Raw genomic sequence first — 72,089 nt, forward strand, 5'->3', positions numbered from 1 at the left:
ACAGCAGAAAGTGACTGAACTGTCTTTGGAATTCCCTGCTTTATGGAAATGTCTGCTGGATACTATGGGTCTGAAGGTCAAAGATGGATGCCCCAACGGTACAGAGAAACTTTTGCTGACTGTCCAGGCAGCGAGTTGTCTCTGTCATTTCTAGAGTTTGAAAGTTGTGTATTTCTTGTTTACTTAGGTAGTATTATATCCTTGTGGAGTCTTTGATGGATTTCAAGAATGGTTCAATAGTTATAGTTTTCCTTAATTATGATAAAAGATAAAATAGATTTAAATATTGTAACTGTAATTCTTGCTTGATAACTGTTTTGTTATATGTAATTTTACTATGTTAAAGTTAAAGCTTTTCTTTTTTTGTTTAAACAGAAAAAGGGGAAATGATGGAGTGTCTATGTGTTATTTTCATTGATTAATAAAAAAACTGCCTTGGCCCTTTAAGAAGACAGAAAATTAGGCAGGCAGAGTAGACAGAACAGAATTGTGGGAGAAAGGAAGCAGAGTTGGGGAGACACTTCAGGCAGTTGCCATAGTGTGTTGCCATGCTTCTCCTCTCTGAGATGGACACAGGTTAAGATCTCTCCTGGTAAGCCACCACCTCTTGGTGCTACACAGATTACTAAATATGGGTTAAAGCAAGATATGAGAATCAACCAATAAGAAGCTACAGATAACGGGCCAGGCAGTGCTTAAAAGAATACAGTTTCCATGTAATTATTTTGGGTGGTGGGACACAGTCCTCCACTCCATTCTACATTTGTTTACTTCTTGAGACTTGTGAGATTGTCCTTTATTCCAAGAATAAATGTTTCAACTAAAAGGAAATGGTTATTATTTTCTTGCATTCAGAGATAAGCCAGTCTCTCTCATCATACGCAACACCTTACTGCAGTGATTTCTGCACATATTGGAAATGGTCTTAATTAAATTCTACATTTATTTACCAAGTTGCTTTACCAAGTTGCATTGAATAACTTCTTTTTTTTTTTTTTTTTTTTTTTTTTTTTTTTTGGTTTTTTCGAGACAGGGTTTCTCTGTAGCTTTGGAGCCTGTCCTGGAACTAGCTCTTGTAGACCAGGCTGGTCTCGAACTCACAGAGATCCGCCTGCCTCTGCCTCCCGAGTGCTGGGATTAAAGGCGTGCGCCACCGCCGCCCGGCATTGAATAACTTCTTAATAGAGGATAATGAAATATTGAAAGAGGAACAGGAGATCCAATATGGATCCAGAAGAAAATCACCTTTGAGGGTGACGAAGAAACAAAATGGCCTGGTATTTTGGCACCTGTACAGACAGATTCAGGTCCAATCATCCTAAGTAGTGTTTGCAAAAAGATAGAAGTGTTGGGATAGAGTCATGAATGAATATCTTTAGGTAACTGGCAGAATACAAAATTGATTTCTTTATACTTAAAATGAAAGAAAAAAGAAAAGTTATTCACTGATCACAATGTGAGAAAATATTAAGGTTTGTTGTGTAACTCATAGCTACTTGGCACAGATGGCCAGCATCACATAAATACTCAGATAGATATGATACACTTTATTATGTATATATACTGGGAGGAGGGAAGGAGCTATGGAAGAGAAGGCAGCAAGAGGATGTAAATGCTTATCTTCCACACTGGAAAGTCAATAGATTATATCTGATATATAAATATATAAATTTCAAACAATTAAAGTGAGAGAGTGGCAAGTGCTTCTGAGTAAGAATTCAGGAAAAGAAAGCAGGGGGCTTTCTGTTTTCCCTGTTACAATTTGTTCATTCTTCTGAACTAAGTATATGTATGTTTGACAAAAATGGAATGTTTTTCATATAAGATGCACCATTGCTGGCATAGCCTGGATGCCAAGACTGTCAGGGGGTGCCAGGATTAAGACACAGAGGCTTCTTTTCAGGTAGAAGAACAACAACTTTTTCACTGAGCTAAAGCCTTTTATACCTCTAACTGCTTCTGTGGAAAACCACCAGCCAGAAAGAATACAAAATCCTTGTCAATTACAGACCACAAGGAAGTTCTGCTGTTGGTCAGGGGGAGTGAGGGCAGCTAGATCACAACAACTCCCCCCGTTTTATTTTATAAAATAAACGGTGCCTCTCTTGTTACTTTGAGTGGAATACCTTGCCTGTCATGGGGAATAGCCCTCTAATATTTCCTGTCTTAGGTGGTATCCAACCCCCAAAGTATTTCCCATCCATGGCTACCCAGACACATAACCCTAAACCAAGTATCACCAGGACTGACAGTGCCAGTGAGCCACACCAGCATTGCAACCATCTAGCATGCACTAAGTGGGTGTTAAATTATTCCAAACCTCTCTTATATTGTGGTTGAGTTCCATAACATTAGTAGAAGCATGCAATACAGTGCCATAAGTGATGCATATAATGTGATTAAATGTTGAAAAGTCCAAAGATAGTACACTTGCTCCTGAACCAGAGCCATTTGTTGGGTCAAAGTCAGTATGCCCAATTGAATATGTCCATTAAGATCATTTTGAATGTCTAAAGCATTGCTGACCCTTTCAACCAGCTGATTGACAGTCGCAGCCATCTGCACAGTCTGGGAAGGAGCAATTCCAGTATCAGTATCTGTGGTTGCGGAGATAGCAATAACGGCAATCACAGCTGCAGTGATTACAAGGTCTCTCTTCTGCCCATCCTCTATTGTCCAGCACTGGTTGTCATATTTTCTTATACTCCTGACACCACTGTGGTGTCCCCGAGGCCAAGCACCAACTGGGCCAGGGCAACATGCCTTTCACCACAGCCACCTATCAAAGCTCTGTTCCAGCTGCCTTCTGGCCCCAAACACACTCTCTCTGGGTCCAAACTGCTGCATGGAGGGGAGCAGAACTCAGGGAAGCAGGCTCACTGCTCCTGCTCTGGAACCATTGAAGGGGCCCCACTTTAACAGACTTTTATGGAATTTGGGTGTCATCAACCTATCTGACTACTTCCTACTGAGCAGGGGTACTACATTCTGGGGGTATTTTACATCAACATTTCAGGAGGTCTTGGTGAATCAAACCACATATATTTGCAATGAATCCACAGGTTCTCATACTCTATGGAGACAAAAGCAGAACCTCTTTTCCAAAGCATCAAATCCTTAGGCCCATATTTTAAAGTCAAAATAACTTTCTTAGCAGTTCCCAGAATCAAATGTCTTTCTCCAGTCCAGAACACAAAAGACAACACAATCACCATAATCACATACATCTGTACACATTCTATCTTTTGAGTCCGACCGCCACTACACTTTGGCGCTGCAACATGGGCCATTGACCACCTACCCTGCTTCCTCATGTCCCCCAGCCCCGCGCTCCTGCAGCCTACACCCGCCACTTACCCGGCTGGCCTGCCGCTCCCGCGGGTCAGGCCATTGCTGCCATTGCGGAAGAACTCCCATTTGTGCAGCTTTTGTGCTGTAGAGATTCAACGTTGATTTTAATTTAGCGGGTTGTCTGCGCACAGTGTTCTTTTCCCCAGGAGCTGCCTGCGTCTCAGCTGCCTGCACCAAGGAGAAGAGAGCTGCGCCCGGTCTGAGCTGCGCCTGATCCCGCGGTTGCACCGCGCGCCCTTCGGGCCACCCTCCCCCTGCCCGCTTTGTTGATTTTTGTAGATTGTAGATTGCGCCCCCTTAGCCGCGCCCCGATTCGCATCCCTGTGCACTGCCCAAAGCCGCTGCTCGCATCGCAGTGATCCAGGTTCCATCTTTGACTTTCCCGCCCACGTGGATCCAGGTGCACTGCGCCATCTACTGGCAGACAACGGTCATTACAGGTAATTTTTCTTTTGACTGAAAATAAATAATCTGATCGAAGTCTGATAATATCACCATTGACAGATTTTATAGCTTGATTAATTACACAATGACTGAATTTTGGAGCGATGCAGATGTGGTTTCCTTTGGTTGGATATATACAGGGCTTTATATCTTCTTTATTTTTATTTTTTTAATTACAACGTGGTAGGACAATAGAAAAATGATAGAGTCCTTACAGGCAGAAGTTGAAAAATTAAAGAAGGGCATGACTGTTTTGGGAAACAACTTCAAAATGGTTGAGACAATTTCAAAAACAATTCAGATCAACAATAACCATATCAGTAAACAGTTTGAAGTTCTCGAGGAAAAGTTTGAAGTTCTCGAAGAAAGGAATAATAGATCTTTCTCTGAGATGGCTTTATCATTTGAGAAAAATGTGTAGAAAATTCGTACTGCCTCTCAGAAAAATTTTATTGATAAGGAGGCAGGAACAGCTGATTTGAATCATAAATTGCAGTCCCTGTCTGTAGGAACTGAAACATTATCTGAGAAGATTCGAACCATTGAATGTATTAACAAAACTTTATCAAAGGGCTATGAAAGATTATTGGACAGACTTTCAATACAAGATGGCACAATTCATGCCATGCAAATTCTGTCCAAGGATGAGATATTATCGGTGTTGGACAAACTTCATATCTTAGAATCCTCTATTAAGGCCTTGGAACATAATACTGGACAAGAGATTCAGGCATTGCAGAAGGCAATGGTAAACAGATTTGAAAAGATTGAGGAAATTATAGAGTCTGATGAACAGGAGCAAATGGTACAAAAGAAAATCTTAACCCCATCAGTGAATAGAACTCTCCGGGATAATTTCCACAAAACCTTGCCTGTCTTTCCAATAATAACAACAGAGAAGGTGACTGGTTCTAAAAACCCTAAGGCCACCAAGGAATATATACGGGAACCCATCTGTATGAATGATCTGAAATAAATTAAACAGGCTGTTATGAATTTTGGGATACATAGCTCCTTTGTGAAGGAGATGCTAAAATAGTGGTTCACAAGCATAAGACCAACACCAAACAATTGGATTCACTTGACATCGGTGGTTCTAGAGAGCGGATCTCAATTAAACTGGAAGTGTATGTTCAGACAAGAGGCTAGACATTTAGAATAGCAGGAAAGAGCAAAGGGAGTTGACATTACCCTAGATCAAATTCTGGGTGAAGGACTCTATTCTGATCCTCTAGAACAAGCTAATTATGATGAACACACCTTATCCATATGTACTACAGCAGCCTTAAAGGCTTGGGACAGTGTTCAAGACCCAGCACAGAGAATGGAATCATATATCAGAGTCAAACAGGGTCTGAGAGAACCATTTGGTGACTTTTTACATAGACTAACTATAGCTGTACAAATAAGGATATCTGACCCAGAAGCAAGGCGTATAATAATTGAGTCTTTGGCTTATGAGAATGCCAATGTGGAGTGCAAAAACGTTTTGACGCCTTTAAAGATCAGATCAGCACCTTTGGATGAATGGGTCTTGCATACAATGAATATTGATATATTTGACTATGGCACTGAGGCGTGGGTAGAAGAAGCAATTGCCAATGGTAAAAGAAGACATCAAAATACCAAATGTTTTCATTGTGGCAGAATGGGACATATGAAACAGAATTGTAGACAAAGGATTTCCAGAAATAATAATAATAACGCCTCTTCCAGGAATAACAGGAATAGGAGGCCTCAGCCTTCAGGTTTATGTAGGAGATGTGGAAAAGGTAGACATTGGATGAATGAATGTAGATCGTCAAGAGACAGACAAGGAAATCCACTGCAAGCGGGAAACGCAATGGAGGGCCTCTCACAGGCCCCCATGGCGAATGTGGTCCAGTCATTTCCCGTTACTATAGAGAACATGCCTTGTCAGAACAATTAGAAAACACCATGCCTTCTGTTAAAAGCAAAAACAGCCTGAAAGATGAACTACATGTATTTTGGCAAACTTCTATAAGTGATCAAAGACCAAAGTTAAGAGTGTGTGTAAATGGCATTTTCATTACTGGCCTGTTGGACACAGGAGCGAATGTAGTATCATTACTCCAGAATCTTGGCATCCATATTGGCCTCTACAGGACGTAAATTTTCAGTTCTTGCGAATTGGAACCCTATCTCGAGTAAGGCAAAGCACGAGATGGGTTGAATGCATAGGGACAGAAGGACAAATAGGAAAATTAAGGCCACATGTAGCTAATATTGCAGTAAATTTATGGGGCCATGACCTATTGCAGCAATGGAATACCCAAATTAACATTCCTGCTGCCTCTAGAGCATATATTTCTGTGGAAAACATTAAAAGATATTACAGATGGTGAAAACCAGCCATTCGGGCTGTACAAGAACACAAAGCAAAGGATGCCCCTCCAGAAATACCAATGGCCCTACCTCTAAAATGGTTGACTGAGAAACCAATATGGACAAAGCAATGGCCTTTAGCTGAGGAAAAGTTGCAGGCTTTAGAACAGCTGGTACAAGAGCAATTGGATGCTCAACATATTGAAGAATCTATCAGCCCTTGGAATTCTCCTGTATTTGTGGTTAAGAAAAAAATCTGGTAAATGGAGAATGGTGACAGATCTCAGAGCTATCAACAATGTTATTCAGCCTATGGGCTCTCTGCAATCTGGACTTCCTCTGCCCTCTTTATTACCAAAAGGATGGCCTCTTATAGTTATTGATTTGAAGGACTGTTTCTTCACTATACCTTTACAAGAAAAAGATAGAGAAAAGTGCCTTCACAGTGCCTACTTATAATAACTCTCAACCTACCAGAAGATACCAGTGGACTGTCCTTCCACAGGGCATGTTGAACTCTCCCACCCTGTGCCAATACTTTGTAAATCAACCATTACAAATAATACGCAAGCAATTTCTGAAGTCGATAATTTTCCATTACATGGATGACATCCTGATATCTGATTCAAACATGGATACCTTGGAAAGAGTGTTTGAAGAAGTAGTTTTATGTAAATTGGGATTGCAGATTGCTCCTGAAAAAAAACAGAGAGGAGATTCTGTTAATTACCTAGGTTATAAAATAGGTTTGTAAAAAATCAAGACACAAAAGGCACAAATTAGGAGAGATCGACTACAGACTCCTTAATGACTTTCAAAGGTTGTTGGGAGACATTTCCAGCCTTCGACCGGCTGTTGGGATAACACCTGATATGATAATTCACTTAAATAAAACCTTAGATGGTGAAAGAGACTTAAGCAGTCCCATAGAATTAACAGCTGAAGCGGAAAAAGAACTGACAATGGTTGAAGAAAAGTTACAGGAAGCACATGTAGATAGGGTGAATCCAGAACTCAGTTATATTCTTGTCATATTGCCTTCAAAAACTTCTCCTACAGGAATTTTTAAGAGTTTCAGTTACTTTTTGAGGCCTTCAATTCACCCTCTTGCCTCTTCTTTATACTTGCTAGTCTTTTAGAGGGTGTCCCTCAGAGTATCTCTGGGGATGAAAAAAAACCACATTACTTTCTCCAATATCCTCCTTGGTTTAGCCAGGAGACGGAGTAACCCCATTCACAAATCCTCACTTTCCAGAGCTCGTTGGGACCTTAACTTGCCATGCTGCTGATGCAGTCTGGATGCCAAGACTGACAGGGGCTGCCAAGACTGAGACACAGAGGCTTCTTTTCAGGTGGAAGAACAGCAACCTTTATTTTTCCCTGAGCTAAAGCCTTTTATATCTCTACTGCTTCTGTGGAAAACCACCAGCCAGAAAGAACACAAACATCCTTGCCAATTACAGACTACAAGGAAGTTCCACTTTTGGTGAGGGGGAGTGAGGGCAGTTAGATCACAACAATAAGTAAGAGTAAAATGTAGAACATTAAGGGACATTGCCAACAGGCTCCAGGGACAAAGGCTGTAGCAGCATCACAGTGTGACACACTGAGGGACTTTATTCAAAGTTTTAGTATTGGAGCATAAAGCTTGAATTATTGGTAAGTCTTTGTTTCTATTCTAAGTCACTTGTATTTACCTACAAAGGAGGTATCTGATAGCAAAGAAGTGGGAGGGCAAAAGAATGGTCATTACCCAGAAGGACTTGAAGTGAAAAGGTGCTGCTCAGTTTGGCATTACTATTTTGAATTAGATTTGAGACTTTAAAATTACTGATTTCAGGGTTAATAAAACATTCCCAAAACAAGGTGAACTATACTGTGCCATGGAAAGAGGACTTCAAATTCAGTACTATTAGTCTGAGAGACTAGGAGTTTGGAAGCAGACAGAGAAAGACAGGCCAAACAAAGGCTGTGAGAGCTTCTGACCAGAAATTTGCTGGCCAAGTGGAAGGCTTTTTTGAGGTTGAGGAAAATTGCACTCCTGAATTTGCCATAAAATATGGAGATGTTTTGCCTTCTTTTTTTCTCTTTTTGAATTACACATATTGTGGAAAGGTACTTCTCAAGAAAAAGAAAAAGGGGGGAAAGGCAGCCATTAATCTAACAGGAAATGTTCTGGCTTCTCATAGGGGAAATTATATACATTATAAACCAAAAAAATGAATCTAAGTAATAAGCCAAATGAAAAGCAAAGCATTCCAATCACAATCTTAATATGAAGTGCTTTGCAAGCACCGTATGTGTTTGGAAAGACAAACAATCAAGGAAAAGTGGTTTGCTATCAAAATAATAGCAGGGAATTAGACAAGATGGAAAAAGAGATAGTAAAGACAGTTGACAATTACTTGCAGCTGTCTTTGAAGCTTTAAAAGACTAATATTCTTCCAATTTGAGAATCATTTTTCTTCCCCAGAATCCATGAGAAATGGAAGTGAGCTGCTGACAGTGGTACTCCTGATGAAGAAGTATCTGTCATTTGATTAATCTAGATGAGAAACCTCAGAAGAAAATGGGAAAGAGACAATCAAAGCTTCCAAGAGTCAGTTTTGATTTCTTTTAGTATTTTATAAGCAAAAGTATAGATGGTGACTGCTGTACTTGTATTACTTTTAAAAAGGTAGTAACTAAGTAAGCAGTTTCATTTGACTTTAAGCAAATTAAACTTAAATTTAAGCACATTTAGAGTAGATATGATTAAAAAGAAATGCACATGCACTGTGCCTTCCAGCAAAAGAAGTGGTTATTGTAATATGATCAACTGCAGCCACCCTATGTTAAGGGGAACTGCTCAGTCTCCTCCCATAGTTCTGTAACTTCAGGTCAGTTTATTTAAAAGTTGTCTGGTTCAAGCACCTCTACATGATTATTACATATAATTTGTATATTGAATATTTTACATTGATTAGGAAGTTGAGGTCCACCATAATGTTAAAAATGCCTATTATTGCATTCTTCAACAATGGTATTTGAGAGCACTTTTCCCCTGGAAACTTTGGTTCTAGTCTAGCCCTTGAACCAATTCATGTCTTTTTAAGCAGACTTTTTACTTTTTACTTTGCCAGTAAGACTGGTTCAATACATGTGGATTTTAGGAGAAAAACTGTGTACATTGTCTCTAATTACTTGCTTTGAATGACTTTTCTGCTCTTTTACAGGCACACATATCATTTGTTTTTAATTTTCAGAGTAAGGGTATGATGACAGAAGATATACCCCACTAAGTATGGAGACCATTTTAGAATAAATGGAGATAACCTTTTGTGCACACTTCGTTTCTACTGCAGTAATAAAGTCATGGTCTCACTTCATTCTCACTCTATAGGATTCTGTTTCTCTCTTACAAACCCCCTCACACACAGCTTTCCTAATGTCTAAACAAATGAATAATAAATTCAATCACTTAATATAATAATCATAATAAATATTTAATATAAAATTATAGCTTTTAGCAGTTAATATATACTAGTAAAACAATTAACTAAAAATAATACCATCATAGACAAACCTATTTGGTGATTGTTACATAAATACTAATCCATTTTGATACCACTGATTTAATTAGTGTTAAAGAAACTCTCACCATTGTATTTGCATCATCAGTACAAATGTCAATTAGAGTAAATAACTCCTGAAAATTTTGTTAAAAAGTTTTAGACTCAAATCCCCTGAAAGGGTTTTAAATACCCCAAATATCCCAGGGGTCATATTTTTAAATCATCATGTAGTAGTATAAAGTATTTACTAAAACAATAGACAATACATAAAGAGTAATGATTAAACAGTAAATGGACATTTTACAAGACAATATTGTAATAACAAATTAGAAAAAGTAATAACAATATTAGGAATACCTAATTGCAAATTAATACCACTAATGAGATTGTCTTTTGCACATAACAGAAGGCTCGAAACTGAAACGGACATTATGAAATGTTGAAGATGTTTTAAAAACTACTTGAGTTTGACTCTAAAACAACAATCCTTTTGAAAATTTTCTGTTGTTTTGTGTAAAGTTAAACAAGCATTTACTCATAGCTCAACTATTTCAGGCTATTTACTCAATATAAACATTTATACAATGACTTGTACAAGAATGTTTTTATTTATGTTATTATTAATCCTCTATATAAACTTACAACTCAAATGTCCTCTATCAGAAATGGATACTTAATGATATTTCTCTTTATTAGAATGTTATTAAGCAATTAATAAGTAATCATGTATAGCATCAGGAATGTACTTTGCTCTCACTGTTCTGAGACAGAAAGAAGTCAAATACGAGAGTACATCCTGTTATGTTTCAGCTATATGAAAACCATGAACAGACAAGTTAGAGTAAAGATGATGAATTGAAAACACAAGTAGAAGTCAATGAGGAAAGACAAGGAGGAATGCAACGCTAGTGCGTCAAGGTTTTATGCTTAACATGCACATTTTATTGTAGGTATAGTATGACTTAAAGTGATTAAGAAAAATGTTACCCTTTAATCATTAAAAATTTGCAAAAGTATTAATCTACCCCTAATTTTGCAAGAAAGAAAAGTACAGTTTAGGTACATTGAGAAATAAAATAAAGGTCCTCAAGTTGAACTAGGATCATATAGCTTTAATGGCAACACCTCAAAGGGACTGTGCTCAAGAAAGGTGAATTACAAACTAATCTCTGTCATACCTTCAGATTTTACAAGTCATGAATGGTGTGTGGGCAAGTTAGGTACAGGAAACTATAAAATAACAATCAAACTGGTTCCATTCCAAAAAAAAATACAAGTCTTAATGCATATTAAATGACACAACAACACTATTTTCCATAAACAACAACATAAAGGAGAACTAAATTTTGTGATGTTGAGGATTTTGGCAGTGTCCACACATTGTAAATAATACCCTTTGTAAAGTAGGAATATCATGGAATTTTTACAAAAGACCTACAGATAATGTGACCTCAATGAAGAAAACTTTTAAAAACATGACAAAGAAGCAATAACACTTGATCCTGTACTTAACACTGTTTCAATTTTTTTCATAATTTTATACATGACTGCACTATTACATCATTTCACACCTTCTTATACCCCTCCCTCATAAAACTTTCTTCCTAAACCTTCTCAGATTTATGGTTTCTTCTTTAATTATTGTTCACACAGGCAATTTATTAAGTCCATTTAGTCTTGTGTCTATATACATATGTTTATGGCCCAGAACTTGGGATTGCATATCAGGAGGTTCATTTCTGAAAAAAAAAAAACTGATTATTGCTCTCTATGCAGCCATTGTGTGAATTTATTATATAATCTATATATAAGGCTTTGTGAAATTTAATCTATCCATACTGATGTTGCAGCCATTGCAGAACTTGTACAGGCAAATGTATCGCTGAGATTTAATGGATTTTTCAGCCTTATCATGTCTAGAAGCTACTATTTATCTTCTAGTCCTTTGGTCTAGTTCTAGGTCTTATGGCTCTTAGAGTCTTTTTATTTCCTCACAGAGCCTTAAGTGTATGAGTTGTATTGTAAATCTACCAGTTGGGGCTGGATATCCCATAACCATTTATTTCATGCAGTATGACCAAATTTGCGCATATTTTGCAGCCTCTAAAGGCTGCTTCTTTGATTAGGGATGAGAGCTAAATTTGTATGTTGATATAAAGATAAGTATTTAGAATGAAGTTAGAGTTTATATTACTTTCAGGAATTATTTTTCTCCCTTGAAATAGCATCTTCAAACATTAAGAGAGCTAGTGTTGCATAGGAAGAATTTTCCGTCCCACGAGCCTTACCCCAAATAACTACATAGAGATTTTATACTAATGCACAGTTGATAGCTTAGACTTGTTACTAACTGGCTCTTTCAAAATTTTAATTTAAATTAACCCATATTTTTTATCTATACTAACCATGTGGCAATACCTTTTGTCAACATGGCATGTTCATCTCCTGCTTCCTCTGTATCTGGCTGGCAATTCCATCCTCCTTCTTTCCTTTATTTTCTCAGTCTGGCTTTTCTGCCTAACATATTTCTGCATATCTATTAGCTAGTTGACTCTTTATTAAACCAATGATAGAAAAACATCTTCCCAAAATGATTATTCCATAACAGTCCTTAGAGAGATTACCCAGTGATTTTCAGTCTTCCTCCTCCAAGAACTGTTTATGAAATGTTGATGTTTTCTGCAATATATCTTTGCTTTCATATAATAAAATACAATGAAGGACAAAAGCTATAGACTATATCATTTTATAAGTTTCTTGAAGTCCTCTCATGAACAGCTTAAACAGATTTATCAAGCAAGGATTATGTTAGATTCTGTGGCTCTTGGTGATGGAAGAGAAATATGCCCATTTATATGTATATAAATATGATAAATATATGTGTGTGTTTGTGATTGTTTCTTTGCATTACACATGTGTGTGCTTAAATTCATAAAACAACCATTTGCTATGCTTTTTCAAATATTCTTATCGTTATTTGTTTCCCCTTTCTTCATTCTCACACATATTACTTATGAATATATTTCCCCCTATGGTTTTGAGTGCTGTGACAAAGATTATGTCAAAAGCAAATTTAAGAGGAAAGGGTTTATTTGGCTGAGATGTACATGTTAGAGTCCATGTTAAAGTCATGGCAATAACTAGAGAAGAAACCAAGAAAGAAACAGCTTCCAAGGAGGCATCAGCCAAGTGGTGGAACAGAGGACTGAGTCTTTCTGTACTAATTATCAGTAATATCATTGGGACATGTGGAAAAACTACTTTTAGCAAGAAAATGCACCATGGAACTGCCAACAGACTAATATGAATGAAACTTTTTCTCAATTAGGATTCTCTATTTGTATATAACTTTTGACTACATTTGAGAAAACAAAACAACAACAACAAACAAACAAAATTTAAACAATTTCATACACTATTTGCCACTTTCCCTATTCACAGTACCTGTTTCTAACATCATCTAGAATTTCTCCTCTCCACTAACACCATGATCCCATCATACCTTCCTGACTTCTGTGGCAACTCCATATCATGTACTGAAATGTAAAGATTTGAAACAAACATCTACAAATAAGAGATAACATGTTGTATTTGACTTTTGGGATCTGACTGACCTTGTATAGTATAATATTTTTCAATTCTTCTAGGAATTATCATTTTATTTGTTTATACCTGAATAAAATTCCATTGCATACATGCGCAAAGATTTCATTATCCACCCAAGAGTTGAAAAACATCTAGGTTGTTTCCATTTCCAATAGAATCAAATAGAAGACCCGGATATTAACCTACAAACCTATGAACACCTGATTTTCGACAAAGGAGCCAAAAGTATACAATGGAAGAAAGAAAGCATCTTCAACAAATGGTGCTGGCATAACTGGATGTCAACCTGTAGAAGAATGAAAATAGATCCATATCTATCACCATGCACAAAACTCAAGTCCAAATGGGTTAAAGAACTCAATATTAATCTGAACACACTGAACCTGATAGAAGAGAAAGTGGGAAGTACTCTACAACACATGGGCACAGGAGATCACCTCCTATGTACAACCCCAGCAGCACAGACATTAAGGGCAACATTGAATAAATGGGACCTCCTGAAACTGAGCAGCATCTGTAAAGCAAAGGACACTGTCATTAAGACAAAAGAGCTACCTACTGACTGGGAGAAGATCTTCACCAACCCCGCAACAGACAAAGGTCTGATCTCCAAAATATATAAAGAACTCAAGAAACTAGACTTTAAAATGCTAATTAACCCAACTAAAAATGGGCACTGAACTGAACAGAGAATTCTCAATAGAAGAAGTTCAAATGGCCAAAAAATACTTAAGGTCATACTCAACCTCCATTTCCTACCTCTAATGATTAGAGTGGAAATTGGCATGGCTCCGCAAGTATTTCTGTAGTAAGATATTGATCCTTGGGGTATATGCCAAGGAGTTCTATAACTGGGTCATGTGGTACATCTACTTTTAGTTTTCAAGATATTTTTAGAATATTTCTTAGGCATTTTCATTTCTTCATTGATGTGGGATATCCTTCTGTTCATATGTTCTTTTATTTTCTAATGAATAAAGCTGTTTCAGCCAATGGCTTATCAGTGTAAATCCAGGTGAGAAATTTAAACAGAGAAAAAGAGAGAAAGAGAGTAGGTGTAGTCATAGAGAGACCTAAGGAGAAACACGCCAGAACTTTACCAGTAGGCCAAAGATTCGTGGTGATACATAAATTAATAGAAATGGTTTCATATATGATTTATAAGTTAGCTAATGAAAATCCTGAGCTAATAGGCCAGACAGTGCTGTAATTAATATTGTTTCTGTGTGACTATTTGGGTCTTGGTGGCTAGGAAACAAACATTTACACTTCATTTGAGAATTTTGTGTTTCATAAACCATTATTAAACAGATCATTTGTTTTTGTGAATCTTTTTTTATTTTCCTGAATCTATTGAATATTAACTTTCTATATGATATTTAGTGGATGAAACTTCTTATCCATTCTCTGGGCTTTCTCTTCATTTAATTGATTATTTCTGTTGTTTTACAAAAGACCTTTTTGGTTTTTATGGAGTACTGTTTTTTACTAATTACTCTTATTTTCTGTGTTAATGGAGTCTGAATCAGAATTCTCTTTCCTACAGTTATATTTTATAAGTTACTCCCTGTTTTCTACCATCATGTACAGCATTTCGGTTTTTATGTTTGAGGTCTTTTATCAATTTGGATTTGATTCTTATTCACGATGATGTATGTAGTCCTTTTTTTCACATGTGGACAGCTAGTCTTTTGGCTACCGTTTATTGAATATATAAAATAATTGCTTTTCTTCCAGCATGTTCTTGGCATCATTATCTAATTCAGCTGGATATGATTTTATTCCTTCTGATTTTTAAAAATGTAGGCAACTAAACCTATACATTTGTCTCTTAAGGGTACAGTCAATGTGTCATTAAGGTTTTTGTTATACCTTACTCACATGAGACCATTTAAAAAGTTATTGCTTGAATTATTCTATGGCCTATTTAATATTCAGTAATGTCTCATTTAATTTCAATGAACATATGCATTGCCTAAAGATTCTTTTACTAGTTATTTGAAACTTTATTTCATTGCAATCAGATAGAATGCATGGGTTTATTTCAATTTTTCTGTTTGATGACATATGTTTTTTGTTTCAGTATGTAGTCATTTTTCAGAATCTGCCATGGAGCAATGCATATTATTTGTTGTTAGTGGAATATTCTATAGATATCTGGTAGGATCACTGATTGCATATTTTTATGTAATCCTGATGTTTCTCTGTTAAATTTTGTCCTGTTTAGAAAATGTGATTATTAAAATTAAGTACCATTATTTGCTGCAATTATTCTGTGTCTTGAAGGATAGTAACATGTTTTCATTTTGATGTGTTTGATGAAATTGGGGGTGCCAGAGTTTGATTTTTATATAATTAGGATGGTAATATTTTCTTGCACAGTTGTACTTTTATCAGAATGAACTATCCTCATTTGTTTCTTCTGATTAAATTTATTGTGAAGACTTTCATTTTCAGATAGTTTATAGCAAGGCCAGTTTGTTTCCTGGTCCCATATGATTAGAATAGCCTTTCTATGCTTTCATTCTAAGAGGAGGTCTGTCCTCGAAGGTAAAGTGGGTTTCTTGTAGAAAAGAAAAATTTTGCTATATAATAATTCAACTAACCTTTGTATTTTGATTTTTGAGGTCATTATGTTCAAAGTTATTTTTGTAAGACATATGCATTGAAATTTTTTCTGCTTTTACTCTCAATATTGTTTTTTGTTTCAGTGAATTTAGTTTCATCTGTTTTCTTTCTGCAGTCTCTTGGCTATGTACTTCTCTTCAGTTCGCAGTATTTCTTTCAATAATCTCTGTAGACTGCTTTGATGGATATGATTTAGCTTGCTTATAACATGGAAAGATTTTTCTTTCATCATTAAGTATAATATAAGTTTTATTGTATAAGATAGTTTAGAATCACATATGTGACCTTCTTGAAATTGGAGTCCAATGCTTTAGGTTTTTCTGGTTTTTGAAGTTTCCATTGAGAAATTAAATGATATTCTAATGGTTTTTTTAAAATATGTGACATGGATTTTTACTTGCAGTTTTCAACATCATTTATGTGTTCTGTACATTTAGTGTTTTGCTTGTTTGTTTTTAATCTATCTATTTTTAATTTTTCTCATCTTATGTAATATGTTGTATAAAGTTTCTTTTGTCGCCTTATACATTTTGGCATTCTGTGTACTTGTTATAATTGTATGGGTTGTGTCTTTATTTAACTTGAGGATACTTTCTGCTATGATAACTTTAAGGATCTTGTTTGTGCCACTGGCATGAGATATTTTATTTCTCCATTTCTATTATTTAAAGATTTTTCCTTTACATCATATTTTAATGTTTCTATCTATTATTTTTTATTTTTAAATGTTATTCCTGTTTGAATGTTCTAAATCCTGTGCTTTAATTTATGATATTCTATCTTCTATTTACCACATTATAATGATAAAGCTTTATCTTAATTTTTCTAATGGCATTATTAAAATCTTTGTTTTATTTTCATCCAGAATTCACTCTTCACTATTTTTATATCTTTATTAAATTTTACTTTTCTTATCCTGTATTACCTTCATCATTTTACTCAATTTTTATTTGAATTTTCTTAAAATTCACTAAGGAGTTTATGCTTATTCTCTTGAAGCATTTGGTCATATATTATTCTTTAAATCCTTGGACTCTTTAATCATGTTTGTGATTTTTTTAAATTCTATCTCTGGGGTTCTAGTTGATTCTCATTGGATATTACGTATGTAGGACTAGTGGTTGGGGGAATGAATATATTACTTTAGTCTTTAATATTCTTTTGTTCTTGGTCAATGACTTTGACATGTGGACATCTTTTATTGGCTCTACAGCTAATATGAGATCATAATATGTCTCTCTTAAGTGTAAAGCAGATTCAGTATTTTCCATTTTCTAAATTTGCTTGAATTCAAATAAGGTATAAGAATTCATCAGTCCTTCAGATTCCTGGCATTTAATATTTAATCATAATAATGGTATAATTCACAATTAGTTACAATCAAGAACACAGAATGATATGACTTCAAGCTGTGTATTAATGCACAATCTCCACCACCCAAGATAAGCCTGGGAGTATGGGGACAGTCAGGCAAGTAAAGGTTGGGACTCTCACCCAGTTGAGCTGGTACACATGCTGCATGACCTACTTTTGTGAGAACAGTGAGATTATCCAAAGACTAGAATAGTCAACAAGTAAGGCTAGTGTGCAGTCTGTGCTATCCCAGTGCATTCCAGTTATATGGGTATAGAGGAACACTACACAGTTCATTTTATTTTAAATACTTTATTCAATTCTAGTATACCCATTCTAAGAAAATAGTAATAACAATAGTCATGCTGGACAGTGGTTGTACACCCTTTAATCCCAGCACTTGGGAGGTAGAGACAAGCAGATCTCTATAAGTTTGAGGTCAGCCTGGTCTACAGAGCAAGTGCTAAGACAGTCAAAGCTATGAGAAATCTCGTCTCGACTCATGCTCAAAAAAATAAAACAATATCATTATTTACAATATAATTTAGTAGGAAATTGGGATTTGAAGGCAAATGCTTATATAAAAAGAATTCCAATATTGGATTTGTAATAACAACACCAAAACAGAGTTGCCTACAAATGACAGTGAAACTATCAGACACCTCTATAGAGGTACCAATAGAATATACCTTTTGTTCTTTGTATTATAATACCTTCTAGCTAACTAATATACTTAAGTGTGGGTAAATCGACTTTTTATTAGACTGCGAATGAATGTCACTGCAATATTGAGTGGAAAAAATATAATATTCTGCTGTAATTCATGGTCTTTCCCAGGATATTCAGAACCTATATTGTATGCACATTTTCTAAGTAGAGTATTTGTTACTACCTACTGATATAGAGATGAATAATTTGCATTGGTATAAATCTTGATTTATTAATACAAATTTAAGGTCAATCTTGTTATATATATATATATATATATATATATATATATATATATTTCTGATCTTGATTAAGGTATTGTGATTGTGTAGTTCATTTAAAATGTAATATTTAATTAGGAAATATAGGTTGTTAATGGATAATCATCAATAATAGTCAAGCTTGCATTCATGTTAGATTTTCTAGATATATAGACATATATTTCAGTTAGATAGGCATTCTTCATGTCTTTCAAAGACTACAGAATATGACATTTAAAATGTTTTAATAATTTAGGGCTTTTCATGACAATGAGACATGTCTGCTCCTGGCAACACCAATCTACTTCAAGAGGAAGATGGGCATCAAAGAGCCTCCTTATAGAGTTTGTTAGCCATGTGGGCAAGAAACTGTTCTTGCCTGGACTGTTGCATAAACTGGACACAAAGAACCCACAGAGAGAGCTGCCATGGAGCCTCCAGGTCAGACTTGCTGAATCTTTCCTGGTAAGCCACGACCTAATGGTGAACACAGATTAATAGAAATGGGTTAGATCAAGATGTGAGAGTTGGCCAAGAAGAGGTTAGATACAATGGGCCAGGTAGTAATGTAATTAATACAATTTCTGTGTGGTTATTTTGGGGGTTAAGCTAGCCGGGCAGCGGGATGCTGCCCATTCCTCCTACTATAACCTATAGTGCTGAGACTCATTTCCATGTAAATCCATAGTTTTCATTAAGATTTACTTTGTGTGGATCTTTGAGTTTTATTGACTGTTTAATTATATGTGACTACTAATATGGAACCACACAAGACAGTTGCACTGCCTAAAAGTCTTCTGGGCTTGTTCTATTGATCTCTTTCTTTACATCTGGAAATTATCCATTTCTTTACTGTCTTCAAAGGTTTGCTTTGCAAATTATGTAGAATTTCACCTTCTTAGAATGGCTTATTTTACTTAGTAATGTGTACTTAAGTTTTTTTTTTCTATATCATTTCCAGGTGGTTTAATAGGCTACAGTGTGTGTTGTGTGTTTGTGTATGTGTGTGTTAAATAATATTCTATTTTCTGTATTATTTACCTATTCACCTAACAAAGTCATTATAGTTACTTCTAGAATTGAACAATTATGACTAATCCCTATTAGGAAGTTGTTTTGTGAGCACAACTTTCCAATTTTTGTGACCAAATATCAAGAAGAACATGTGGTGTCTTGTAGACCAAAAATGTACATTTTTGTAACAAAGTATTGGACCATCAAGATATCTTCCATAGTAGCTGTCTCATTTTATGAGCTGAACATTTCTCAATGATCTATATTCATGAACATTTTCCCAACATTTCATATTCATGACAGTATTTCCTGGTGTCCTTTCCCTGAATGTTAGCATTTTTAAATGTATATAATGAGAACTTAATTTTTCTCTATAATTTAAGTGTATTGTTTGGATTTCATTTTTTAAATACTCATATATTAATTTGTGTGTGAATGTGTGTGTCTGTATGTTTCAGTGAACATGAATATTTATATTCAAGTATTTTTCTCTGTGCATATGTAGACATCAGAGAGGATGTCAATCATCTCCTCTATTACCTTTAACCTTTTTATTTGAGGCAAGATCTTTCCATCAACCTGGGCTCATTTTTTTCTTAACTGTGCTGGAAGTCATAAAGTTACAACAATTTTCTTTTCTCTCTCCCTACTGGAAGCTGTGGTTGCAGGAGTGTGTGAAAAGTCCAGCTTGTTACACAGTCCTCAGTAAGCACTATTAACCATGGAACCATATCTCCAGATTCTTATTATTTGAATAGTTAACCTTTTGAATGTCAATAAGTATCATATGAAGAGAAAAATAAGTCTTAATAGATAATATAGAGACACATGAAAATTCACTGAGATAAGAGATGAATCCAATTAGCCCGCTTTTTATATTACAGATGTTCTATAAATAATGGAAGCAGAAATGTCACAAGGGCAAAGACTCGGGATTTGAGTCTTCTCAAGAACAATTTGCAACCTCAAACCTTCATATGTAAGTTCATTTTAAGAAAAGTAAGATCAATGTTCCCTCTGAGTCAAGTTACTCTTCTTATAAGTCATCTGTTAGTATTTTCTGACTCAGAAAACCCTTTTAGGTTTCAGCACTCTCTAAGTAATTCATATCAACTGTGAAAATTGAGATAATTCCTGACATTATTGAACCTAATTATAATGCTAATACAGTTTCAACACTTACTTTATTGGCCACTGACTCCTCAATGTAAAGGAGAGAGAGAAGAAAAGGGGAAGAAATATGCGACTACTAGCCTCAAATACTTCTCTTGTTTGTGTTTGATTACATTAAACTCTTCTTTCGGGAAATTATTTGTATAGAATATATTTCCAGCTAAAGATTGTTCTGTAGACTGTTGCTGAAATTATTGCCAGATGTATTGTAGAAAACATGTTAAATAATACCATGAGTACCAATTTAAATCTGCCTCTAGGGGAAAAGTAAAATGACTCATCAACCTACCTAATGTCTCTGATTGAATTAATATAAATGATACTGGGGTAAGGGGTTTAATTTCATATTATAACCACAAATTTAAGCTATGTAGAGCTGTATTACAGTGTTAGATTTTCCACTGAAGTTGGAAATTATTCAGAAATACATCAACCATTTCTGATGAGAAACAAATCAATCCAAACTGTCTTCTCTTTTGTAATGAATTTGACTCACATCTTATTTTTTCTGTCACCACTGGGTTCTCATTTTATTTTTATCCCACTACAGACTAATCTTAATTTCTGATGGATATGATCCAGCTGATGAACTTAGAACTTGAAGAAAAATTAGAAAATATGTCCACACTGCCATGTCTGATATCCTTGTGTCCAGGATAAGAATACAGAGCAAAGAAGTATGTCCCATAACTGGACCACAGGAAAAAAAATAAGATTACTGCTAACATCAATACAGAATTCTAGGATCTTCCTATTCATAATACTCTTTTCTCACTTCTCCAATAAAAGAGATACACATTAACTGATTAGGTTTAAAACCAGGATCAATCCATCTGCTGCATCCAAGAAGCACTTCTTGAAATCAAGAACAGATACCACATCAGGATAAAAAAAAATGGAAAATGAAATTCCAAGCAAATGGACCCTAGAAGCACACTGGTGTAGACATTTTATCTGACAAAATCGACTTCAAAGCAAAACTACTCAAAAGATCAGAGGACACCATATCCTCATAAAAACAAACAAAAATCAACCAATATGGTATGACAATATAAGCATTTACACACCAAACACAAGGGTATTCAATTTCAAAGAAACACTATTAAAGATAAAATCATTTTTGGCCTTCACACCATGAGAGGGGTGACATTAAAACCCCACTCTTGCCTATAGATTGGTCATCTAGAGAAAGACTAAACAGAGAAATGATGATAGTAAATAATATCATAACCTAATAGGACCCACCAGATATTTACAGAACATTTCACTCAAACACAAAAAATATTCCCACTTCTAAAAGTCCATGTAATCTTCTCCAAATTTGACCACATACAAAGACACAAAGCAAGTATTAACAGATATAATATGATTGAAATAACATCCTATACCCTATCTGACCACCATGGATTAAAGCTGATACCAACATCAATAACAACAGAAACTTTAAAAACTAATGGAAACTGAACAACTCATTACTGAAGGAACAATAAATTAGATAGATTTTAAAAGAAGAAAATCATTTTAGAATTCAATGAAAATACAATATTCTCACACTTATGAGAAACAATGAAGGAATTTGTAATAGGCAAGTTCAGAGCATTCAGTGACTACATTCAAAATGTAGAAATTCCTTACAAATAACAGCACACCTGTAGTCTCCAGAACAAATCAAGAAATCATATCCACTAAGAATATATGTCAAGAAATAATAAAACTGGGGACTGAAATCAATAAAATAGAAGCAAAAACATAAAGAGACAATAAAATGGAATTATTCTTTGAAAAAATCAATAATTTTGGTTAATGTTTAGCCAAATTAGCTAAGAGATGGAGGAAAAAGATACAAATTAGTAAAATTGGAAATGAAAGGGGATATCACAACAGATTCTTGGGAAATCCAGCTTTATTCAATAAAAGCAACTTTTACTGTTAACAAGAGTCACCCCCTTTTTCAGCAGAAATACTTCAAATTAGGTGTTGCAAACAATAACAATATTAGTTGTCTTTACTTGCTGAAAATTGGGGCATTCTGGGCTCCTTCAGAGGCATACCCCAATACTCAACAATGTAGCACACAGTTGTGCCTACTTGTTTCAACAGTTGAACTAAAGATAAGTGATATAGTACAGTCCTATCTTTAAAAGTGCTATTTTCTATACATTCCTTTCCTTCTTTTCACTCTGTTTTCCAACTTCTTCTCTCTCTTCCTCTCTTTAAGTAGTATATGGGACAATATCTCCCTAAGGTGCTCAGTAACCATTCATGGATGAATAGATTCAAGAGTAGAAATAAGATCATTTAAGAAGACCATTAATGAAGTAAGATAGGTAAATGGAACTCAATGACATCATAGACTATGGAAGTAAATAATGACAAGGCACCAGAATCGAACAAATCTAGAGAAGAAATCCCCAACTTTAGTACAATGGAAGTAGTGAAATAATTGTGAGGGTCTTATTATACTTGGCTTGGCTGTGTCAGGAGAAATATAATGCACAGATAAAATTGAGTCAGAGAAATTAGTGACTATCAATCTCACTGTTCGGAACACATTGATCCCTCATGATCTCGAATTAAAACATAGAGCCATTATCTTTAGGATGACTTCTCAGTGGGTATCTTTCAGTGACTTGGAGATGTTGCAAGGCATGTCCTGGACTTCAGCATGCCTGTCACTAAAAAAAAAAAAAAAAAATCCATGACATACCCACAAGTAAATTAACTGAGACAAGGGGAAGATAAGAAAGAGGTAGGCCAGCAGAATGAGAAGTGAAGGTTAGTACAGCAGGAACTTTTTGGCTCCTGGAGGCCATGCACATATTTGACTCCCTTGTGATTGAGTAGCAGAGCAGTCTTTTATCCTGTCAGGAAAATCTGCATTGCTAGGATGACAGTATTCACTTTCTGCAGGATACATAATAACTTTCCGACATGTTGTCACAATATGTCAGTCCAAGTTATGGTGTTCTGTTTCTTGAGAATGTGACACATGGTACAATGATTGACAATTCAGATGCCTTTTGTCAATGACTGCCACTCAGAAACTCAAGTGGAATCAAACCCAAATTACAGCTAAGCTTTTTGCATGAGAGTCACTTCCCAGTCTTACTTTTCATACCTGAGGTTTTGTGTTAGCGATATTAAATAAAAAATAAAAAATTCTTTGCAATGAATTTTATATTAGGAAAAGCTCTCACCAGAGATTTGTTAAAAGTAGATGAACAGCTGTTCTTTTCCCCTTTTTAGTAGAAGGGCTTTAAATTATATATTAACCAAAAAAGTAAACAGAATAAAGTGGGCAATTAAATATTAATGGATGATGTAGTGGAATTGTCCTGTACTGCACTTAAAAGAGCCTGAATGATTGAGCTGTGAATTGCTCTCCCAGAGGTATTGAAATATTCATCAGTACTATTTAATAAATGTTCATATTCGTAGGCACTCATGTTTACACTACAGCACTTGCAAGAGAGTGCTTACCAAAGAAAACATGCTAATGGAAAGTGAACCTTCCTGTACAGAGTCACCTTCAATTATGCAGTGCATTGCTGAGGAGACAGGGAAATCTCTTTTGATGAATGAGAAGCTTGCATACCAAATGAGTATCTTTTGTTAAGAGAATAACTGGGCTGGGCACAGAGGCATCATACTTCCAAGACTATTTGATGTTTTAAAAAATTTATCAGTTTTGTATTTTATAATATGTTTAACCTTTTCTGCCTGGACCTGAGCTTCATTCCAATACTATTACTGTAAACTGCCTGTCTTATGGGAAGAGATGCAATGAATAGCAAAAATAATTGTAGTGCTGAACTTAAAAACAAACTAAGTTAAATGCATGCCAGGTAACAGTAAAGATGATCTTAAAGATGCTGCCAACATTTGCAGGCAGAGACAGACACTGCTTCTTATCTCTTCTGCTATATTTACTTAGTCATTCTTTATCCAAACCTGTAGACATTATATCACCTCAAGTGTGGAGTTCAATTGCCCACCTAAGTTAAATAGGATCAACACTGGTTTATACCCTGGAATTGGCTGATCTCTACAGAGACATTAAGATGTACTAGAGTACTGGAGGACAGAGGCTATCAGTGTAATTCTCAAGAGTAGGTTGACGGAAAGTGGACATGGCCCTCTTGCTTAGAAAAATTTCTTCTGACAAATATATCATCATCATCCCAATTCAGCATCATGATATATGTTTTGGTTCAGGGTCGCTTTGATGAGCTTTAGCATCTTTCTATCCTCCATTAAAAAAAAACTAAGAAATGTTTAGTTAGTGGAAGACAAGATTTCTGTCTCTTTGTAACAAACACAATTCAGCAGTTATGTTTGGCTGTTTTGGATTTCTCTGTTTTCTCCCCTACTGTGGCATTGTACTCTCAAACCTGGTTTAAATCCTAACAGGAGGGGAAGGGGTTTCCTCTGCTTAACTAAGATATTGACCTTGGTAAGAAGTACTAAGGATTGTGACATTAAGGACTACTTAAATTTTTCTGGGTATGTAGCTCAGAAAACAGAATTCTTTCTTAGCATTGTCAAGGCCAGTATTTTATCCCAATGATTGAACAAACTTGCGTTTGTAATATGTGCTTCTAATCTCAGCACTTGGGAGAGAGACATAAGTAGATTAGGAGTTCAAAATCATTTTAAGCTACACAGTGAGTGATTTTAAGGCCACCCTGGGGTTCATTCAGCCCTATGTCAATAAGAAAAACTTTAAATTGTTCATGCATGGCTCAGCATGCTGCCCTGTGACTAGTCTTTTCCACATGAAGAAAATGCCTCCAGCAGTTGCACTCCAAGGAAGAGTCTATGGCATCATACCAGGTGTACCCTAATTATAGGTAAATAGATTATCAAAAATCTGAACAGCATAATAATCTTGTGTTATAGAGCTTGGGGTTGGATTATAGCACTAGTATGGTACATGATAATTTTTCCAATAATAACTGTCTTTTATTAAAAAGAGGAATGGGTTCTTGTTTTCTTAACTAATTAACAAATGTGACTAGATGCAGAGTATGTTACTTTTAGAAGGACATCACTTTTTAATCAAGTTGAAGAGGGTGGAGCTTTCCTTGGTATGCTCTGCTTCTTCAGTGTCATTATTTCACAAAAGGTCACCAAATAATACTGACTAAAACATACAACATCTGTTTGCCTCTTAACACTGCATCTGCCTGCTTTAAGCCCCCTTCCTTGGCTACTATAAGACTGTAGATATGTACTGTCATTATGTACATTTCTGACAACCAGACTTTGAATATATCATGAAAAACTCTTCTCCGATTTTGTCAAACTTATTTATAAACCTTTAAATCAAAATTTTTCTCACTTATTTTTCATTTTCTGTCAGTACTTCAAACCTTCCTTCATGATCTTTAATATATTTTCCAAACTGCCCCTTCTAATAGGTCCTTTTTCTTCCACTGTGCACACTAATGTATGACATCCTCAGAACACTTCGCTTTCTTTACTGTCTCCACATCCCCTGTCTGAATTGCTTAACAAATCCCAGTGTAGTCATGGCTCCCATGACTAGTAAAAACTTCAGAAAGAAATTTTTCTTTTATTAATATTATTATTATTTTTGAGAATTACATATTATGTATTTTGATGATATTCACTTTCCCCCAAAAGATCTAGTTCCCTTTATTGACTCATTTAACAGTATGTTCTTTTTATCTTTTAAAAATTTCAATTTGTGGAAATTTTCTACTCTTGACACGATGGTCTTCCACTGGAGCATCATTGACCTCTGAACAGTATAAATGCTTTTTTCATGCCTATGTATCCCCTCCATGCTAGTATTTTGTCTGACTTGAGCCAGTATGGGTCTTGCGCATGCTATCATAGTCACTGTAAGTTCACATGTACATTTAACCTGTTGTGTCTGGAAGACACTTCCCTTATAGTAATCCACTACCTCTGACTCTTACACGCTTTCTGCCTTTTCTTATGTGATTATTCCTTATCCATAAAAAATAAAGATACAGATATCCCATTTATGGCTAAGTATGCTGACATCTCTTATTTTTTTCATTTAGATCAATTTTGTGTCTCTATTCTCATCTACTGCAAAAAGGAAGCTTTTCTAATAAGGATTGAGTGTAACATGATTGGGGGCTGGGTTGTTGGGGTTTCTGTCCTGCCCGGTACCCCACAGCTGGCAAGCCCCAAAGAAAATCACACAGAGGTCTCTATAAGTTATAAAGCTGATTGGCCCATTTGATCAGGCTACTTATTAGCTCTTGTAGCCTACATTAACCCATTATTCTTATCTATGTTAGCCATGTGGGTTAGTACCTTTTTCAGTGGGGCAGATCACATCTTGCTGCTTCGGTGGTCTGGGCACAAGTGGGGGGCATCAACTTCCTCCTTCCCAGAATTCTCCTGTTCTCATTGCAGCATTTCTACTTTCTGTCTGGTTTTCCTACCTATACTTCCTGCCTGGCCAATCAGCATTTATTTAAAACATGCTTGACAGAATACAGACAATTCTCCCTCACCACTTAAAAAAATGAAAGAAAAGAAAGAAAGAAAGAAAGAAAGAAAGAAAGAAAGAAAGAAAGGAAGGAAGGAAGGAAGGAAGAAAGAAAGAAAGAAAGAAAGAAAGAAAGAAAGAAAGAAAGAGAGTAGCCAGTTGTGGTGGTGCAGGCTGGTAGGATTTGTCTGGCTGTTAGTTCAAGGACAGCCTGGTCTATAGAGTTATTTCAGGACAAAGATAAACAGAGAACCTATCTCAAAAAGCCAAAAGTTAAAAGTAAAAATAAAAGAAATAGAGGTTAGAATAAAGCCACTTAAAGATGGAAAATACACAGAGAATCTTGATACAGTATGCTATTATGCTCTCTTTGAATTGTTTGAATGCTGAGGAAGGAGCAACAGCTGCTAAAAGATATTTGCTCATAAATGCTGCAGAATTAATCCAAGATAGGTATTTTGAAAATACCTTGACTTCAAAATGGAACTCAAAAGTTATGTTACTTTGGAGAAGAGATTTTGCTTTTGTTTCCACAGAAAATGAGAGGTGTGGATTTATTCAGAGTTAAGAAAAATCAGCTTTGATCAGGGAAGACCACCTGAGAAATCTCCGGCAGGAATAGATGGCCCAGATGTCTGAGTTCTTCATCCCAAACAGGTTCAAGACTGCTGCCTGAGATGATCAAGACTCACAGGATACTTCAGTCAGGACTTGATAATAACTCTAAATTTTCTTTAGGTCCCCTTAAAATTATCAGCACCCCCAAACAGCTAGAAGTAGCCTGGAATACTATGCCCACATTCCCCAAAAAAATGGACTATGGATATTTTCCTTTATTTTTATTTTAAAAAGAGGGAAAAATGGTGTGGGAGAATTGCCTGTATTCTGTCAATCATGTTTTAAATAAACGCTAATTCGCCAGGCAGGAAGTATAGGTGGAAAAACCAGACAGGAAGTAGAAATGGTGCAATGAGAACAGGAGAATTCTGGGAAGGAGGAAGTTGATGCCTCCCACTTGTGCCCAGATCACTGAAGCAGCAGGATGTGATCTGCCCCACTGAAAAAGGTACTCACCCACATGGCTAACATAGATAAGAATAATGGGTTAATATAAGCTACAAGAGCTAATAAGAAGATAGAGCATAATAGGCCAATCAGCTTTATAACTTATTGAGATCTCTGTGTAATTTTCTTTGGGACTTGCTGGCTGTGGGGTACTGGGAAGGACAGAAACCCTGACAAGCCAGCCCATTATGTTACATTTCTAATAAGGATTGAGAGATGTCTAATCTACATATATAATGATAAATCATTAGAAGCTGTTTATTATGGGTTCTATTTGGCAGAATAATAGCCATTTGTTTCCCTTAGGGCCTGTGACCCATCTAGTCACAGACTCTTAGCCCTGATAACAGTGCCAATCATTGGTTACATATTGTGGGAAAGTCCTTAAGTTCAACATAAAGTAGTTGATAACTTCCATTGCATTTGTGCCACTCTTGGACTAATGGATAAAAGATGTCAAGACAGACCTTTCTGTAATTTGAACAATAGACAATGATGCAAGGTTTGTGATTCCTTTTCTCCTTTGATATCATACACAATGACTTACAGTAATTTGAAAGCTATCCAGTAGGCATAAAGTTTCTAGGTTAGCTCATTTGATTTCTCCATACTTTTGTATGGGTAATCTCAAGTTATCTTGATGAGGATTCAAAGTTATGTAGGATTCCCCTCTGTATGCCATGATTACTATTAATGAATAAAGCAAACTGTCTTTGGCCTGTGATAATGCAAAAGAACTGAAGTAGGCAGGGAAATCTAAATGAAATACTGTGAGATAGGAGGCAGAGTCAAAGGGAAGCAATGTAGCCCCACTGGAAACAGACACCAGAACTTTACCCAGTAAGACACAGCCTCATGGCGATACACAGATTACTAGAAATAGGTTAAATTAAGATATAAGAGTTTATCAATCAGAAGCTAGAGCTAATGGGCCAAGAAGCGATTTAAATAATATAGTTTCTGTGTGATTATTTTGGGGCTGAGCAGCCAGGAACCAACAAGAGACTTTATCACAACATCAAAGTACTCGAAAATGAATTTTTAGGAATGATTAAAACCAACTATCTTGATTAGGTGGATTGAAGTCAGAAAACTCACTTATTCTAAGTGCACTATTTTCTGGAGTAGTTTCCTGAGCTAAAGGGAAAGAGAAAAATTTCTAAGCATATGTACCCATCTGACAATAGACTAATTTTATTTTGTTTAGCAGACCAGAGATTATTATGGCTGGTGCTAAGAAATCAGCTGTACATTACATTTCAAGGAGATATATAATAATGAACAGAAACCTCCTATACCAAACTGGTGCCATAGAGAAGGTATCCTTGTGAGAAATAGTCCCTACCAATGAAGATTCCATCCTGTGATTATCCAAATTCATCTGAAAGGAAAAACAAACAAACAAAACAAAACAACTAAACTATAAGAGTTTACTGGTCCTCAGAGCAAATTACTAAAGGTGAGCAAACATAGACTGCTGCAGTTATAATATAAGGAAAATAAACCACATCTCAAGCTGGTAAAAGGACCTGTTAACATCATCCATGTAGTACTACTTTTACATATATAGATTAATGATTTCACAGAGCAGAGGGACATGGGATCCTGATTTATGGTTTTAGAGAGAAACTAAGGCAAGTCACTTTGGATAGAGTTGAATCCATTCTGCTCGGCCTCTCATTTGCATGATCAGCTGCTTCAAACTCCTGATGCATTGACTTTCAAACCATAATGGGCTATCTTTGAACTGTAAGCCCAAATAACTCTACCGCTCCCCTTGTATTGATTAGTTTAGGGTATATTATCATGCCAACATGAACTAATACCAAGCTACAGTATAAATAAACTTCAATATACTCTGGTATATGTGTAAAGAGACAGGTGTCAGAAGGCCTCTTCATAAATCACGTGCCTCTTCATATGAAGTGCTCAAAAAAAAAAATAAAACAGAGAGGGGGTTCTGTACATGAACACACACACACACACACACACACACACACGCACACACACACATTCCATATATATACAAAAGTAAGATTTGTTTTTAGTTAGGACCAGGGGCAAATAGATAGGAAATAATAACTAAAGGACACTTGGTTTCTTCTTGAAGGTAATTGAACTCATTCAGAATTGTTACGATAATGGCTATTAATAGTGAATCATTAAAAATACTTCATTATGCGCTTTCAACAGACAGCTTTTAAATGTTTGCAAACTATATCATAATAAATCTGTTGTTAAAATATCATCAAATTTTTTTGGGAAATAATTCCAAATTTATTCACAAAAGTAAAGATCTGATTTCTATTGTAGCATAATAAAAGGATTAAAGTTACAAAGCAGGTATTGAATCTCACATGGGCTTAGAATTAAGATCAAGGGGCTGTTATAGCCTAAGGTGCTTGAAAACACTGAAACCAGTCATTTTCAAGGCATACTCTCCTTCATTGTTGTCATAATGACTTTAGTTTACAGTACAACCATTAACCACTTCTAAGAGCATTCTATGAGTTCAAAATCATGAAAAGTTTTAGGAACTACAAAATATAGTTTCAGTATAGCTTACTCCTATTAATTTACTCCAGTTGAAACAGGAAGGAAACAAACCCAAAACAGGTAGTTAACTGCAAGTGTTAATTAAATGAGCACTTAGGAGCTACTATATGGCAAGAGTTCTTAAACTTCCTAGCCTTAAGAAAGGAAACTTAGCTATTGGAAATAGAACATGGAAAAATCCCACAGCTCAGCCTGTTTGGGCTCTGGGGACCAGGAATTGAGTGCACCCAGGCCGGTGGGAGGTCCCCTCCTTCATTTGACTGCCCGGAGCAAGGTAGGCCTCTGTCTGAGAGCTGCTTGGCCTGCAAGGGGACCTGACAGTCTGCAGGAGGATCCATCATTCTTTGGGGACACCAAACACCTCCACGCTCCTTTTGAAGGAAGAGATGGGCAGGCGCCAATGCAGGAGCTCCTCCAACAACATGAAAGGCAACATGACATCACCACAAGCCAGACATCCCGAAACAACAAGAATTGAACACCCTACCCCAGAAGATATAGAAGAAACCGACATTAAACAGTACTTTATGAAAATAATAGAGGACCTTAAACAGGAGGTAAAAAACTGCCATAAAGAAATGGAGATGACAAACAAAAAGGTAGACGAAATAAATAAATCTCTCAAAGATACCCAAGAAAAACAAGAAAAACAAGAAAAAGCAATCAAACAGGTAAGGGAAACAGTACAAGACCTGATAAATGAAATGGAGGTAATGAAGAAAACACAATCTGAGGGACGACTGGAAATGGAAACTCTGAGTAAATGAACAGAAACTTCAGAGACAAATATTTCCAACTGAATACAAGAGATGGAAGAAAGAATCTTGGACTCTGAAGATACTATAGAGGAAATAAACTCACAGATTAAAGAACTAAACAAATCTAACAAATTCTTAACACAAAACATTCAGGAAATCTGGGACACCATGAAAAGACCAAACCTAAGAATAATTGGGGTAGAAGAAGGAGAAGAATTACAACTCAAAGGCCCAGAAAACATATTCAACAAAATTATAGAAGAAAACTTCCCCAACCTAAAGAAGGATGTTCCTATGAAGGTACAAGAAGCCTACAGAACACCAAATAGACTGGATCAAAAGAAAGCATCCCCACGCCATATAATAATCAAAACACAAAACATACAGAATAAAGAACAGATATTAAGAGCTGCAAAGGAAAAAGGTCAAGTAACATATAAAGGGAAACCTATCAGAATTACACCTGATTTCTCAATGGAAACCATGAAAGCCAGAAGAGCTTGGATAGATGTGCTACAGACACTTAGGGAACATGGATGCAAGCCTAGACTATTATACCCAGCAAAGCTTGCATTCACCATTGATGGAGAAAACAAGATATTCCAGGACAAAAACAGATTTAAACAATACGCAGCCACAAATCCAGCCTTGCAGAAAGTAATAGAAGGAAAATCACAAACCAAGGAGTCCAACAACGCCGACAATAACTCAGGCATCTAGCGACCCTTCACCAGCACAACTAGAAGAAGGGAAACACACAAACTCTACTACTAAAAATGACTGAAGTTAACAACCACTGGTCATTAATATCACTTAATATCAATGGACTCAATTCACCTATAAAAAGGCACAGGCTAAGAGACTGGATACGAAAACAGAATCCAACATTTTGCTGTTTACAAGAAACACACCTCAACCACAAAGACAGACATCTAATCAGAGTAAAGGGTTGGGAAAAGGTTTATCAAGCAAATGGCCCTAAGAAACAAGCGGGTGTGGCCATACTAATTTCCAACAAAGTTGACTTCAAACTAAAATCAATCAGAAGAGATGGAAAGGGACACTTTATACTCATAACAGGAAAAATCCATCAGAATGAAGTCTCAATCCTGAATATCTATGCCCCTAATATAAAAGCTCCCACTTATGTAAAAGAAACACTTCTAGAACTCAAGGCAGCCATCAAACCACACACACTAATAGTTGGAGACTTCAACACTCCTCTCTCACCAATGGACAGGTCAATCAGACAGAAACCTAACAGAGAATTGAAAGACTTAATGGAGGTAATGAACCAAATGGACTTAACAGACATCTATAGAACATTCCACCCAAACAGGAAAGAATATACCTTCTTCTCTGCGGCTCATGGAACCTTTTCAAAAATTGACCACATACTCGGTAACAAAGCAAACTTCCAATGTTACAAAAAAATATTAGTAACCACCTGTGTCTTATCGGATCACCATGGATTAAAATTAGAATTCAACAACAATGCTACCCCCAGAAAACCCACAAACTCATGGAAACTGAACAGTCAACTACTGACCCACACCTGGGTCAAGGAAGAAATAAAGAAAGAAATTAAAGTCTTTCTTGAATTTAATGAAAACAAAGACACAACATACTCAAACCTATGGGACACAATGAAAGCAGTGCTAAGAGGAAAGTTCATAGTACTAGGTGCCCACTTAAAGAAAACGGAGAAAGCGCTCATTGGTGACTTAACAGCACACCTGAAAGCTCTAGAAAAAAAAGAAGCAGACTCACCTAGGAGAAGTAGAAGACTGGAAATAATCAAACTGAGGGCAGAAATCAACAAAATAGAAACACAGAAAACAATCCAAAGAATCAATGAAACAAGAAGCTGGTTCTTGGAGAAAATCAACAAGATTGACAAACCCTTAGCCAAACTAAGCAAACGGCAGAGGGAGAACATGCAAATTAATAAGATCAGAAATGAAAAGGGGGACATAACCACAGACACAGAGGAAATTCAGAGAATCATTAGATCTTACTACAAAAGCCTGTATGCCACAAAATTGGAAAATGTAAAAGAAATGGACAGTTTTTTAGATAAATACCATATACCAAAGTTAAACCAGGACCAGGTAAATGCTCTAAATCGTCCTGTTAGTCGCGAAGAATTAGAAACTGTTATCAGAAACCTCCCTACCAAAAAGAGCCCAGGAACAGATGGTTTCAATGCGGAATTCTACCAGAACTTCCAAGAAGACCTAATACCTATACTCCTTAAGGTATTTCATAATATAGAAACACAAGAGTCACTGCCAAATTCCTTCTATGTAGCTACAGTTACCCTGATACCTAAACCACACAAAGACTCAACCAAGAAAGAGAATTACAGGCCAATCTCACTCATGAACATTGACGCAAAAATTCTCAATAAAATACTGGCAAACCGAATCCAAGAACACATTAGAAAAATTATCCATTACGATCAAGTAGGCTTCATCCCAGAGATGCAGGGCTGGTTCAACATACGAAAATCTATCAATGTAATCCATCATATAAACAAACTGAAGGAAAAAAACCATATGGTCATCTCATTAGATGCTGAAAAAGCATTTGACAAAATTTAACACCCCTTTATGATAATGGTCTTGGAGAGATTGGGGATACAAGGGTCATTCCTAAATATAATAAAAGCTATTTACAGCAAGCCGACAGCTAACATCAAATTAAACGGAGAGAAACTCAAGGCTATCCCACTAAATTCAGGAACACGACAAGGCTGTCCACTCTCTCCATTCCTCTTCAATATAGTGCTTGAAGTGCTAGCAATAGCAATAAGACAACACAAGGGAATCAAGGTGATTCGATTTGGAAAGGAAGAAGTTAAACTTTCATTATTTGCAGATGATATGATAGTATACATAAGCGACCCCAAAAACTCCACCAAAGAACTCCTATAGCTGATAAACTCCTTCAGTAACGTGGCAGGATACAAGATCAACTCCAAAAAATCAGTCGCCCTCCTATACACAAAGGATAAGGAAGTAGCGAGGGAAATCAGAGAAGTATCACCTTTCACAATAGCCACAAATAGCATAAGATATCTGGGAGTATCGCTAACCAAGGAAGTGAAGGATTTATTTGACAAGAACTTTAAGTCTTTGAAGAATGAAATTGAAGAGGATACCAGAAAATGGAAGGATCTCCCCTGATCGTGGATTGGGAGGATCAACATAGTAAAAATGGCAATTCTACCAAAAGCAATCTATAGATTCAATGCAATCCCAATCAAGGTCCCATTAAAATTCTTCACAGAGATTGAGAGGACAATAATCAACTTTATATGGAAAAACAAGAAACCCAGGATAGCCAAAAAAATCTTATACAATAAAGGTTCTTCTGGAGGCATTACCATCCCTGACTTCAAACTCTATTACAAAGCTACAGTATTGAAAACGGCTTGGTATTGGCATAAAAATAGAGAAGTTGACCAATGGAATCGTATAGAAGACCCAGATCTTAAACCACAAACCTATGAACACCTGAGTTTTGATAAAGGAGCCAAAAGTACACAATGGAAGAAAGAGGGCATCTTCAACAAATGGTGCTGGCATAACTGGATGTCAACCTGTAGAAGAATGAAAGTAGATCCATATCTATCACCATGCACAAAACTCAAGTCCAAATGGATTAAAGACCTCAATATTAATTTGAACACATTGAGCTTGATAGAGGAGAAAGTGGGAAGTACTCTACAACAAATGGGCACAGGGAACCGTTTCCTATGCATAACCCCAGCTGCACAGACTTTAAGGGCAACATTGAATAAATGGGACCTCCTGAAGTTGAGCAGCTTCTGTAAAGCAAAGGACATTGTCACTAAGACACAAAGGCAGCCTACTGACTGGGAAAAGATCTTCACCAACCCTGCAACTGACAAAGGTCTGATCTCTAAAATATATAAGGAACTCAAGAGACTAGACGGTAAAATGCCAATTAACCCAATTAAAAAATGGGGCGCTGAACTGAACAGAGAATTCTCAATAGAAGAAGTTCGAATGGCCAAAAGACACTTAAGGTCATGCTCAACCTCCCTAGCTATCAGGGAAATGCAAATCAAAACAACTTTGAGATATCATCTTACACCTGTCAGATTGGCTAAAATCCAAAACACCAATAATAACCTTTGCTGGAGAGGATGTGGGGTAAGGGGCACACTCATCCATTGCTGGTGGGAATGCAAACTTGTGCAACCACTTTGGAAAGCAGTGTGGCGGTTTCTCAGGAAATTCGGGATCAACCTACCCCAGGACCCAGCAATTCCACTATTGGGAATCTACCCAAGAGATGCCCAATCATACAACAAAAGCATATGCTCATCTATGTTCATAGCAGCATTATTTGTAATAGCCAGATCCTGGAGACAGCCTAGATGCCCTTCAGTGGAAGAATGGATGAAGAAACTGTGGAATATATACATGCTAGAATACTACTCAGCGGTAAAAAACAATGACATCTTGAATTTTGCAGGCAAATGGATGGAAATAGAAAACACTATTCTGAGTGAGGTAACCCAGACCCATAAAGATGAACATGGGATGTACTCACTCATATTCGGTTTCTAGCCATAATTAAAGGACATCGAGCCTATAAATTTGGGATCCTTGAGAAGATAATAAGAAGGTGAACTCCCAAAAAAAGATATAGTAATCCTCCTGGATATTGGAAGTAGACACGATCGCCAGGCAAAATTGGGAACTTGAGGGTTGGGCAAGACTGGGCCAATGGAAGATGGGGAGAGAAAAGTGTGAAGGGGAGAGCGGGGGGAGCTCGGAGGAATGGGATGCTTGGGATATAGGAAGGGTGGATATGAGAGCAGGGAAGCATATATCTTAATTTAAGGAGCTACCTGAGGGTTGTCAAGAGACTTGACCCTAGAGGGGTTCCCAGGTTTCCAGGGAGACGCCCCCAGTTAGTTCCTTGGGCAGCTGAGGAGAGGGAGCCTGAAAAGGCCAGTTCCTATAGCCATACTGATGAATTTCTTGCATATCACCATAGAACCTCCACCTGACGATAGATGAAGAAAATGACAGAGCCCCACATTGGAGCACCGGACTGAGCTCCCAAGGTCCTGATGAGGAGCAGAAGGAGAGAGAACATGAGAAAGAAAGTCAGGACCGTGAGGGAACCTCCAGCTGGCAACAGATGGGGAAGGTGACTGAGCCCCACATTGGAGCACTGGACTGAGCTCCCAAGGTCCCAATGAGGAGCAGAAGGAGCGAGAACATGAGGGAGAAAGTCAGGAACGAGAGGGGTGCGTTCACTCATGGAAACGGTGGGACAGAACTAATGGGAGATCACCAACTCCAGTTGGAATGGACTGATGGATCATGCGACCAAACCCGTCTCTCTGAGTGTGGCCAACAGCGGGGGCTGACTGAGAAGCAAAGGACAATGGCTCTGGGCTCTGATTCTTCTGCCTGGACGGGCTCTGTGGGAGCCTTCTCAGCTTGGTCGATCACCTTCCTGGACCTGGGGGGAGTTGGGAGGACCTTGGTCTTAGCATAGAGTGGGGAACCCTGATGGCTCCTTGGCCTTGAGAGGGAGGGAGGGGAGGTATGGGTGGAGGGGAGGGGAGGGAAGGGGGAGAAGGAGGGGAGGGAAGGGGGAGGAGGAGGGGAGGGAGGGGGGAGGAGGAGGGAAGGAGATGGAAATTTTTAAATATAAAAAAATAAACCAGGAGAAAAAAAAATAAAAAAAAAAGAAAATAGAACATGGTTTATTTATATTTTCAAAGTTATTTTATACAAGAGCAAAGCTAAATTTCAAATTTGGTACTCATTGTTCTTGTAAATTTTCAAGAATTTTCCTAATGAGAACTTTGTTTAGTTAATGTCTATGGACAGAAATGAATTCTGAATTAAACACTTTTGTACAAAGGTTGAAAAACTGTCTAGAAGCCGGGCAGTGGTGGCACACGCCTTTAATCCCAGCACTCGGGAGGCAGAGGCAGGCGGATCTCTGTGAGTTCGAGGCCAGCCTGGTCTACAAGAGCTAGTTCCAGGACAGGCTCTAAAAAAGCTGCAGAGAAACCCTGTCTCGAAAAACTAGAAAAAGAAAAAAAAAAAAAAAAAAAAGAAAGAAAGAAAAACTGTCTAGACAAAAAGACATATGTAATGGGAGTAAAGAAAGTGTGGAGGTATAGCATTAGTGTGTGTGTGTGCATGTCTGTGTGTGTGTGTGTGTGTGTGTGTGTGTATGTGTGGTTATATATGTTGTGAGTGAAGAGTGTGTTCAACGTGGAAGTGTAGGAAGTGTAGGTAGTTATAGAGATGTGGTGTGAGTGAGGATGGCAGGGATATGTGCAGGGGGTGAGGATGGTGGATAGTGTGCTGCTTGTGCAGGTGTGAAAGATTTCAGATGATTGGGGTGTGGAGTGATGAGATAATGTGAGTGTGGGGTAATGGTATGTTTGAGTATATTTGGCAGAAGTGTGGTGAGGAGGGAGTGTTGTATATGTATATATAGTATATGATTCTATATTGTGTGGTATGTATGTGGTGATATGATATGATGTGTTCATGTCTATATGTATATATTCTTTTTTGTTTTACAGGGTAAAACTATCAGTAACAATGCAGTGGATCCAGCCAAGCAAATTCTATCTTAACCAAAGCAGTGACAGTAAAGTTATTTATTTAAGAGAGTTTAATTTTCCTAAAAAATAAAGACTTAATTATTTAATGTTTAAAAGTATAATCTTGAGCCAGGTTTGACTTTTGCAGGAAAAACCATGCCTGACCTCCATGGGAGAAGTCAGGCCTGACCTCTTCAGGAGCAGTCAGACCTGACCTCTGTGGGAGCATCCGGGCCCAACTTTTAGCAGCACCAGGCAACCTCTGGGAATATCAAGTGACTTTCAATGTGAGAAGAACTGTGGCCCCAACTCCATAATGAGGAGTGACTATCTGAGTCTTTGATCAACTGATACCTGGAGGAGTGATCACTGGTGACACAACCCCAAATACATCAATTGTAGAAAAATGGATAGACAACAACGTAGACAACACACTCAACAATAAAAAAGCAACACAGCACCACCAAAATCTAGTGGCTCTACATCAGTAAGACTTGAATACCCCAACACAGATGAAGCAGAAGAAAATGACAAAAAAAAATTAGGAAAACTTTTGAGGCTCTTAAAGAAGAAATTAAAAATTTCCTCAAAGAACTGGAAGAAAGGACAAAAAATGGGAATAAATCAACAAATAACTTTAAGGATACCAAGATAAAGCAATCAAACACATAAGGAATGATTTGACTTGAAAACCAAAATAGGGACAATAAAGAAAATATAAATTGAGGGAATTCTGGAAATGGAAAATTTGAGTAAATCATCAGGAACCACAAATTTAAGCATAAACAGAAGAATACAAGAAATGAAAAAAAGAACCTCAGGAATTGAAGATATGGTAGAGGAAATAAATTCATCGGTCAAAGAAAATGTTAAGTCTAACAAAAGCTCAACACAAAATATCCAGAAAATATGGGACACCATGAAAAGACCAAACCCAATAAAAGGGATAAAATAGGGAGAAATCCAACTCAAAAGCACAGAAATTATATTCAACAAAATAACAGAAGAAAACTTTTCAACTAAAGAAGGCTATGCCTATTAAGGTACAAGAAGCTTACAGGGCACCAAATAGACGGGACCAAAAAAAAGTCCTCCTTGTCACATAATAATCAAGACATAAAACATATAGAATAAAGAAAAATATTAAGAACTTCAAAGGAAAAAGGCCAAGTAAAATATAAAAGCTGACCTATCAGAATTTCATCTGACTTCTCAAAGGAAACAATGAAAGGCAGAAAGTCCTGGTCAGTGTTATGCAGACAATAAGAGACCACAGATGCTAGACCAGACTACTATACCCAGCAAAACTTTCAATCACCATAGATGGAAAAAACAAAATATTTCATGACAGAACCAAATTTAACTAATACCTAGCCACAAATTCAGCTCTTCACAAAGCACTACAAGGAAAACTCCAATCCAATGAAGTCAGTTACACCCACAAAAACATAAACAATAGATGATTTTACAGCAGCAAATTCCAAAGAATGGAAAAACACATGCAATATCACCAACAACAAAATTTAAAATAACAGGAACTAGCAATCACTCGTCATTAATATCCCTTAATATAAAGGGACTCAACTAACCTGTAAATAGACAAAGGCTAAGCGATTGGATATGAAAACAGAATCCATCCTTCTGCTGTATACAAGAAACACATTTCAACCTCAAAGAAATAAATCAACTCAGAGGAAAGGGTTGAGAAAAAAAATTCCAATCAAATTGACCTCAGAAACAAGCTAGTGTAGCTATTCTAATATCTAACAAAATAGACCTCAATGTAAATTCAATCAAAATAAACAAAGAAGGAAATTTTATATTTGTCACAAGAAAAACCCATCAAGAGGAAATCTCAATTCTGAACATCTATTTCCCAAATAAAAAAGCACCCTCATATGTAAAGAAAGCATTACCAAAGCTTAAGTTACTCATTAAACCCCACATACTAGTAGTGGGGGACTTCAACACTCCACTATCATCAGTGGACAGGTCTGCCAGACAGAAACTCTACAGAGTAATAAGGGAACTAACAGCTGTTATGACACAAATGGACATAACAGACAGCTTTAGAACATTTTATACAAATATAAATATACAACTTCTTCTCAGTACTTTATGGAATCTTCTAAAAACTTGACCATATAGTCAATAACAAACCAAACCTCTGCAGATACAAAAAGTTGGAACAACACAATGTATCTTATTGGATCATCATGGCTGACTTAAAGTTAGAATTAAGCAACAACCCTAATTTCAGAAAGGCAACAGCACATTAAAATTGAATAATGCTCACCTGAATCACCAATAGGTCAAGGAATAAAGAAAGAAAGAATTTAAAGACTTTTTAACATTTAATGTAAATGTCCATAAACTTATGGGACACTATGAAAGCATTAAGAGAGAACTTCATAGCACTAAATGCCTACACACACAAAAAGTGAGAAAAATTCCCACACTAGCAAGTTAACAGAACCTGAATACTCTAGAACAAATAGAAGCAAACTCATCCAGGTGGACTAGACAACAGGAAACAATCAAACTGAGAGCTGAAATCAATAAAATAAAAACAGAGAAAACAACACAAAGAATCACCGAGACCAAGAGTTTTTTCTTTGAGAAAATCAACAAAATAGAAAAACCTTTATCCAAACTAACCAAAAGGCAGAGAGAGAATATCCAAAATAACACAATTAGAAATGAGAAGGGATACATGACAATGTACATGGAGGTAATTAAGAGAGTCATAAGGTCATTCTTCAAATAACTTTACTCCACAAAATGAGAAAACTTTTAGAAAATGGGCAATTTTCTGGATAATATCACTTACCAAAATTAAACCAAGACTAGATAAATAAATTAAATAAACCTATAACTGCTAAAGAAATAAAAATAGTCATTAAAATTCTCCCAAGCAAAAAAATCCAAGGACCAGATGGTTTCAGCTCAGATATCTACAAGATTTTCAAAGAAGAACTAATACCAATACTCCTCAAATTGTTCCACACAATAAAAACAGAAGAAACATTGTCAAACTCTTTTTATGAGGTTCCAGTTACCCTGATACCCAAACCATAAAAAGACATTACTAAGAAAGAGAATTACAGAACAATCTTACTCATGAACACTGATGCAAAATACATGTTGGATCACATAGGCTTCATTTCAGAGATGCTTAGAGGTTTCAACATATGAAAATCTGTCCATGTAATTTACCATATAAACAAACTGAAGGAAGAAAACCACTTGATTATCTCATTAGATGTTGAAAAGCCCTTTTAAAAAATTCAACACTCCTTCATGTTGAAAGTATTGGTGAGAACAGGGATACAAGGAATATACATAAATAAAATAAAGGCTATATACAACAATTCAACAGCCAATAGCAAACTAAATGGAGAGAAAATCAAAATGATCCTATTGCAATCAAGAGCAAGAAGGTTTGTCCACTCTCTCCATATCTGTTCAATATAGTACTTGTAGTTCTAGCTAGAGCAATGGTAAACAAAATGAGATCAAGCAGATATAAATTTAGAAAGAGGTCAAACGCTCACTATTTGTTGATATGATAGTATCCATTAATAACTTCAAAAATTCTACCAGAAACACTTATAAAACTCATAAAAACCTTCAGTAATGTAGCTGCATACAAGATTAACTCAAAAAAATAGTAGCCCTACTTTATACATGTAATAAATGGACTGAAAAAGAGATCAGAGAAACATTATACTTCACAACAGCCACAAATAACATAAAACTTTTTGGAGCAATTATAACCAAAGAAGTGGAAGACTTGTATGACAATAACTTTAAATATTTGGAGAAAGAAATTGAATAAGACACTAAAAAATGGGAAGATCTCCCATGCTCTTGGGTAGGTAGAATTAACATAGTAAAAATGGCAATTCTACCAAAAGCGATCTCCAAATTCAATGCAATACCCATTAAAATCCCAGCAAATTTCTTCATAGACCTTCAAAGAACAATGCACAACTTCACATAGAAAAACAAACAAACAAACAAAAAACACAGGATAGCCAAAACTTTCCAGGACAATAAAGAAACTTCTAGAGGCATCAGAATGCCTGACTTCAAATTCTACTACAGAACTAGAAGAATGAAAATAGTCTTTGATATTGGCATGAAATTAGACATTAGGACCAATGAAATTGATTTGATGTCCCAGATATCAATTAACACACCTATGAACACCTTATCTTTGACAAAGAATGTAAAAATATAAAATAAAAAAAGAAAGTATCTTCAACAAATGGTACTAGCATAACTGGTTTTTAACATATAGAAGAATGCAAATAGATCTATGCCTATTGCCATGCACAAAACTCAATTCCAAATGGATCAAAGACTTTAACATAAAACCATCCACACATCCTCATAGAAGAGAAACACATTGGCACAGGAGACCATTTCTTAAATATAACCCCAATAGCACAGACACTAAGAGCAACAGTAAATGAATGGAACTTGCTGAATCTGAAGCTCCTATAAAGCAAAGCACATGGTCAACAAGACAAAACAGCAGCCTACAGAATGGGAAAAGATCTTCACCAACCCAACAACAAACAGAGGAATGATCTCCAGAATATACAAAGAACTCAAGAAATGACATCAAAAGAACAAATAATCCAATGAAAGCGTGGAGTATAGAACTAAACAGAGAACTCTCAACAGACAAATCTCAAATGACTGAAAGACAAATTCTCAACATCCTTAGCCATCAGAGAAATGCAAATCAAAACAATTCTGAGATAACATCTTAGAAATGTTAGAATGGCCAATAGCAAAAACACTGATGACAATTTATGCTGGAGAGAATGTGAATAAGGGGAACTCACCTCTATTGCTGATGGGTGCACAAACTTGTACTGCTACTTAGGAAATCAGTAAGGTGATTTCTCAGAAAATTAGGAAGTAATCTACCTCAAGACACAGCAATAATACTTTGGGTATATACCCAAAGGACTCTCAGTCATACTACAAGGACTCAACTATGTGCTCAACTATGTTCATAACAGCATTAGTTGTAACAGCCATAATCTGGGAGCAACATAGATGACCATCAACTGAAGAATTGGTGAGGAAAATGTGATACATTTACACAATTACACAATGTGGTACATTTACACATTTACCCAGCATTAAAAAGTAACTGCATCTTGAAATTTGCAGAAAAATAGATGTATCTAGAAAAGATCATTTGAGTGAGGTAACCCAGACCAAAAAATACAAATATAATATGTACTTATTCATGTGCTTTTAGACATAAAGCAAAGAAAAAACAGCCTATAGTCTGCAACCTCAGAGAACATAGACAAAAAAGTGGACCCTAAAGGTAACATATATGGATCTACACTGAAAAGAGAAAAAGACAAATCTCCTGAGTAAATTGGGAGTATGGAGGTCATAAGAGAGGGTAGAAGGAGAGAGGGGAGGAAGGGAGGGAAAGAGAGAAAAATGTATAACTCAATAAAAACAATAATAAAAATAAAAAGTATATTACTCTCATCCTGCTATATGAAATCAGCCTTTCCTTCTCAAATCAACTTAGGAAAAGCATTTCTTTATGTATTATCTATGATGTATTAGTATCTAGAAGATGAAGAAAAAAATTACAGTATTTTTTTTAAAAACTGCATTATATTTGCTTACATGGAGATAAGTACTATGGAGAAAATTAACTAGTTGAGGAAGACTGCATAGTTTTAATTATTGTACCACTGTGGCCATATTAGAAAGGGAATACTTGAGTCAGGACATAAGAAGGCAATGATGTACTCAATACACGTGTTGGGATAAGTGTTCTCAGGCAGAGAATGAGCAAAAGAAAGACTGTTTTTTGAATTCAGGGAATAGTAAGGAGTTTCACATATCTACAGTACAAAGGGAGCCATCTCATTTAGGGTTGGAATATGCGAGTGCACACACAAACATGAACATACATTCACATTCTGAGGTTAAGGATAGAGACAAAGAATCCAAAAGAAGAGCTCATTCGGTTTTAACTGTAAGAATTTCTCTTTTTTCTTAACTCAATAAAAGTGGATGTTGCTATTTTTAGTAACCGTAATTGTTCATACCCTTTTATTCCCAACCAAATTTCAACCAGCTGGGAAGTACTTGAAAAATATATAATCAGACTGATAGAACTAAGAACATGATTTTTCCCCTCACTTAGAAGCATGTACAAATTCTGGCATGATAAAAGTCTCTCCTCATCCAATATAGTCTTTAGAGACCTGTTTATATCATGTGTTCTTATAGAGCAGACCAAGTTAATCAGAATAGGAACATTATTTCTTTATGCTAGGAGTGGACTCTGGTCAATTCATTAAGTAGCTAGCTCTGGAACTAGAAGCAAGCATGAAGCACCATCTCCAAAATCCAGGTAAGTCCAAAAATAAAAAGAAATTCACATACATCTTAAAGCCTTCTCCATGTGAATATTTATCCTCCTCTCTCCTAATGAAATGGAGTATGGATATGTGACAAGAAAGGCCAGGAAGATTTCCAACATTCTTATTCCTCTGAAGAGGAGTACATTGCTTCCCTCTCTGGAAACAATAATGTTGCACAACATGAAAAAAGTATGCTCCACCTTATTACCTTATTTTTTACATAAGTAATTAGAATCCAGTAATAAATGCTTGACCAATAGCTGATAACTGAGATTGCAGTGTCTCAGTAGAAAAATCACTCTTTTGGTAGTAGAACTCTCACTAAGAATCCCACAAAAAATTAAAGCTATAAATTTAAAAATAGAACTTTTTAAGCAAAGTCTAAAAATGGATATCATAAGCCCTCAGTGAAATAAATGTGCTCTTTTATCTTTGCTCGAGACCTTAATATAAATTCAAAGATTCCTCATTGTCCAACAGTCAGTGAAAAAGAAATCACTGTTGTTTCTGACAGGAGAGTTAGCTCTAGAGATGTTAAACATCATGTACCAAGTTGTTACATCTTTAAAACTGACTTCTAAGTACTATATTTGACAAAAAAAAACTATAAGAACTTTGTAAAATAAACAAGTGCTAATTTAACAACAAAAACAACCTCTAACAAGTATGCAAACAATTGTATGGTGAAAGAGCATGACAGTTAACTATAGTGCTAAAAAAAACCAATGGAATTTCTAACTTTTCTGACTTCTGATACATAATTTCAATGTTTTAAGTGATCTTAATACTATCTAATGGTGATTGTCAAACATGAAGATATAGGTCTTCAACCTAAAGAACAAAGAAGATGTATGTTGGAGTTCTCTGGGACAACAGAATTACATAGAGATAAGGCCTTGTATATTCAATCACATGGTAAGGCAAACTATCTTGACTCTATAGGGAACACAATCCTATTCACACATTAGAAATTTATAGTTAATGCAAGCATTCAATTTGTATATAATTATATAAGAGCAATCAAGAGAAAAATGATCATAGTGCTTGTGACCTCACATGCATGCACATAGACACATTTAGTGGAACTGCTGGGAATTCCCACAACCTGCCCATTGTGTGAGAGCATCCCAAGAAAAACTGTGTTACATTTGTAATCCAAGACTGATAGTTGTTATAAAGCTAATAGGTTAAATCTCATTCTGGGGGTAGAATTTCATTTTAGCTCAATGAAACAAAACCAAAACCAAAAAAGAATAAACTATCCCTGTATTCCTGCCTTCTCCCACTTTGTTCTAATCTTAATACCCACCCACTTTGAACATGGCTATTACTTTACTTATTGCACCAATGGAAATACTAAGCATTCAGTAATAGGCCTTTCTGAATAGCCAATCACAAGAAAATATCAAAGAAAATTTAACGCATGCTTGATTTTTCACAAAGATAAACACCACTAAGAATTTGTATGGGAAATTGTCTTTTTAGCAAAGCAAATATAGTGATACTTCTATAAGTTTCTATTCTTATCCCATAACAAAACTAGCCAGAAGTTTTAATATTACCAATATATTAAAATTATTTTTAAAGTCTTTCCTAGCCTTTAAACAGAGTTGGTTTTGTTTCTGGTTAGTTTATTTGAATTTTCAATTTAGCAAATATGTGCCCTAAAAATTGACAGCTTATCTGAGACACATATGTATTTTGTTTATTTTTAGTAGTATGTTACATCAACAAAATGTTTCATCAGCTATGAGATATTTTTATTGATAATCTCTTTACAGTTGCATGGCTGTTGTATAATTTATTTAAGATGTGGATTTGGTGAGGCTCAGAATTCATTTCATGAAATAATTGGTTTTCTCAAATACATCAGATAACTGGTTGTATGAAATCAATTGATTTTAAGTATCCCATCCACAGGAAGATGAGTAAGCAACTCTTTAGCCTTCTCCCATCTTATTTTTCTAAATTTGCTCATGGCAAATCAAATCTTTTTTCTAAATGTTATAATTTGCTTTTGTGAGCAGCTACTAGTAAGTAGAATCAGTTTCAGGTTGTTCAGTCAACACATTAGGGACTGGTCATCAAGAGCTACTATGTAGTTGGAGATTGTTCATTTGTTTTCCAGACCTCCAGACCAAAATATTCACAAAGAAACTATAATAATTACAACACTGCTTGGCCAATATTCAAGTGTTTTCCTAACTAGTTCTTATATCTTAAATTAACCCATTTCTATTAATCTTAGTATTGCCATGGGGCTGTGGCCTACTGGTAAGGTTTCCCAACACCTTTCTCCTTCGGCAGCTACATGGCATCTCCTTTCACTCCACCTGCTTTCTCCTTGCTCTTATTCTTGGCAGTTAGGTACTAAGTATATGATGTGGGAGAGTCTTCTGTTTGTGTTGATTTCATTCTTTAATAAAGAAACTACCTTGGCCCATTTAATAGGCCAGCCCTTAGGTGGGTGGAGTAGACAGAACAGGAAGAAGGAAGTGAGGTAGATGCCTCGGGCAGTCACCATGATTCTCTGACCTGAGACAGTCGCCATGAAGCCAACCACCAGGTCAGACATGCTGAATCTTTCCAGGTAAGACACTGCTTCGTGGTGCTACACAGATTATTAGAAATGGGTTAATCTAGATGTGAGAATTAGACAATAAGAGGCTGGAACTAATGGGACAGGCAGTGTTTAACTGAATACAGTCTGTGTGTTGTTATTTCGTGGCATCAGCTAGCTATGCGGGAGCTGGGTGGGATGAAAAGCAGGCCTGCCCACAGCTCCTCACTACATTAAATTAACCCATTTCTATTAATCTTAGTATTGTCATGGGGCTGTGGCCTACTGGTAAGGTTTCCCAACACCTTTCTCCTTTGGCAGCTACATGGCATCTCTTTTCACTCCACCTGCTTTCTCCTTGCTCTTATTCTTGGCAATTAGGTACTTAGAGTATGGAGGGGAAATACGACATACTAGGTAGCTGTTCTCTGTACAAGAGCTGCATTTCTTGGCATTGGTGGGGCATTTGGTTTCAGAGAGAAAAAAAAAGATTCTTTTGAGGATCAGAAAAATTCTGAGGACAACTGAGGTTCTTGTTTTTTACACACTTCAACTTATCTTGACTGAGATTTCTGTCCTGCCCAGTTCCCACAGTCATTAAGTCCCAACGAAATCACACAGAGGTCTACATTAACTATAAACTGATTGGTCCATTAGCTCAGGCTTCTTATTAACTCTTATAACTTATATCAGCCCATTATTCTTATCTCTGCTAGCCACATGGCTCCGTACCATATTCAGCGAGGCAGGCACATCTTGCTTCTTCTGTGGCTGGGTCCCGGACTGCAGAGGAATGGGCTTCTTTCTTCCCAGGATTCTCCTGTTCTCCTTGACCCACCTCTACTTACTGTCTAGTTGTCCCGCCTATACTTTCTGCCTGACTACTGGCCAAACAGCATTTATTTAAAACATAATTGACAGAATATAGACATTTTTCCCACAGCAAACTTAAATACTCTATTTATTTTGAAATGCAGAGGGCCAGATGGTTTTAGCAGAGAACTTAACCACAATTTCAAAAAAGAGTTAAAGCCTAAAATTATTCCATAAAATAAATACAGAAGGAACATTGAGAAATTTACTTTATGAGATGGCAATCACTCTGATACTCAGCCACATAAATATTCAAATAACTGAGAAACAGTTAAAGACTATAAACCATTTTTAGACATCAGGAAAATAAAAACTATCTTGAGACTATCTTATGCTTGTCAGAATAGCTAAGATCAGTAACAGAAGTGACTGCTCATTGTGGTGAGGATGTGGAACAGGGGAAACACTCCTCCATTTCTTCTACAACATAGAAATTAATTTGGTGGTTCCTGAGAAAATTGGGAACTGATCTTCCTCAAGACCAAACTATATACTCTTAGGCATATAGACAAAGGATGCCCTATCTAATGTAAAAAGGTTAGGCAGGTACTTTCTCTCCAAGCTTTGTCCAATTCCTCTTTTTCTGGACTGATTATTTCATTGAGTCCTTTAACAAACATTGCAGAGGAATGCAAAGCTATAGCAGATGAATTTAGGATTAGCTTGCATACTAGACTCTCTGTAGCACTGTTTAAGAAATATAGAACCTTCATCTGGTGATAGATGGAGATAGAGACAGAGACCCACATTGGAGCACTGGACTGAGCTCCCAAGTTCCTAATGAGGAGCAGAAGGAGGGAGAACATGAGCAAGGAAGTCAGGACCGCGAGGGGTGCATTCACCCACTGAGACCGTGGGACAGATCTAATGAGAGATCACCAAGGTCAGGCGGAATGGGACTGATGGAGCATGTGATCAAACTGGACTCTTTGAATGTGGCTGACGGTGGAGGCTGACTTAGAAGCCAAGGACAATGGCGCTGGGCTTTGATTCTACTGCATGGACAGGCTCTGTGGGAGCCTTGTTAGTTTGGATGCTCATCTTCCTGGACCTGGGGGGAATTGGGAGAACCTTGGACTTCCCATAGTGTAGGGAACCCTGTCTGCTCTTTGTCCTGGAGAAAGAGGGAGTGGGGGTGTGGGTGGAGGGGAGGGGAGGGATGTGGGAGGAGGGGAGGTGATGGAAATTTTTAGTAATAAATAAATAAATTAAATTAAATTTAAAAAAGAAAAATAGCTAAAAGGAAGAGACATGGAAGGATTTAGAGTACAAACTGCCTTCTTTCTGACTGAGAACCAGGCTGATAAATGAGCTCTGAAAGGCAGAAGAGAGATTTAGGAATGATAAGAGCGAAACTCACCCTGTACAGAATTGGCATGTATTATCTCACAAAAACAAAATAAATAAGACCAGTTTTATACCTGTATGATTTAATAGCTGTATGCTTACCACTGGCCCATGTTTTCTATTTCTCTACTCTAAAGTATATTCCATTAGTGGTAGAGATACTGCCTGACTGCTTGGGATCTGAAACTTGAAGTTTTCATGGTTACAGTTTGTTAGATCTTACATTGGGTTGTCAAGGTTCAATCCCCTTATGAAGAAAGGAATGGAATTTGCAACAAGAGTGATTCCACTTCATTTTATTTGATTTTATATACATAGGAATGAAACTACTGTGATGTAAAATTTCTATTCTAAGAAAAAATTATTTTACTACAAAAATAATAAATTCTGGAATCTTAGTAACTGCTTTATAGACAAATAAAAACTTCAAATTAAAAAATAGCAATTTGATTAAATTTTATATGCCTTTTCAACTATGCTAGTGCAGCTTAGCTCAGCAAACAGAAGCAGTGAAGTAAATCAATGTTAGTTTATTAAAGATCAGAATTTAATATCTCAGTGAGTGAGGGGCTTATGCACCAGTGCTCTTTAAGTTAATCTTAACAAAGAAAATCAACATGGCAGAATCAAGAAGAAATTTAAAGAATGATATTGACAAGCAGATTCTCAAGTAGGAGGGTGTGTCTTTCTGCAGATTGTTTTTGGACAGAATATAAATGTTTTCCTATTGCTTTCCACTTTATTATTTATTTTATCACTGGAAATTATTTTCTGAATACTAATATTGCCTCCAGTGACATTTGTTTTACCTCCCAATTAATAAAATAAAACTGAAGTGTCCTCATCTGTTCCCATATAACTCACCAAATATTTGCTAAAGAAATCAGAGATTAGTTTCTCATTTGGATCCATCCTACAATTAAGTCATAAATAATAGCAAATTTGTAACATCACATTACTCTCCATGGCAACAGACACTGCGCAAACAGAAAATTATGACTTCACAGGAGAATCAGACAGAGAAAGAGTCGATTGCAAAGAAGAAATCTTGTTTTCAAACTAATGTAATCTACACTAATTGCACTGGGAATATAGACAAAGCCTAGTAAAACAAATTGCTATTCATAGAAATATTTCTTCAAGTTTTTTTCTCAATGAATATCTTTCTCTAAATTGCTCTATAATGTGTGACATACATCAATTTTAATACATAGCTAACATTGAGACAAGAAGTCTGGGATATAAAGTTATAAACTGAAAGTGACAATATCATGAGAGAGTGCACCCCAAATATCACCATGTAATGTTGAAGAAAGCAAAATGCACCACAGTTATTACTATGTGTTCATTATCTGGGTATCTAACATTTGTAAAGGAACTGGGTTACTTATCCTTCCTACCTATTTTATTTCCTTTCAAATACAATTAATAACAATTACATTTACCTTTCAAAAGTCCCTTACATTCTGGAAAAACAAAAATATTCTAACATCTCAATAATATTTTTGACATTTATATAAAAATTGTCTTAAAACATTACTACCTCTACTATTGTTTTCTAAAATAGATATTGTCATTTTAAGTTTTATTTCTGGTTCCCAAAACAAACAAAATAAAACATTATTTTCTGGAAGCCCTTGTCTTTTAAATAATTCTATACCAAAGCAATATGGCTAAGAATTTTTCTAAGATATATTGATAAACCAAAATTTCTAGAAATTGAACCAATTTTTTACCTATTGGGTTTTGTTGTTACAGTTATTGTGCTGTGCTTTGTGTCATTTGGCTTGCTTATGTTTTTTTTTTAGAAACCAAGAAAAAAACATTAAGCTAAAATCATGGGTCTGTTGCCGAGATATCATGGAGAAGGAAGGATTAAAATCGTAACTAAAAATGGTAACCAAAAATGCTGACAATTACTTAGGATGTTGTTGGTATATGGGACCTCATCTTCCAACAACTCCAAAGTGTATTCACTCAGCTCACTCTTAGCACTGAGCTTTTTATTTGTTACCATGTGCTATCTAGTATTCTTACCCCATCATAGGGTAACTCTATTCAAGTTCCTTACATATGCATATGTGCATATGTTAGAAAGTTTCTATAGTAGTATGTTTCCATATAACATTTCTCTAAATATTTTAGTGTTAATAATCTCCCTCCTCAAATTCCCGCATCTATTCCCACTCCAACTACATTATTGATGACCCTGGCTACCCTCCAGAAAGTGATGATAAGACGCTTTTGCTTATGTTATCATACATTGAGTCATAGAACATGAGAAACCAATAAAAATATTCACGTGGAATCTTGGTCACTACCGGCTAACTTTCATAATATTACCAGAGGAGAAAAGTAATCACCAGTTTTATCTTGTTGGCAACTCTACAAGCTATAATAATGCTTGGCCTGGCAAAACATACCCACTAATGCAATAGTACAAAAGTGTTACTGGTATAGCCAATCACTTTCTACTTGGATTTAAGTCTTGATTTGCACATTAGAAAACTTGCCTAGCAGCATTACTGGGGCCAAGAACCTATGGAGAGACATGTCACACATTTTCAGAAGAACCTATTACTTTTACTCTCTATATATGAATTCATAACAATTGAGATAGCATGCACAATACCTGCATACTCTATGGCCCTACAAAAGTCCAGCATGTAGAAGGGAGATGAGAACAAATTCCTAGGCATAGATAAGAAGTTAATAGTAGTTGATAGCTACTAGGAGACTGAGAGTCAATTTTCTTCTAGAATATGAACTCAGGTGTGTAGATTAACATTCAGTAAAGATCATGCACATTAAAGAGTATATGGATAGCATAAACTCTTCATTTTTTCATATAAGAACTAGAATAGAAGGTTGTATAAGCAGGGAAGTAGGGATAGATCTGGGATATTGGCGGGGGGCTGAATATGATAAAAATGCAATATACAAAAATCTTTAAAACCTAAAAATTGATTTAAAAAGTTGCAATTCAGACAATAGTGCCAAAATTTTGCAGACTATTCCACATTATCCAACTTTTTAGCTGTACATGAACTTTATATGAACAGACCCTTAAAAACATATACTTGCAAAATAATTTTGTTTTTTTGTGACCTGATATTTTAGTACGATTTCTTTTGAATTTTCATCAGCCAGAGATTAATGTCATAGAAGACATACAACCTATGATTAAGGATAATTGCATATAAAAACTATTTAGGAGTTGTGAAGAAGCAAACCACCTCACTCAAAACTGGTACAACTAACAGTCTGAAGCAAGAAATCATCTGGCCATACCTGGAGAAAATATTACATAAGGCTGAAGAACATGAACCTTTTACATATGTATTTGAATTCAAGCAAAATACCAAATCCTCAAAGTACATATAAGTACATGGCCATGGACATATTTCTGTCATATATATTCTAATTATATCTAGAATCTGGTTGGTGATTTACTATCAATATGGAATATCATTGCATCTTTTCTCTTACATTTATGCTTGTAATATATCTACAAGATACATGAATGATGTTAAATCAACAATTATCATGATCAACTTAATTCCACCTATACAAAGTTCACTTAAGACAACATCAAAACATTTTCCTTAAGATATGTCTGAAAAGTCTCTTTGAAAACATGAATATGCTTTTGATGGTTTCCTAGATTCTTTAAAAACTGATTATATATGTGAGGGGTGGCTTTCTGCTTCCATTCACAAAGTCTTTCACCTGTTTTACAAATGTAGTAAGATTAATAACCTAGGAAAATATTCTCATTCAGTTCCTCAACTGAAGACCAGGACCCCATACAGGGTATCTTAATGTGAAAATTCTGAAAAAATGACAATAGCATTTTGACTAGTTATAGTATCTCTGCATTTCTCAGGCATCCAGATGATGTACAGTTCCTTTCTCAGGAATAAAGTATGACTGAGATCTGGGTACGTGAATTTTAAAAATGACAAACTCAAGATAACACCAAGCAAATTCCAGGGCAAACTGTAGTTGGAGTATTCCTATCCTGGCAGTCACTTTCAAATAGGCACAAGATTTATATGGCTTGTTACTAGCTAACTCTTACTTTTTAAATTAACCAATATTTCTTACCTACTCTTTGCCAAGTTGCCTTACCTTCTTTTAACACAGCATGTTCATCTTGCTTTTCTTGCAACTTCTGGGACTCATCCATTTTCTTCTCAGCATCCTCTCTGCCATAAAATACTGCTCAGCCACCAGTCAATCAGCTTTTCATTAACAATGATAACAATACATATTTACAGTAAACAAAGATTGTTCCACAGCAGTATACAAAATCAAAAGCATAGGGAAGTATGAAAAAAGGAACTCAGACATAAGATTTCAGAATTTGGTTGTTCAAGTGCTTTAAGTAACTGACTGAATGTTATACAAACAATAGTGGAAAAATAAAAATTGTTCATTCATCAAGTGAACCCAGACTTCTATGTGTCTGTTTACCAATGCCCTCATACTCAGATTCCCATGTTGCCGATATCTGTGCTGGTTATGCCATATATTGATTGCTGAAAACAGCAAAAAGAAGTTCTATTTTTTTTATCAATGTTGAGAACAATTGAGGTCCATTGGTATAAACATAAATATTCAAAAGGAAAATTGCCATTGAGACCATTACTGACTCAAGGATTTATAAGTCATTTTTATCAATCCATCCTCTACAAGACTCAGAAAACATTGTGGAAGAGGAGGCAAAGTGTAATAGACAAAGGATAGAAATACATACCATGAAGAAACATTGATTATATATCTAGTAATAGATTAAAAATCATATAAATAGCAGTGTAAATATAAAAACATATAAAAATATAAAAATCATTCATCTCACAATAAATCACATTCTACATGATGGACAAAGGTATGTGCTAGTCATTATTCCATTATTTGATATTATTTTTAAGGTAATTTCTTACTTTCTTTCACATACAGTTCTACCCTTGTCATTGCTCAAGAAAAATAATCACAAAGATCAGGTGAGTAACAGTGAAAAATCACAGACAGTCAATGAATTCCAACATTTGGAGTCAGACACAGGCATTTCTTTTTTAGTTTATCTGAGGTCAGTCTGGTCTAAATAACAAGTTCCATATCACTTAAGGATGCATAGTAAAATCTTTCCCCAAAAGTAAAACAAACATACAAAATAACAGTGATAAAGTTTTCACAATGACTTTGGCTTTAGGGACTTGAAATGATTTTATAATATTCTACCTGATATAACTGTACATTATTGATTTGTAAAATAGTCTGATCCTTCCATATTATTTTCTCTTCAGAAATAGACATCAAACTTAATGCCTTGGGCATGTTAGACAGTGTTTTATCATTAAGTAAAACCAAAATATTCCCAATTCTTACCTACAACAGAAATTGAATGTTAACATTTATAATAACTTATGTTTAATTTTAGCCTGTTTTATGATAAAGTTTGTGAATGTATATGCTAACAGCACACTTTATATAGCTCATAAAGGCCCCTAAGTAATCAGTATATGAGATATACTTACGCTTTCATGAAACCCAAAGCATCATTTTGCCATTTGAAATAATTAAATTTGTAGAAATAACATTTTATTTATCTTTATTTATAATGATTTTCTGATGGGAATTATGAGTACTTACATATAGTGAACTATTCCAGTTATGAATATATACTATATCATTAGCAGAACTATTGTAGAAAATTTATTGTAGGATAATTTTTTTTATAATTTATTCTATTCAGATGATGTGGGTGGTGCCACCATGTCGGCAGTACTGTATATATCATAGTAATGATGCAGCTTAAGTTTTAGACTGGCTGTAAACTGTACTGTACTGTTCTGAACTATAAAGAATTACAGATATGCAATAAAGGCAAATCCAGATGAGTCTGTTTTAGATAAATGTATATAGGCTTGAAAAGGAGAAGAAAAAGAGTAAAAATAAGCCACATAAAAATAGCAAATTCAAAGAGGGTCTGGAATATGTATATTGTTGTGTTATCTTTGAATTTTTGACTGTGAATAAGCTATTTAGAGAGAAATTTCATTGTATGGGCTACTAAGCTAAACCAGCATGTATATTATTAAGGTATCATGACTTCCAAATTTAAGTCTAAGGATATGTTGCTTTGGAAAAGAGTTTCTTCTTTTGTTTTCATAGAAGATGAGAACCTGTGGACTGCTTCCAGAACAATATGGTTTGATAGAACAAGACTCCCTGAAAGGTTGCTGTAAACACCCCCACAAAGAAAATACTTCACCCACTAAACAGTAGGAAGAAGTTTGGAGAAACTATGCCCATATTTCCAAATATTATCTAGAAATGTTTGTTTACACATAAAGGGGGATATGATATAGATATGCTATAGAGATTTGCATTGGCATGGATCTTTGTTTATTGATAGAAATTGAAAGTTAATTCTGTTATACGTATTTTTTGATCTTGATTAAGTTATTGTGTTTGTGCAGCTCATTTAAAAATGTAATGTATAATTAAGAAACATAAGTTAATAGAGAGTCATCTATAATAGTCAAGCTTGTAGTCATGTTGGTTGTGTCTTCTAGATATATAGAAATATATTTCAGTTAGTTAGATATTCTTCAAATCTTTCAGAGACCTTCAGCATGTGGTATTTAAATGTTTTTAAAAAATTATGAATTTTCATGACTGAAACACATCTGCTCCTGGCAGCACCAAACTACTTCAAGAGGAAGGTGGGCACTAAAGAGGCTCCTTATGGCGATTGTTAGATGAACTGAACATGCAGGATTCACAGAGAAATAACTACCTAACTTGCTTAAAGGTGAGACAATCCTTTGAGGTTTCTGCTTCATGAAATAGTCTGCCAGACATTCTACAGGATACAGAAGAAAGTGACTGGCAAACTGCCAATATAGGCAGTCCTGTCTTTGAAATTTCCTGCTCCATGAAAAAGTCTGCTGGATATTATGGGCCTGTAGGCTGAAGAAGGATGCCCCAACAGTACAAAAGAACATTGGGTGACTGTCCAGGCAGTGAGATGTCTTTGTCAATTCTAGAAGTTGCTTACAATGTACTTCCTGTTTACTTAAGTAATATTACTTCCTTCTGAAGTCTTTGATGGAGCTGAAGAATTTATAGTTATAGTTTTCCTTAGTTATTATAAAAGATAAAGCAGATATAATTGTAACTTTAATTTTTAGTTGATATCTGTTTTGTTATATGGAATTTTACTATGTTAATGTTAAAGCCTTCCTTTTTGTTTAAAAAAAAAAGGAAAATGGTATGGGAGGTTCTTCTGCCTATGTGTTGCTTTTACTGGTTAGTATATAATAAGACTGCCCTGGCCTGCTGATAGGGTAGAACTTATATAGGTGAGGAAAGCTGGACTGAATGCTGGGAGAAAGAGGGCAGAGTTAAGAGAGACATCATAGAGCTACAGGAGATAGACATGCTGAAACTTTGCTGGTAGGCCATGACCTCATGGTGATGTACAGATTAATGGAGATGGGTTAAATTAAGATGTAAGAGTTAGCCAATAAGAAGCTAGAGCTAATGGTCCAAGCAGTGACTTAATTAATACAGATTCTGTGTGATTATTTTGGGTCTAAGCTGGCTGGGTATCCAGGATGAACAAGCAACCCCTTTTTGCAACATTCAGATATGAGAAAAACCTTGGGTTGCAAAGATAAAAATCTTTATTATGATTCTATGGATGAGGTAAGAACAATCTTATATCTACTTCATCTAACAACAAAGTTTTTTGTAAATTATCAAGTCACACTGAAATTGAGGGTCCCAGCAGTAAGGGCAGGAGTAAGACAGTAAACACAGAAGTCCCTCTTCATGCACAGATTCAGTTGTAAGTGATGGAGAAGAGTTATCTGTCTATGTGTTACTTTCATTGGTTAACAAAGAAACTGCCTTGGCTCTTTAATAGGACAGAAAATTAGGTAGGCGGAGTAGACAGGAAAGAATTCTGGGAGAGAGGAGGCAGACGCTTCAGGCAATTGCCATAGTCAGTCACGATGCTTCTCTTCTCCAAGACAGACATAGGTTAAGATCTTTTCTGGTAAGCGACCACCTCGTGGTGCTACACAGATTACTAAATATGGGTTAAAGGAAGATGTGAGAATTAACCAATGAGAGGCTGAAACTAATGAGCCAGGCAGTGTTTAAAAGAATACAGTTTCCATGTAATTTTTTCAGGTGTAAAGCTAGTCGGGTGGAAGGACGCAGCCCGCCGCTCCTTCTACATGTAAGCATAGGAGGCGTTCTTCATGTTCTAGCTTCATTTTAAGCTTTAAGTTGACTCAAATAAACCATAATCTGAACATATTAAGTAGAAAATTCCTGAAATAAATAATTCAAAATTTGTGGCTGCATGTAATTCTCAACAGCAGGTTATAGTGTGCTGAAATTTTTTGTTCATTCTGCTTTGGATGTGAAATGTCCATTTTAAATGTCATTATGCCATACACTTCATCTTCCTGTTAGTAATAGGGGAGAAATCTTGGTTATCAATCTTACTGCAACAGTAACACCCATGTTCAGATCACTTGGTTTTATTCACTTAATAAAGGTCCACACACAAGACCAATACTTATAGAAAGTTGAAGATGTCAAAGATATATTATGTTGCTCCTTCAGGTGAATAGAATAATGCTGTATGAGGTCACTTGTTTCTTGCTGCTTAGCCCCAATATAATCACACAGAATCCATATTATTTGAAATACTTTTTGGCCAATAGCTTAATCATATTGCTGGCTAACTCTTATATCCTAAACTAACCCATCTCCACTAATCTATGTATCACTGCAAGGCTGTGTCTTACCGGGTAAAGTTCTGGCACCTGTCTCCAGCAAGGTTACATGGCTTGTCCTTGACTCTGCCTTCTTTCTCCCAGCATTCAGTTTAGTTTTCCACACCTAGCTCTACTCTATCCTATCAAAGACTAAGGCAGATTTCTTTATTAACTAATTATATTTACAGCATATAGAGAGGAATCCCATATCATCTCCCCATTTCTGTTTAAGTAAAAAGGAAGATTTTTTAACTTTAACACAGAAAAATTATATATAACAAAACAGATATCAAGTAAAAATTACAGTTACAATGCTTATATTTACTTTATCTTTAATCATAACTAAGGAAAACTATAATTATAACTGTCTATTCTTCAACTCCATCAAAAACACCAGAAGATATATTACCTAAGTCAACAGAAAGTGCATTGTAAGCAACTTCCAAAACTCTAGAATTGACAGAGACATCTATCTGCCTAGACAATCACCTAAAGTTCTTCTGGATTGTTGGGGCAACCAATCTTTAGTCCACAGGCCCACAGTATCCAGCAGAATTTTCCACAAAGCAGGAAATTTCAACGACAGTTCCGCCTATATTGGTAGTTTTATCAGTCACTTATTTTCTGTGTCCTACAGCATGTCTAACAGACTCTTTCATGAAACAGAAACCCCGAAGGATTGTCTTACCTTTAGGCAAGTTCAGAAGTCATTTCCCTGTGGGTCCTCATGTCCAGTTTATACAACATAGCATCAAGAAGTCCAGGCAAGTGCAATTTCTTGCTCAAATGGCTAGCAAATTTTGTAAGGAACATCTTCAATGCTCATCTTCCTCTTGAAATAGATTGGTGCTGCCAGGGCAGATGCATCTCATTATCATGAAAATGTCCTAAGCTTTAGAAAACACCATCCTGAGTGAGGTAACCCAGGCCCAAAAAGATGAACATGGGATGTACTCACTCATAATTGGGTTCTAGCCATAAATAAAGGACATCGAGCCCATAATTCGTAAAAATCCTAGAGAAGCTATATAAGAAGGTGAACCCAAAGAAAAACATATAGTTATCCTCCTAGATACTGGAAGTAGACAAGATTGCCGGACAAAAAATGGGAACATAGGGGTGGGGTGGGATGGGGAGAGGGGGGATGGGGCGAGAAAAGTGTGAAGTGGAGGATGGGAAGAGCTTGGGGGAATAGGATGGTTGGGATATAGGATGGGTGGATATGGGAACAAGGAATTATATATCTTACTTAAGGGAGCCATTCTAGGGTTGGCAGAGACTTGACTCTAGAGGGGTTCCCAGGTGTCCAGAGGACGCCCCCAGCTAGGTCCTTGGGCAGCTGAGGAGAGGGTGCCAGAAATGTCCAGATCCTATTGCCATACTCATGAATATCTTGCATATCACCATAGAACCTTCACCTGGCATTGGATGGAGAAAATGACAGAGCCCCACATAGGAGCACCGGACTGAGCTCCCAAGGTCCCGATGAGGAGCAAAAGGAGGGAGATCATGAGCAAGGAAGCCAGGACCGCGAGGAGTGCTTTTACCCATTGAGACGGTGGGACAGATCTAATGGGAGACCACCAAGTCCAGTTGGAATGGAACTGATGGAACAGGGGACCAAACCGGGCTCTCTGAATGTGGCTGACAATGGAGGAGGACTGAGAAACCAAGGACAACGGCAATGAATGTGAACTCTACAGCATGGACGGGCTCACTGATGGAGATAGAGACAGAGCCCCACATTGGAGCACCGGACTGAGCTCCCAAAGTTCTGATGAGGAGCAGAAGGAGAGAGATCATGAGAAAGAAAGTCAGAACCATGAGGGATGCGTTCACCCACTGAGACGGCAGGACAGAACTAATGGGAGACCACCAAGTCCACTTGGAATGGGACTGATGGAACATGCGACTAAATCGGACTCTCTGAAAGTGGCTGATGGTGGAGGCTGACCGAGGAGCCAAGGACAATGGCGATGGGCTTGGTCTCTACAACATGTATGTGCTCTGTGTGAGCCTTGTCAGTTTGGTTGCTCACCTTCCTGGACCTGGAGGGAGTTGGGAGGACCTTGGACTCAACATAGTGTAGAGAACCCTGATGGCTCTTTGGCTTGGAGAGGGAGGGAGTGGGGGTATGGGTGGAGGGGAGGGGAGGGAAGGGGGAGGAGGAGGGGAGGAGATGGCAATTTTTAATAAAAAAATAAATAAACTGGAAAAAAAAATAAAATATCTTAAATGCCATATTCTGAAGGCCTTTGAAAAATTTGAAAAATCCCTATCCTTCTGAAATATATCTTTGTACATCTAGAAAATATAACTAACATGACTACAAGATTGAGTGTTATAGATGACTATTTATTAACCAATATTTCTTAACTATATATTACATTTTTAAATTAAACACAAAAATGCAATACCTTAATCAAGAGCAGAAATATACATATAACAATTTTGACCTAAAATTTGTATCAATAGACCAATATCCATACCAACACAAATTATTCATATCTATATCATATCCCCCTTTAAATATAAACAAACATTTATAAACAATATTTAGGGAATTTGTGCATAGTTTCTCCAATCTGCTTTCTGCTTTTTGTTGGGCAAAGTAATTTTTGGGGGTGTTCATAGAAATTTTTTGAGAGGGAATCTTGGTCCATCAAATCACATTATTATGGAAAGAATTCATAGGTTCTCTTCTGTGGAAACAAAAGAAGAACCTCTTTTCCAAAGCAACATATCCTTTGACCCAAATTTTGAAGTCAAGACACCTTTAAAATGTATATGTTGTTTAAGCTTTGTAGTCTGTACAATAAAATGTCTCTCTGTACTTAGCTTCTTCACAGTCAAAAACTTAAAGAAAACACAGTAATATATATAATCTAGACTCTTTGTTTATATTTCATCTTTATGTAACTTATTTTTCTTACTCTATTATTTTTTGTACAGGTTTAATATTTATTACCTTTACTCCTTTAATCCATGCCTGTCTGTCCTCTTTTATATAATATATTTACTGTCTCTACTCTTTTTCTTCTCTCTCCCAAGTATACATACATTGATCCAACACTGTGACTCAATTAGAGTTCTTTTATGTCTGAATCTGTCCTATTGTGCATTTGTAATCCTTTTCTGTCCTAGAGAGCTTTTTAAAATGCTAAGCTGCGGCATGAATAGGGCCAAGGCTGCTTTGCCTTTTGGCTCTGCCTAGTCCAACATGTCAGAGGCATGTTCACTGCCTGTGCAAGCTGCACACATTATCCCAGTTCCAAGTATGCACTGGGTCAATGTTACACCATTAAGCAGTTTGTAACATGTTGCTCAAAAATCCCATTTAAATGATCAGTCTCCTGAAAGGGCCAGAGTTCATGCTGGCAGCACACAGCCCAGGAAGCCACTGTTTCAAAACTGAACAGTTTTTTTGTTTGTTTTTTTGTGTTTACTGCTACCACTGAATCAGGATGACCTCTCTTAAAGGAGATGTGGCATGCCACCAACAAGTAGGGCCCATCTGAAAAAAAATTTGGCTAAACTTTGTTTTTTAGTGTCTAGAATGCCTTTCTAAACCCTCTCAGGTTTTATGTGGATTTAACAAGCACACATTGGAGTGCCAGTTTGTCGAATGAGGCCTCTTGTTGTTCCCAGTTGCTCAGCCCTGAAATAATTACACAGAAGCCATATTATTTGCAATACTGTTTGGCCAATAGCTTAAGCATATTTCTGGCTAACTCTTATACCCTAAACTAACCCATCTTCATTAATCTGTGTATCACCATGAGACTGTGGTTTACCAGGTAAAGTTCTGGCATCTGCCTCCACCATGGCTATATGACTTCTCCTTGACTCTGCATTCTTTCTTCCAGAATTCAGTTTAGGCTTTCCCATCTAACTCTATTCTACTCTATCAGAGGGCAAGGCAGATTTCTTTATTAACCAATGGTATTGGCAGCATAAAGAGGGGAATCCCACATCAGAATAAGGTCATTAATTTAATAAGGAAAGAAAAGAAGCAAAATCAGGGGATAGTGTGATTGCTTAATATTTAAGAATACTTTCTATTGTTTCTTAAGACCTGGGATCATTCATAAGCATCTGTGGCTAGAAGCTCACACATAGCTATAACTCCAGCTTCAGGATAACATCCTCTTATTGCCTCTACAAGTACCCACAAATAAGTGGCATATATATATATATATATATATATATATATATATATAATAAATTACTTTCAGGCTTTAAAATCATTATTGATGTTATTAATATCTTTAACACAGAGAACTATTTTGAGATAGTACATGTTTTAGTCAACTTTATTATAATATATTAATAATTATATTTATTGGGAGTTGTTAATCTCTTACAATGCTTAACATATAAACTTTAACATATACCTGTGCTCAATAACTATACATAATTTCTATACCTTCTGTAAACTAAGGTTTCACTCAGGCCTTATACTAGCTACATGCTCTTCCTCATCAATTGTGATTTTGGATGTCATTCAGGCCTTGCACATGGTATATGATTTTCCTCATCATGTGTAATCTTGGGTATCACTCTAAACATATAAAAGAATACATGCAGTTTCTCATCATGTGTAAATAGGTAGGTGTTACTCTGAGGCTTGAACAGGGTACATAGTGTTACCACATACAATTTATAGTGTCACTGAGGATTATACAAGGCACTTGTTGTTCCTCATTGATCACCAAGCATTATTTTACAAATCTATTCAGAAATTATGAATGTAGGGAAAAAGATCCAACCAAATAAACCCACTTTGTTCCTGAAACCAGAGACAGTAAAAGAAACCCATTATGGCCCTGAAATCAGAGCCAGTGAAATAAACATACCCTGGACTTGAACACAGACCTAGTTAATGGCCTTGAAACCAGAACCAAAGAAACAGGCCAAAACAGTAAAACCAGTGTCAAAGAAATACACTTTGACCCTAGAAGCAGAGCCAGTGAAAGAAACCCACCCTAGCCAAAAGGCTAAAATGGGTCGGTAAAAGAAACACAGTTGGTCCCTGAAACCAGAGCCAAATTTGCCCCTGACTAACTGAACATGAAACCAACTAAACTGTGAGCAAGAAAACCAACCAATCCCTGAACACAAAATCTAGCACCCTGACCCTGAACCCTGAACCCGTGAAAAAAATCTCACCCTAGCCTTGAAACCTAAGTCAGTAAAGCAAAACTTTTTCCCTGAAACTAAAACCAAAGAAACATATCCTGACCCTGAAACCAGGGCCAAAGAAACATACTTTGGTGCTAGAATCAGAGCCAGTGAAAGAAATATGATCTGGCCCTAAAACTAGAATTCAAAGGCTAAAAAGGTCCAGAGGAAGAAAGTTACTTTGGCACTGACACCAGAGCCAACTCTGTCCTTTACCAATTAAACTAACCAATTCGTGAGTAGAAAAACCAACCAATAACTGGACATGAAATACAGCCAATATAAGTGTTTCCAAGATCAAGGAGATTTAATTCGAACTAATTCCCTCCTTGAAAATCAATTCCCTGGAAAAAAAACTCATCCCCTTAGAAGATGTATATAGGCCCTTCTGTCAGGTCAGTTAGCAGCTGTCCTTTTCCACCTTGGAAGAAGAAACCACTCTCCTGGATTCCTCCTTCTCAAATAAATCTTTTTTGAAAGAATTTGGGGTGAAGATCTTTTACTATCAAGGAGCTGAATCTCTGTGAGGAAGGACCTTTAGGAGGGGCAGAGCAGAAATAAGAAACCGATACCTCTTCTGGAAATTCCTTTGGGAGAAGAGCAGAAATAAAAATTTTCCCCAGAGCTGGAACAAATTGCAACATTTTTATATGGGTTTTCCCATACAAAAGAAGTAATATTTTGGGCCAGAGCTGAGAAGAAACAGATCCATATGTTGAGAAGCTCTCTAAAGTGAAGAAGAGAAAAAGAAGAAATGAATACCTTTGCTGGGAAACTTTCTAAGGGGTTCAAGTCCAGCTCAGTTACCCCAGCTTCAGGCAAAGCCTTACTTCCAGACAAGTCAGGATCACTTTCTCCTCACAACTGTAGGTAACCAGGATATTGTTCCTTCTCAGCTGTTAGTATAACATGGTTTCCTAACAAGGCTGAATATGTTTCTTTTCATAGCTATAGGTATCTAGAATTCTTTCCCGTCTCAGCTCTTGGTATAGTTTGGCTTTCCAAAAACTCAGGATATGTTTTCCTCCAGAGGTAAGGTATCCAAGATACCTTCCCGTCACAGCTTTATGCATAGCTTGATTTACCAACAAGTTGGGATACCATTCCATCCAGAGTTATAGATATCCAGGCAACCTTCCCTTCATAGCTGTAGGTATTCAGGATACCTTTGCCTACAGAGATGTAACACTTGTAATTAAAGCCTGAATATCTAACAAGTCAAGATACCTTTTTCTCAAGAGCTACAACACTTGCAGGTGTAGCCTGACTTCCCAACAAGTCAGGATAACTTTCTTTCCAGAGCTGTAACACTTACAATGGTCACATGTTAGTCTCAAAGGACCAGTTTTTATGCTTTGAGTACCATTTAAAAAATATTTTTTTTCTACAAAGAGAAAATTTTGGATGGAAGGTATACTTTTCCAAGCTTTATGAAGCAAACAACAAGAAAAAAGATCCACTTTAAACATCCTTTGTATGGCTCTGTTCATCTGCTGGTGTGACTCAACAGCAAAGCTCCATTATATCTCTTAACGAATTTCACAGAATAACATAATAATGTCATCGCAGTGTTCTCTACAAAATTTTAACATAAGTTTGCAATAAAATATTTGTGCTTCTGATTTCCATAAGAACTTTAAGATTGGACATAATTATCATCACTTTCCAAGTGACAAGAGACAGGTTATATTAATGATTCCTTTGCAAAGCACTTGGAAGGCCCTCTTAGTCTGTGATTATGATTCTTTAGAGTTGTGTCGCCTTGATTGTCGCAAGTTTTCACACTGCTTTTGCTTTTATCATCTGTTGATGAATAGTAGTTTAATTCAATGGTAATGTAAGAAATTTAATCTAAACGCTACTGATAAGAAGGTATAATACATGCATGAACTTGAAGAGGGTAAATAACCAGAACCCAATATGCTATCCTATGATTGTTATAATTCATGTAGTAATAACAACTGGTCAGAAAAAGACTCCACAAAAACTCAAATAGAATACTATTCTTTCCTTCTCTTTTGGATTTTTGAGACAGGGTTTCTCTGTATATTTGGAGGCAGTCCTGAAACTAGCTCTTGTAGTCTAGGCTGACCTTGAACTCACAGAGATCTGCCTGCCTATCCCTCCAAAGTGCTGGGATTAAAGGTGTGGGCCACCCCCACCTGGATATATTATTCTTTCCAAAGTAATCCCCAAAACTCTTAGTTTTACTCACTCTATCACCAATCCTGTACCCTTCTTTTTGCCTTATAAGAGCCATAAACTAGGGTGTAGACCCCACGTTCTACCAGAGACCATGGTAGCTGCCAGGTGTCCCACCACCAACTGGGGCAGCGATCCCCTGCCCAAACACAGGGCACTCTCGTCAAAAGACTAGAAAGGAAACAGAAACCAAGAAAGCACCAAGGGAGAAAAACACCTTCCTGCAAAGAAAAACCTGGGAACCAGTACCTAAACCTATAATTACCCTAAACCCAGATGCCTAGAGGCCAGCTTAAGAATGTAACCAACAACAGTCAAGAAAATACACCACCACCAGAAACCACATATCTTATTGAAGCAAACTCTGAATATTTCAAATCATCTGAAACACAAGGGAAACATATTAAATGAACAATATGAAGATGACTGAGTTCTTATAGAAGAAATTAATAAGTCCCTGAAAAAATGAGGAATTGATAAACATAAAATTGAGGAAATTAATAAATTCTCTCAAAGCTAGTCAAGAAAAAATGAGCAACCTTTTGAAGAAAATCTGTTCAAGACCTGAATATGGAAATAGGAACAATAAATACACACACACATGTACACACACACAGAGAGAGAGAGAGAGAGAGAGAGAGAGAGAGAGAGAGAGAGAGAGAGAGAGAGAGAGAATAGGGAATTCTAGAAATAAAAACCTAGAGAGAACAGGGCTAAAAACAAAATCATTACTAATGGAATACAAGAGATGGATAAAAGAATTTCTGGCATTTGATATACAATAGAAGAAAATATAAAATATAAAAAAGTCCTGATCAACACATCCAGAAAGTCTAATAAACTTTGAACAGAAAAAATCAAAGACTGATAGGAATAGAAGAAGATGAAGAATCACAGGTGAAAGTCCTAGAAAATATTTTCAGCTAAGTCACTAGGTCACACACAAAAAAAATTCCTAACCTAAAGAATTAGATGTCTATAAAACTGCAAGAAGTTTACAGAACACCAAATAGATTGTATTAGTAAAAAGTCTTCTCACCACAATCAAAATGTTATATATATGTAAGAAAGAAAACATATTAAACCTGCAAGAGGAAAAGAGCAAGCATCATTTAAAGGCAGTTCTATTAGAATTACACCTGAATTCTCAAAGGAGACTCTAAAAGCCAGAATGGTCTGGAAAGATAATCTATAGAAACTAGGAGATCATAGATTCCACTGCACACTACTATACCCAGTAAAAATTTCAATCACAATAAAAGGAAAAAACAAGATATTCTATGATGAAGACAAATGTAAATAGTATCTGTCCACAAATCCAACCCTATTATAGAAAATGTTAGAAGGAAAACTCTAACCAAAGGAGATTATAATAAAAGTACAGAGATTACTTACTCTCACATCAGTAAAACCAAAAGAAGGGAAACATATACATATGCACATACACTCACAAACACCACAATCAAAAACAAAAAACACAGAAATTAGCAACCCCTGGAAATTTATATCTCTCAATATTAATACACTAAATTTCCTAATAAAAAGATGCAAATTATGAGAATGGATGCAAAAACAGGATTTATTCTTCAGATGCATCCAAGAAAGACATATCAACATCAAAGACAGACTTTAACTCAGAGTCAAGGACTGTAAAAATATTTTTCACGCAATTGGACCTAATAATCAAACTGATAATGTTATTCCAATATTTAACAAAATAGACTAAAAAACATTAATCAAGAGGGGTGGAGAAGAGCATTTCAAATTCATTGAAAGAAAAATTCACTTAGATGATGTTTCAATTCTTAACATCTATTTTCCAAATGCAAGTGTACCCACATTTGATAAAAGAGAGTTACTAAAGTTTAAATTACACATTGACCATCAGACATTGAAAAAGGGAGAGTTTTATTCCTCACTCTTATCAAAGATCAGGGCATCCAGATACAAACTAAACAAATATTGATACTGATATTTTACAGATACTGTAAAAAGAAATGGAGCTAACATATCTACAGAACATTTCACACAAACACAAAGGAATATTCATTCACAGTACCTCATGGTACTTTCTCCAAAACTGACCATATAGTCAGTCATAAGGTAAGTCTCATGAGGTACAAAATATTGAAATAACCACTGTATTCTTTAAGAGCATCACAGATTGTAGATTTCAACAACAGAAGCAACAGAAAGCATACAACTCATGGAAACAAATAATTCTCTCACGAATGACTAGTGGATCAAAAGAATAAATAAACAAATAAATAAGAAACTTCCTAGAATACAATGAAAATGAACAGCATAGCTAAACTTATGGAAAATGATAAAAGAGGTGAAAGAGGAAAGTTTGTAGCACTAAGTACCTGCATAAAGAAATTGGAGAGATCTAATACTAATAATAGCACACCTGAAAGCTATAGAACAAAAGAGAGGCAAGCTCTTCCTAGAGGAGAGGCCAGCAGGAGAAAATCAAACTGAGGGCAGAAGTCGATAAATTAGAAACAAAGAGAACAATACAAAGAATCAATGAAACAAAGTTGGTTCTTTGGAATAAACAAGAAAAACACCCCTTATGTAAATTAACTGAAAGACAGATGTAAAATATCTAAATTCCCAAAATCATAAGCAAAAAGAGGACAAAACAATATTCACTGGAGAAATCCAAAGAATCATTTAATAATACTTTAAAAACATGTACTCCACTAAATTGAAATATCTAAAAGAAATGGATAATTGTCCCAAAGTTAAATCAAGATAAGATAAACAATTTAAATAGATCTATAAACCCTAAATAAATGTAACAGTCATTAAAAGTCTCCCAACTAAAAAGTTCCCAGGGACAGACAGGTTTAGTTCAGAAAGAGTTAATGCCAATACTTCTCAAATTATTCGACAAAATAGAAACAGAAAAATTATTTCCAAATTTATTTAATGATATCATAGTTAACCTAACACCCAGACCACACAAAGATTCAAAAAAGAAAGAGAATTATAAGCCAATTTCTTTCATGAACATAGAATGAAAAAACACTAAATAAAAATCTTGAAAACTGAATTCTAGAACACATCAAAAAGATTTTCTGTGAGAATCAAGTAGGTCTCCTGCCAGAAATGCAGGGAAAGTTGAAGATACCAATGCAAATCAATGAAATCTACCATATAAACAAACTGAAGAAGAAGAACAACAACAACAAAACACACATGATCTTATTAGATGTTAGAAAAAGCCTGCCAAAATCTAACATCTCTTTCTGATAAAAGTTTGGGAGAAATTATAGTTACAAGGAAAATACCTCAATGTAATAAAGGAAATTTACAGAAAGCTTATAACCAACAAGAAATTAAATGGAGAGAAACTCAACACAATACCACCATAATCAGAAAAAAAGTCAAGGCTTTCCACTCTCTGTATCTAATTTAATATAGTACTTGAATTTCTGAGCAGAGCAATATGAGAATTGAAGGAGATTAAGGAGATAAAAATTGAAAAATGAGGTATCAAAGTATTGCTATTTGTATATGATATGATAGTATACAAAAATGAATCCAATAATTCTACTAGGGTATCTTCACCTCCAGTGGACAGATTGTATATATGATTAACTGCAGCACATCTGTCCAGTACCTTCTTATTTTCATGGATTTCACTGAGAATTCAGGTGTAATTCTGATAGGTCTTTCTTATATGTCATTTGGCCTTTTGTCCATTGATGGAAAAATATTCTATAAAAGACAGATTTAAACAATACCTCCTCACAAATCTAGCCCTTCAGAAAGTACTAGAAGGAAATCTCCAATCCAAAGAAGCTAACTACACCCACAAAATCACAGGCAACAGATAATCTTACAGCAGCAAACCTCAATAAAGGGAAACACACAAACACTACTACAAAAAATAATAGGAATTAATAATCATTGGTCATTACCACTTCTTAACATCAATGGACACAATTAACCTATAAAATGACACAAGCTAAGAAATAGGATACAAAAGAAGGATCCATCCTTCTGCTGTATACAAGAAACACACCTGAACCTCAAAGGCAGATATTACCTCAGAGTAAACGGTTAGGTAAAAAATTCCAATCAAATGGATCTAAGACATAAGCAGATATAGCTATTCTAATATCTAACAAAATAGACTTCAGACTAAAATCAATCAGAAGAAATGGGCACTTTATATTTATACAGGAACAATTCATCAAGACAAAATCTCAATCGTGAACAACTAGGCCCCAAATACAGGAGCACCCATATTTGTAAAAGAAAATTACTAAAGCTTAAATTGCACATCAAACCCCATACATTAATTGTAGGAGGCTTCAACACCCCCACTCTCCACAATGGACAGGTAAACCAGATAGAAACTTAAAAGAGAAATAAGAGAAATAATAGATGTCATGACTTAAATGGACTTAACAGACATCTACAGAACATTCCACCCAAACATAAAAAGAATATACCTTCCTCTCAGCACCTCGTGGAATCTTCTCTAAAATTTACCACATACTCAGTAACAAAGCAATCTTCATCAGATACACAGTAATTGGAATAAACCCCTGTATCTTATCAAATTACCATGATTTAAAGTTAGAATTTAACAACACTAAATCTCATGAAAATTGAACAGTGCTCTTTTGAACCACCCCTGGTTCAAAGAAGAAATAAAGAAAGAAATAAAAAACTTCCTAGAATTCAATAAAAATAAAGGTACAATGTGCACAAACCAATGGAACACTATGAAAGCATTGCTAAGAGGAAAGTACATAGCACTAAATACCTACATAAAAAAAGGAGTAAGCCAACACTAATGACTTAACTGCAGACCAGAAAGCTCTAGAACAAAAATGAGCAGACTCACCCAGGAGAAGTAGATGTTAGGAAATAGTCAAATTGAGTGCTGAAATCAATAAAATAGAAACAAAGAAAAGAATTCAAAGAATCAATGAAACAAAGAGCTAGTTCTTTGAGAAAATCAACAAGATAGACCAACCCTTATCCAAACCTATCAAAAAGTAGAGAGAAAACATCAAAATTAACAAAATCAAAAATGAAGAGGGGAACATAACAACAGACACTGAGGAAATCCAGAGAATCATTAGGTCATACTACAAAAACTGTGCTGCACAAAATTGGAAAATGTAAAGGAAATGGACAATTATCTGGATAGATACCACATACCTAAATTAAAGCAAGACCAGGTAACAATTTAAATAGGCCTTTAACCTGCAACAAAATAGGAGTAATAATTAGCATCCCAAACTAAAATAAATAAATAAGTCTAGAGCTGGATGGTTTCAGTGCAAAATTCTACCAGAATTTCTATGAAGAGCTAACTCCTATACTTCTCAATGTTTTCCACAAAATACAAACAGAAAGAACACTGCCCTTCCGGCTGGGGCTAGTCTCACTGGCTACTGACTCCATCTTCCGACCCTACACAGCCTGCACCCAGAAAAACCGTCCCTTCTTCCTCCCCTCTTCGGGTTCATAACATCTCCAGCTCAGCCCGATCAGGGCGCTGGGACTGCATAAGGAGTGCAACCAGCTAGCGGGAGCTTCTTTGTTTCATTAGCCTGCAGCAAGGTAGGCCCTCAACCAAACTCCCTGGCCAGCAAAGCCACTGGATATTAGGACCAGAAAACACATCTGGGAGGACCAGAAGACACATCTGGGAGCAACATAAGACACATCTGGGAGGCATCCCTCAGCTACCAGGAATCCCTGATTCAGTGCTGTGGAGTCCCATCTGGACGGGCTTCCCTAGTGTTTTCAAGTGTCCTGACCCTGTACCAAGGCCACCTAACCAGAGTGGGGAGAGGCTGCCCTCCACGCAGGTCTGAGGAGCCCGGGAAAGGAGTGCGGGCTCCTTCAGATTGTGCTGCAAGGAATAGCTCCTGCTCTGGCACTGAGGAGATCCACCCAGATTCAGTCAGAGCAAGGATTGGAACAAGTCACCAAGTCTCTCCTAGCTCCATTTGAAGGAAGATATGGGCAGGCACCAATGCAAGAACTCCTCCAACAACCTGAAAGGCAACATGACATCACCACAAGCCAGGCATCCCGAAACAACAAGAATTGAACACCCTACTCCAGAAGAAATAGAAAAAAATTGACCTTAAACAGTACTTTATGAAAATAATAGAGGACCTTAAACAGGAGGTAAAAAACTGAGAGAAAGAAATGGAGATGACAAACAAAAAGGTAGACAAAATAAATAAATCTTTCAAAGATACCCAAGAAAAACAAAAAAAAAAAAAAAAAAAAAAAAAGCAATCAAACAGGTAAGGGAAACAGTACAAGACCTGAAAAATGAAATGGAGGTAATGAGGAAAACACAATCCGAGGGAAGACTGGAAATGGAAATTCTGAGTAAATGAACAGAAATTTCAGAGACAATTATTTCCAAGCGAATACAAGAGATGGAAGAAAGAATCTCAGACTCTGAAGATACTATAGAGGAAATAAACTCACAGATTAAAGAACAAAACAAATCCAACAAATTCTTAACACAAAACATCCAGGAAATCTGGGACACCATGAAAAGACCAAACCTAAGAATAATTGGGGTAGAAGAAGGAGAAGAATTACAACTCAAAGGCCCAGAAAATATATTAAACAAAATTATAGAAGAAAATTTCCCCAACCTAAAGAAGGATATTCCTATGAAGGTACAAGAAGCCTACAGAACACCAAAAAGACTGGATCAAAAGAAAACATCCCCATGCCATATAATAATCAAAACACAAAACATACAGAATAAAGAACAGATATTAAGAGCTGCAAA

Source organism: Arvicola amphibius, chromosome 6, assembly GCF_903992535.2.
Source record: "Arvicola amphibius chromosome 6, mArvAmp1.2, whole genome shotgun sequence".
Classification (NCBI taxonomy): domain Eukaryota; kingdom Metazoa; phylum Chordata; class Mammalia; order Rodentia; family Cricetidae; genus Arvicola; species Arvicola amphibius.